A 70,919-nucleotide genomic window follows, 5' to 3' on the forward strand; every position below is an offset into this window, starting at 1 on the left:
ACAGAAAAGATTTAGGCCCAGATCTTGGCCATTTTTAAGTCAAAGGCTGGTCTGTCATTCCCTAAAAGAGACCAGTATTTTGCCTATAATGAGCAGTTACTATGAAGCCAGCGTTATGGCCGAATGAAAGAATAAGGAATTGTGTATGAGCAAGATCAGATTTCCTGTTATGACAAAGGATGCCTAAGCTCATGTGCAGATAAAAATGTGCACAGTGGTCTTCTACATGCTGGATCTCGTACAGGAAAACAGGTCCCTGTAACAATATATGAATTTTGAAGGAAATAGAAATAAAAATGAAGCCCTAACATGGGGTTTAATTGATCAGATACAGGGACAAATACAAAACAACTGTTCAAGGAAAAGTTTATATGATATACAGAAGCAGTTAGTGGGCTTCTTATCTTACCATCAGTTGTGACTGAGAATATTGTAAGTCTGTTTTGCAGTATTTCATGAAGGAATACGCTGAAAAGCATAATTTTGTGGAAGCAGATCAACCTGGGTTTTGGATAGAAAGGTTCTACCTCATTAATTTTCTTGCTTTCATCAAGGATACAGTGTCACAGCTGTGGCTGGCATGGATGATACAGGGGATGTAATGCAGCACATGTTGAAACAGAAGAAGATGTTTCTGTGCTTTAACAAGAATTGCACAGCAGGAGAAAAAGCATGTAATGGATGAAAATCCATCTTTGAACAGGATACTGAGTGTGATTATTAGGAAATGGTACTTTTCCTTAAGGATCTGAGAAAGACCTCTTGTTTATCACTGCATCTAACTACATAGGATGGCAATACCAATTTTAAAATAATCAATTGCTTATGAAGCCAAAACTGAAGGTAAAGAAATTGCAGAATAGTGCAACTATGACCTAGGAGACTTATCTTTTAAGATTATAGTGGAGCTAAATGATCAGTCAAGTACAATGCATACAAACTTAAATTAATACTCTAAAGTTTACATAAGTACGTACTGTATGTATTAAGAGCATGTTCACAGTAAAACTTAGCTAGAGGATTTTAAGAATTCTGGCTGCTTTCTTCTTGAAAAAAACACTTGAACAGCTGTCCCAGTGAGTTAGAGAAATGAACCCTACAGAGGGTTTGAGGGGAAAAGGTGCTTAGCTGAGAGTTTCTGAAGAATATATTTCCTAGCCTAGGGAAATGATATGAAAATGATGCTTGGCTAAGACAAGGACATTGCTCTTGTTTGCTTTCCCAGGGGAATTTGCCTTTTGGTTTAGATGAGGACATGGACATTTAACCACAGTTCTGGAGACTTTGCTCCAACACAAAATGTTCACCTCTCCAAATTGCAGGCCTGGCGTACCACTTTCCATATCTCTTACAGTTTCCCTCCTGTTAGGAGCCAAATCACTGTATGTTTGCAGAACAAAGTACACTGAAGTCTCAATCTCTGAGGCACTTTGAAGCCACAGCTCTCTAGCAAAGAGAATATTCACAGCAGGTGAGAAGGAAATAAAATGTGAGGAGGGAGAAAAGACAGAGAAAAAAAGAGGAGGCTGAACAGAAGTGTTAAACTTTCATCTCTAGTTTGTGGGATAAATGCAGGCCACTCAGTGGACACAGCTCTACCTCTCCAGATTTCATGAAGAGGCAGGAAACTCAGGTTTACAGTTTAATTCATATCCCTGGATTTTACTCCCCCCCACACTGCCCTCGTGTGGTCTTAGTTCCAGGACAAAAAATGTGCTAGAAGCACAAAAAAATGACACTTGGGGTTTTGGAGTAGTGTGAAGCCAGTCACATCAGATTTTGGACCTGATTAGGTGCTTAATTCAGGATGTTTTAACCCATCCTACTGTTCTGGGCTAAAATCTCACACCGAAGATTAGAATCTGTTTCATCTGATCAGAACAGTGGTTCTTAATCTGATTGTCAGCCCCTGTGCTCTGAGAGCAGGCTTTACTATGATCTAAATGCCGGTTTCTTACCCTATTTTAGCCTCTGGGTTGATATCTCCTGGTTTGTTGTGTGGCTTGTGTGAAATGAGTTGGTGGTTCCAGTTCTATGCATAGGAGGTGGGTGGTTATGTCATGAAAATCAATCTCCAAGCAAATGGCATGATTAGCACAATCAGATCTCTGAAACAGAGAGGTGAAGGCTTTGGGGGTAGTGGGACTGCACCACTTTCACTCAGACTGAGACTCCTACATCCGAGTCATTAGTTAATGAAGTTCAAAATCCCCCTAACCATAGAATATGCTGAATATGTTTCACTGATCTACAGAAGAGTTTTGGTCTCTTAACACTCATGTCCTTTCACAGCTCTAAACTGTCTAGAAGTGAAAAGGAAATTCCATGAGACTGGCAGGAGGCAAATGTTTATTTTACCATTGCCCATCAGTCACTATAGGGTGATTTTGTGCTCCCCCTCACCCCCAGCGATGTCTGAACAAGATCTGACTAGAGCCACTTGGAGCCAACCAGTTGTGGCTGTGTGTAGTGTTGCAGGCTATTTTCCTCTCTTAAAAAGATAGGATTACCTCACTCTCAGTCACGTCGTCTTCCTGCCATGTGCTCTTTACTGTATTGCACCCGACTGCTGCCGAAGTAAGGACCACACTTTCCAAGGTTCCAGGGCTCATTTTGTCTGTGGTATAGGCAAATGTAACTCTAATACAGCCAGCGGCAATGCGCTGGCTTAAGCTGAATGTGGCCTATAAATATTTCTACACCAGTGATTTGCTGGGCAGTGTTTTACTTTAACTGCTGCCTTAACTAACACTAAAATGCAGGATGGAGAGGGCACTCAGCCAGAGCTCTGGGCTTTCTTCCTGGCTCGGCCATGGTCATGCTCCATGTGTTCTGCTGTCTGTCACATGGGAATGGGAATGCTGAAATTCTCTTGTAAAGTGCTTATATAGCTACAATGCACTATGTAAGAATTAACTGTTATTACCGTAGACTTTGGAAGCCAAATTTTGTCCTTTCCATGCATTCATATATAATCGAATTTCCGTAAGCCTGTCTGAAGAAATTATCTGATGTCCCACCATCAAAACAAAACAGGAGAGAACAGATCTAGGCAACAGCAGGTCTTAGCAACCGTTTCACACCAAGCCCTCCTAGAAGTGAACTGATGGAAGTTCATTTCTGTGTGATTTGAAGAAAAATCTCAAGAGAAGCAATGGATAAAAGAAACAAGTGTTGTGGAACTGAATATGATGAGGCCTGTTGGGCCATGTGACCTTGGCTGTCTCCTTGAATCCTTTTCTTCTTGTTAGTGAATGCCCCTTTCCTTCAGTTCAGGCACTCTTCTGTTTAGGCAAACACGAATAACAGCTATGTATTTTTGGTCTAAGGGAGACAACAAAGAAAGCAGAAAGAACAGAAGTAACTTTTCCATGAGAAACCACAGTCTGATCTTTAACAGGCTGTAGCAATTCTGAGAACAAAATGGCCTCTGCTAACAGGCAGAGTTCTTAGAGCTTTACAGGAGAGAAAAGGCATGGTGATTTTGTGGCAACACACCTTGTGCTCTGACTTCCCTATTTAAGAAAAGGCGAAGGGTGCTAGTAGAATATGTGAGAGCAATAATAATAATAATAGAAATTAGTAACAGAATATGAATAAAATTCCTTTTCAGTTATGAGTCATGATTTCTCAACAGTGCATCCATTATAGAATAAAATACTATCCAACATACCCTGATTGTCAGTATTCAGGGCCTAATTAATCACTGAGGAAACATTTTAATAGTCATAAAAAATAAGGTACCATTATTTGAAGATGATCTGATAATGACTGGTTTGTGGAAACAAGGTTGGATTTTGGCAACTCCCTCCAAAAAGAATTCCAACCTGGACAGAATATGATTTGCAAATAGCAATGATCTGTAATTTCCAATTGTATCAGAAAAGAAGGCATCTGAAATACATGGCTGTGAAAACAGAGAATTTACAGCTCTTCTTCTATTTGTTCTCCCTAATTTTCTGCAAATTTCCCATGTTGGAACCAGTGCTTCCCATTGTTGGCCCCAGTCCCTTTTCCCACTAGCACTCTCAGATGTTCCTTATTGTCTCCTTCTATGCTAAATTATATGCAGATTGCCACAGGTGATTCTAGCATCCTTGATCACAGTGATCAACAAATACAAAAGTGGATTAGCAAAGGTTAGCAATTAACTGGACACAGAAACATATGGAGAGAGCAGGTAGCAGGATAACTGCCCTGCTCAGTGAACATGAGATTTTGCAGCTAAACTATGCAATGAATAAGTTATCATTGTAGAAGCTACATTTTGTTCATCACTTGTGGCAATAATCTGGTGGCAGGAAGATGAAGAATCTGCCGTTTGTTTTGGGGGTTACCTAGAATTTATAAGTATTTGTGGATTGGTTTTGCTTTATGTTGTAGTTTCTTAGGTGAAGTGTGTAAATGTGTATGTACCTTTATTCCCTAGAGATGGCCATTATTCTTGCTCCTCTCCTCCCTCCCACAAGCCACCATCAATGAAAATGATCAATTCTAATGAAAGAACTCAACTACCACATATTAATTTTAGATAGCACCTCAGATATACTGGCAAATCAGATTCCTGTAGATCCACTGTGCATATTAACATTGTGCTAAAGCCCATCTTTATTGTATCTGGACACTGTTCTGTGCTATAAGAACCCTGACAGCAAAGCTTTTGACTAAATCCACAACAAAGCTCTGTTTAACAGTCAGCAATCTGATCTCCATCTTCTTGGACTGTTCCTTTGAGTTGTCCCTGGAAGTTTTATTGCAACTATTTGGACCTAAACTAGAGATCAGAGTGGAAAAGAGAATTTGAGAAGGAAGAAGGGGCAAAGAAGGATTGCTACTTTTATTTATAACAGAAGGCATTTTAGTGTGTGCTCAGAAAGGAAAGGGAACAATTTAAAATCCAGCCTTTCAAGATGCAGCTTTTCATGTTATTTGAAATTTGGATCATACTTCAGTGTATTTCTATTGCAGTCCGTCCCACACTTTTAAAAGAACAGTAAATTGCCACATCACATTCTGACTATGCAGGGGGGGAAGATTTTCTGATGCTCTGTCCCAGTCCTACAACAAATAAAGAAGCCAGGGCACAAACTCACTTTTAGCTGCAGACTTGTTATAGTCTCTTTTCCTATCTCTCAAAGCAGACTCTGTTGTTGGGTGAAGGTTAGAGTACCCAAGCATGGGATCCTACTAACCTATTCTCCACCAGTGAGATGATGAATTTGCAGGACAGAAAATGTCCCAAAACACTTTACCTTTTGGACTGTGGGCCAAATTTTGCTTGATCTCCCTGATGTGAGTCAGAAATGGCTCAGTTACAATAGTGTAAATTGGATAAGCTCTATTGGCCTCAGTGGGATGGCTGAATTTGGCCCGTTGCTTTACAACTGTGTTATTAAAACAGTCAATCTTCTGGCTGCAAGGAATAATATAAAAAAATTAAAATTTACATATGTTGGGATGTGCTCTGGATAGCATTGTAACAGGATAGAATATCAGACTTAATCTTGTTTTGTACTACAGTGCTGACAACATAAGTGTGGCAGCACTGGAGAAAAAAGCAACCTCCTCATTATTCTCAGTGCATTTTGCAGCACACCAAGGCATCTGGGCAAGGAGAGTCTCAGAACCATGGCAGGTCTGGAAAAAATTGACTGAAATGAGGTGTAAAGATGAATAAAGAATGATTTCCTTGTTTTAGCTTGAAGAGGAAAGTATTTTTTTTTTCAAAAAGCAGGAAGATAAATTGGAAAGATTTGCATCTAATGTGAATGGTTCAATGTATCTCAAATTAACAGAAAAAATACATCAAAATTTATGATGAATGATATGTCTGCTTGGTCCTGTTCTCATTACACATACATCTGAAGTGGAACCAATGCCATTTATGAATAATTTAATTAAAATAATGACAAGTATTATTTTTGTAGCATACAAAACTGTAACATTAATTTAATAAGGCTGAGAATCATGAAATGCAATCTTAATTACTAGAAACTAGAATAATCAGCTGAACTGAGGCAGATGAGACAATTAACTCTTTAGAAAGGAGTTTACAGCTGCTAGGGTGGAACTAACATCCTAAGAGAGCTAGCATAGTTATCACTTTGAAGTGCACAATGTTTTGGAATAAACCGTAAAAGCAACAGACGATCTCTTCATTCTGCATGTCTTTTGAATATTCTACAGCCCTTATAATTTCTCCCAACATTTTATGTTTCCGTTGTCTGCCAGCCCCAGGGCTTAGTAATAAGTCTCCACACCAGCTGTCTTTCATAGTGGTGGCTAAGCTGTCATCAGGTGAAAGTACAGGCTAGATGATACCCGTGGATCATTGCAGACATTTGTGTCGTGTTATCCCTCTCCTGTCTCTAACTATCAAGGTCTGCTTAATAATGAGTAAAGTTTCTTGCATCTTGCACTCTCCTGGGAGGAACTTCACTGGCTTGCCAGGTAGAAACCTACTTCTGATTTCCCGACTGTCCTCTACTTTACGTTGCGGACATATTTTATAGCTGCTTCTCTGCCCAGGTTTTTACCCCTCACCTAATGTACTTAAAGAAAATAAGCATACTCTTTGTATTACCAGGATAAGCAAAGTTGTTAGAGCCTCCTCTTGTAAGATGGACTCACCTTTCCCCTGATTATTACTTCTAGTTTGATTTCAACTTTCTTTAATATTGGTACCAAAATTGTGCAAAGCTTTCTGTCTGGCTGTAAGGGAGAATGCTTTTCAAACTGGGTCACCCTCTGCAAGGGTGAACTTTTAGTCCAAGTTCAAAGACAAAAGCATCAGAAAGCTGAGAGTTATCATCCTGAGGATAAAATATATGGAGCTTTTAAACCATAAACACTGTGTTTGACAGCATCTCTGTTACTTACAGCAGGCCAAAATGACATCATCTGCTCTGCAAGTAGCACTGCTTTTTTTTGCAGTGTGTTCATTCTTCTGCTTTTCATTCTCTGGTGCCTCATTCCTGATTCATTGTATGAACTGAGCAAAAGAAGAATGGGAACTGGTAGCTGAGGCTTCATGTTTTTCTTCCAAAGTCACCGCACACTCTCATCAGCCATGCTGCCCCTGCACACTGAGGGCCAAGCGTTTCCCAGTTTTGTAGTTCTGTGAGTTGCAACAGAATTACAAAACAAGCAAAAGTGTGATTCTGTGAAGCTAAAATTCTGATCACAAATGACAAGTGTGATAGACAAATTTAGATGACATTTACACTTTCTGAATAAAGGGGGTGATTTAACCTTTGCCACAGTGTTTTAAGAGCTCAGATTTTGGAATATGGAACAACCATAATAATTAAATTAGGTAAAAAATTCATCAGCATCACCAGTTCTTATTTAAAAGTATTTAAAATGGGAACGAAATTAAGAAGTTTTCTACTAACACTAATAAAACTCACAGACTAGGAAAAAAAAAATCTTAATAAAGTGACATCTAGTGGCTACACAGCGACATGACTGAAACTCCAAGTGAGGTTGGCCCCAGAGCAAGACTCTGCACAGCCTGTGAAGTTCAAGCCAATACAGGTGCGGCAATAAAAGCAAATGCTATGTAATTTTGAAGGGAAAATACCTGAACGTGGCTTTTTAAAAACTCTGCTGGTAGCTGGCACTTGTCTGTCAGAGAACAGTGTATCCCTGGAACACAGGGCAAGTCATGTTCTAACAAGAAGTGGGTCCCACTGCAGTCTGTGCAATATTAAATTTTACATCAATAGGCAAGGATTTCTGACCCTAAATTTTAATTCCAGATTTAATACTGACAAACTGTGTGAACATAATTCCTCTTGGCTTAAGTTTCTCTATCTGCAAACTAGGGACAATACAGGGAAAATTTTTGTTTTAGCGTGGCTTTCCAGCAGCACTTTATTAGGTCAGTTCTTACAAATTGTTTGTCATTTTCAGATGGAAAATGGTACTAAAGAGCTTGATATTGTCAGGCATTTTAAAAACAGTCTTCTAATGGCAGGTAATTGAATTGATCATGCACAGGAGATGGAGAAGCTAGTATGCTGCTCAGCCTAAAGGGAAAGAAAGTGAAGGCAAGTATTATTAAAACAGTTAAATTTAGTCTTTCTCTCTCAGAAGTGGTGCATTTGGAAGACTTTGGAAAGGACAATTCTGATTTCACCACTGTCCCATGTGCACAAATGGTATTTGTTATGCAACATGTTTCACCTTTTAAAAGCTGACATGGTCATGCTGTGTAGCCTTTTTTCTAAATCAGCATAACTGGACATCTTTCTCCATAGCTTCACTAAGAACACCAACATGCAGGAGTGAAAGCATTTAATGCACTGTGTGCCAGTACAGTAGAGCTGTCCTGCATTTCAGACGGTGACTATGGCCAAAGTCCAGTTTACACTGGAGAGGCATCAGCCAGCAGATCTGATCAGTCAGGATCACGTCGACTGACATGGCTATTCTGATAGATACCCGGAATGATAGTGCTTTTTCTCTCACCAATGCACAGAGCAGTATGATGCTGCCAGGAATGGGAATGCTTCCCATCTTCGTATTCTGCTGAAAACTTTCTCTCCTAGGTTTATTAAAAATTTTTACTTATTTTTTCATTTTTAATTGTTAGCACAAATCTTGCTGCTCTTGGCATTTTCTGTGTGTTATCAAAGTTTCCCTTCCCTTTTAATTTTGTGTTTTATATTTTCTTGAAAGTTAATAGGTTTTTTAATACAATTCCAGCTCGAGGGAACATAAGGAGAGTAGAATTTGGTGGCATGAAGTGCTGAAATAGTACAAATTTCAGCAATATCTGAAATGTCTGTTGCTCCTTAGTTTGAATACATAGTATCTTTATTAGATTTTATTTCATTTCATGTGCATTCATCAGCTTTAAGTCTCTTCAACAATGGCAGCTGAATGTGAATAAGTCATATTTGCCAGGAGCACTGAAGTCTGTATGTTGCCAAGAGCAGTTTTACACAGAAGGTGGATATACCAGGGCTCTTAAATATTAACATCTAAAAATATGACTATAATTTACTAAATTTTCTGTTCATATGTAACATAACTATATTTGTCTTGGAGATAGTTTCTATAAGAAAGCACATGTATTTCTTCCTAGAAAGCAAAATGTTGTTAAACAACTTTGCACACTAAGGATTGGATCACAATTTCTGGTGGTTTACATGGTACATATCTTATTTTAAAAAATTATTTCCACAGTAAGTTTCAATGATAATCAGTAAGGTTTGACAGTAAGTAAGTTTTAATGACAGAAAATAGAACTGCGCCTTTATATGGACAGACAATTGATTTCCTGATTGGCAAAAAATATCTGATGATACTTCAGAACTGACTGATGGTGTTGTGTTTGTACAGAATTAATCTATGTTGAACCACATAATTAAATTCAGACTTTGACTCAGGCTGAAGTGTTTTGTGCAGCTGTGAATCCATGGGGGTTTAGAGGTAAGACTATAGGAATCAGGAAATTTAGAAGGGCTGAAAACTCCCACTTCACCGAAATGAGAATCCAAACTGTGTGGAGTTTTGTCTTCAAGTGTGAGTCCAAGAGAGACATTGGTTTTCATCTCCCCCACCCCTCCCCAGCTCCTCCTCCTTCTCTCCCTTCATGCAGTATCAGATTATAAATAGAAACAAAGGCTTCATGCTGGGTCTAAGCAAATACCCCCATTCCAATTTTTCAAGAAGTCTGGGTCAGGATTTCACTTCTTGGTTCTGGCCTAGTACTTGATACATTGGGATGCTACTGAATCATTCACTTTTGACTAGTGTTATGAAAACAGGGCAGGGGGATCAGTTTGTAAAGACTACCTACAGAATATGTTGTAGTGGTGGCCAGAGAATAACCTAATGGTGGAAAACACTGAGAAATTACTTCCTAGCTTACCACAAGTCTTTAAAATGTTTCTATAAAGCAGAAAGCCAATGACTACTGTGTTAAGGACTTGAAGCATACTGGCAAATTGCCTGATAGGGCAAATAAGGACATCTCACAATCCAGTCTTCACAATCCTTCTTAAACAAGAGGGAGAAGCAATTTATTGCATTCTGACATTAGACAAATAATTCAGTTCTCAGATAGAACAGTACTGAGTATTTTATTGGAACTTGCAGACACCAGCCTGCACTCTCTGTATGTTCAGGGTTTTACAAGCTGTTTCCATTATGAAAAGAGATCAATGCTGAAGCCAGGTAGTTAATTGGTTAAATCCTTTTTATTTACCAAAAAATGTAGGCAAAACACTGTTCCCCTCAACACACTAGGCAGATTCCTTGTTTATGCTTCCAAACCCTCTTTTCCAGAAATGACTCTGTTTATAAAGCTTTCTCTGAGGCAGATGATTCTTTCACTATCTCTTTACTTTTCTGTTGTTTCTGTTGGTTTGGGTTTTTTTAATTGCATCTCATTCATTAGGGCAAGAAGAGTGTTTTTCAGCCATATAGAACTTCTAAATCCAACCCTTTAAAAGGCCTGTTCACTTCTGCTGTCTTCTGTGAGAGTGAATTTCCTAGGCAGTCTATATTTTGCATGGAACACTAATTATTGATACTAATCATGGATCAATAGAAAGCATAACCTCTCCTGTCTGTATAATTAATGCAAGTGTTGGAAAGTTGCTGTAATCAGAAGAATGTGCTCCTGTTTTTTGTTTGGGTTTTTTTTCAGGATGAGTAAGACAGGACAAAACACTTACCCATCCACTGGCCACATGGTCTGCTAGAACATGCTTCACAAAGGGATAAGTATCATCCAGTGAGTTTTATGGAGGGAAAAGCTGTCTGTAATAAAAGGTTCAGGACACTAGTTGGCCCAGCGGCAATTACTCTTCAGGCAGAAATCGCGCCATGTATTATTCAGGTTGTCACATCAGTCATAGGTCCACTGAAAGAGATTAAATTTTAGATATGCAGATGAGCTACACACATTTCAATTTATGTTAACTGATACTGAGAGTCAATGTTCAAGTTGTTTTCTTAATTTTTGGTGGCATCAGCTCACTTACATGAAAGTTGAGCCAGTGGAAAAGATCAATTTAGGTGCTCTCAGGGGCCGTCCCAGACTCTCACTCTGCACCATGATGAAGGTAGTGTGCAGCACAAATGATTGGTTACATCGCAGACAGGAGCTTTGATGGCAGCACACACAAGCTTTCTGTACAGCAAACTTGGGAATCAAGAGGCTTTTGCACAGTTTAGCTGCTTGAGTCACTTGACTTCCCAGAAGGCTTACACGGTCTGTGCCACTGCTACAACTAGTACCCGAAACAGCTGATGTAAAACCTAGATTGCATCTGCTACAGTCACTCCTCTTGTTGGCACTGTGGAGGAACCCAGATGGAGCGGTTGCTGCTTACCTACCCTTCCTAAGCACCAGTGCCGCATCACAGCCTGCTTTTTAGCAACTGCTGGTAGACAGGTACAGGAGGACCAGCAAATTAACCATGATTTTAAAGTGTGCTGTCCTTTCTATATAATGTCTGTCTCATAATTCTTTCCCTTGCCCTGGAGTTAGAGCAGCTTTATATGTGAAAAGCCATCTTGTTTCCTGTTCAAAAAAGAAAGAAACGAGATTTTCTTAATTGCTCAATATTTCTTGTGAAGCAAATTCATACATAAAATGCCTCATTACTGATCACAGTGGTGTAATTGCTATTGTGGAGAAGTAATTTTAGATTTATTTTTTTTTAAAAGTCCGTCTTGTTTGACTTTTCAGGGCTTTATAACCAGCAGAGGCTCAAATGCATTTCAGAGAGGTAATTTATTCACTCATACTTTTGTTCGGTGAAGCACAGATCAGAGCCTGCTCTGTAAAGTGGAATAGGCCAAAGCCACACTGACAGCTATGGTCTTGTCTCAACCCCTTTTTACAAACTGCTCTTTGAACAATTTTTTATCACATCTTTTCAGCACACATGGTACACCCTTTCTCTGAAATACAGAGCATGTATTTCCCATTCTAGTGAGCAGTGTTGTCTCCTTGAGACTACCTCTGAAGAGTGTCTCTGTGAGTTTTGGAGCTATAACTTTGCCTTGCAAATTTTGAAAAAAATAAGTATTATGGTGTTTTTATTTTTTAAATCAGTACCTGATGCTCCAGATAATCTAGGTTCTACATAAGATATTATTTTGCTAATTAATAATGGACTGTGAGATTTCCTAGCTGGCTGTTATACTTAATCCGTTTATTGAAGTGAAATGGTTACACAATTGTCTTAAAATTTAGGGACAGCAGAATCCATTTCAGTAGGCAGAATTTAAAATAATTAATTCTGTAAAAGAAAAAAAGGCAAGCTGGAGGGTGTAGTCATTCCTGTAAACTAACCTCTGCTCAAAAGTTCTCTGCATCACCATTCAGCTGATGGATACTGTGTGGGAGGAAGGGTTTTATTTAGAAACGTGCAGCTGAAGGCTTAGTTTGCATGCTGTTAGGTGCATGCAGTTTTATTGAAGTGAACGGAGTCCTGTGCAGGGAGCAAGCTCTTAGATCACTGTAGCTCATGCTATTTCCCAATGCCTATAGAAACCCCTCCATCCTCCATCCTCTATGTGCATTACAGAACAAACAGGGAGAGCAAACAAAAAGTACCTTTGACTCTTCAAATACAGGCAATACTTTTTTGCAATAGGAGATGGCCAGCTCCATGTCACCTAGGGAGAAGTAAGTAGCACCCAGTTCTTCACATATCTGCCACTAGCTGCACTGATAATCTACAGAAGGCCACACTATATCAGAATTTCTTACTCCATCTCTGTAATTCAAATGGAAAACATTTCATTTGTAATGAATATGAATGTTTCCATTTATTTCAATGGTCTTTAAATCAGGAACTTGTTGTGTAATCAAACATGGAGAGAGGGTGAGAAAATACATGTTAAACAGAATCGTTTTGGCTATAACACAAAGACTGAATTATATTTAAAAAGACAATCTGGTTGGCAGTTATGTAAGACTATTTTATGATCTTTGTTTCTGACTTGGGAAAGGAGGAGAGCTTGGCAAGGAAATGTTTTGTTCTAAATCCTGTCAAGCATGTTCATATGCCAAAAATGCTCTTTTGTCTACTTTTCACATTTCTGAATTCTGTAGACATCAGAAAATACCCATATGTGTGTTTGTGGACATTTATTCTATTGTGAGAATGTAGATTCATCATGTGAATATGAAATCAAAGGATTAAAAAATTAGGGATCACAGCTATTTCACACGTACATGTTGGAAACCTAAAGTTTTCTCAGTATGCGTTCTGAATAGAAAAAAACCCAATTCAGTAGAAATATTGCCTTGAGTTTCCATTCACTTATACAAGTTTTACACTAGTGCAACCTTAATGCTTTCATTGGGCTTACTCCTGATTTACCACATTGTAAATGAAAATAGAATCAGGTCTATATGCTTTTGCAGACTTTCACTGATTTTTAGTAGGTTGATGATTTAGTTAGAGTGCCATAATCTCAGAAGAATACTAATCAAATTATCATTAACAAAACCATCTCAATTTCTTGAAGACATTTTTCATAACTTATTTGGCACCTTGGCTGATTTGTGCTCTGGGTTTCAGGCTGCTGTAGACTAATACAAATGATCTATAAAGAGCTATGAGGTTTTACTAGAAATTTGAAATTGTATTTACTAAAGGCAGCTTTCTTAACTACCTTTGCAAATACATCAAGAGCCTGGTGAGCCATGCCATAGTTTTCTAGATGGCCATAAGCATACGCTGAATCAAAGGGATTTTGTCTCTCAGATTTTTTTCTTGCCTAGAGCACCTGTAGCAAAGATTAGTGTGAATGACTCATAAGCCGTATCTACATAAACAGTTTTAAACACCTTCCCATACACTGTATGAACAACTGTCTCCAAGAATATAGCATTAAAATTATTAGAACAGGTATTTTTAAAGTATCAGTACTTTACATGTATTACATTTTCATTTTTATGTTCTTATGTGTATGACATACCCTAAAGAGAAACTCCAAATTCATATTATATTGGAGGTTGAAAGAAATAACTTACAGTTCCTTTGCAATCAGTGCAAAACTTTAGAAAAAAATCCTTCACTAGAATGTTTGTTTCACATTTTAACATTGTTTGGGGGACCTTAGATTAGATTAGATTAGATTAGATAGTTCACAGAGTCTGAGATCTAAAGAAGCTGACAAGTATCCTTGTAAGATGGATTTAGTGTATAAGGTGTCTCAACTAACCTGACTGAGGGGAACAGTAAGTTTATGGAGTCCCAGTTTCTGCTTCACCATTTGAGTTGCAAGAGCAATTGCAGTACATGTCATACCGAGGGCCAGTGAATAATTCTGTCCTCTGCGGTAGAATTCTGTCTCTACCCTACTTTTGTAGTGATTTTTTAGCGAAGAATGTCCAACCTTTAGTATGCAACACAGAGCAATGAAAATGATATGCACAAGTATTTCAACAGCTTGTGTAGCAGCTGGCAAATGATGTGTAGGAAGGTTTGTTCTCTTGTTTGTGTATGTGCTAAATACTTACTGGTCCTCACCTTTTAAATATGAAATACTAAATAATGAGATTTAAAGTAGTAGAAGCTCTTAGGAAAAATGTGCTTTTGTGTAATATGTGTCTCATATTTCATTATGCAATGAGGATACACCTAAAATGTCGAGACAGGACTTAAAATTTAATCTTCACTCCCACGCTAGACATTAACTTGGACTTTGTGTGAATCCAAGGGTATTCAAACATATTTTGAAAAACATTGGCTGGCCAGCTGTCTATAATTAGCAAAGGAACTGAATAACATGTCAGTAGTAATGAAAACCCTACCAAATATTTGTACTAACCAACTTTAAAGCTCAGCAAGTATAAGAATCCTGTAGTGGAATCTTTAACAATTATTTTTTACCACATGGACTAAACAGGCATGATGAAAATATGTTGTACTGCATGGTTTAAGTGTTGCAGGACCAGTAAGATATGTAGGTAATGTACTAAACAGAAGAAAGTACAATCTGAGAAACCATACCTTTAAATTAAGTTTATGATGAAATAATTTTGTATCTGAATAACTTCTCATGCATTTCCAGAGGGGAGAAGAAACAGTTTGGCTACATCCCATTAGTAAATAAATTCTGTGATGGAATATAAATGGAAAATTCTGAAATTAACATTTCAGAATTTCTCATGTTAAAAATCTATAGCAATTCATCATTTGATAGGGAATACAGAGATTTTAATTAGGTTATTTTACAAGACATTGAATGTAGAAATTATTCAATGAGGGTGCTTTCTAATCCTTGAAATGCACCTGCATGAGCTACACCAAGTAGTGCCTGTTTCAAACCCTGTTCCCTGCTGTTCCTGAACATTCATTTGGGTTTCCTGGACTGACTTTGGACATGGCTTACTACCTTGCATTTGTCTGACGATGCCTGGCGTGTTGATGGAACCAGCCGCTGTCCCAGCTATACTCTGCTTGCCCCAGCCAGCTGCCACTGGTTGCGGTCCTGTCTGTGCTATGGTTGCTCACAGCGTCCCTCACCAAGCAGCCCTTCTCTTACTGCTCCCTGATGGTGAGTTCAAGAAAGGATGGAAAGATTCCTATAAAGGAACAGGGGAATTTCTAGAAAGCTGGAAAAAAAAAAAAAAAATCATAGAAAGTAAGGGGAGAAGTACTAGAAAGCATCAGGAACATCCCCAGAAAGTAGAATGTGAAATTCCTAGAACACTCTGTGGAAGTTCAAAGAAAGTGTAGGAAAAATTCCTAGAAAACAGACAGGACATTCCTAGAAAGCATCAGGTGAATTCCTAGAAAATATCAGGATTTCTAGACTGTAGATGGGGATGCCATAGAAAGTAGTGGGGAAATTCCTAGAAAGCAGTGAATGAATTACTAGAAAGCTTCAGGACTAGTGCTAAAATGGCCCGGTGTAATTTCTAGAAAGCACTAGGAAAAATCTAAGAGAGCTCTTGAAAATTTCCAGGGTAAGGATTTCCCAGCAAGTTGCAGAAAAAGTCCTTGGAAGTGCCAGACAATACCAGCATTGATTAAAGGTCCAGTTATCTTTATAAATCCTCAGAAAATATAACTTTCATACCTCTAAGCACAGTATCTTGTTTGGTTTGAGAACTTGATGCTTCATCCTGCCTTAGACATGCTTCCTTTTAATTGTTTTATTTTGAATGTTCTCTCTTTCCTCACGAGGAGTTGTGATTTCACAGTCAGCAGCTTGTGATTTCAGATGAAGGACAAGGAATTGAAATTAATGAATTTCAAGGAAAAAAAACTTGCTGTCGTGCAAATCTTCTTAACAAGTAAAGAACAGGGGAGCACAAAAAAAGAAGTCTCTTACTCAGCAGACTCAGTGAGATTGTTTTCCATGAGAAGTTACTGGTTCTTAATGAATTACATGAATCTATTAAAATACACTGTCCCATTTTCAGTGTATAATATTCCAACTTTCTGTGCAAAATACATGACTAGTCTGATTTGAAATGATTTAGGAGGGTGCCAAAATAGCAATCACATATAGAGAAATGTGAAGGGAAAGATGAATCTCCAAAGTAGTGCCTGCCTAGACCTGACTATTGTACCTATTTGTATGAAAATTCATCCCTACCTTTGCCCTCCAAAGTCTTGTTGACTGAAAAGTTTTTCCCTTCATTCTTGTGTGATAGCATGACCCAGCAGATTGGGTCCCCGACAGCATCTCTGCCAGGCACTGCTCTTGCTTGTGCTCTTCCAAGCATGAATTTCACCAGGTCAGTTTACTTGTGTGTCTGCTTTCCCATTTAACCAGAGCTCCCCAACCACTGCGGAGCACTGTGAGATTTGTGAGCAAAAAGCACTGTCTGGGTACTTGGTGGCTAACTAAATGGAAGGTTACCTTCTTCAGGAAGAGTTCTATTTATTTCAATAGACTTTGTGCCTGAGCAGGCCCTGCAGGTTATGCTGATGTGAACATTTAATAAATACATATTCCTTGGGGAACCAAATAACCAGCTTTTCATACCAATGACTGATGAATGCACCATAGGGCTTGACCTGGCTAAAAGCATTTAAAATATTGGCCTTGTTGAATAGTTACAAGCCGACATATGAACCTCTTGGGGTGTATTCCTTCTAGATAGGAAGTTCCCCATTGTAAATAGTTTCCCTGCTTTAAGGCACCAGACTTTTAATTCAGCCTTTATTGCAAATGCATCTGGTTAATGTTAAATTAAAACACCCCAGGAAATCTGTATTTTTCAGTGTATTTGTTATTTATGTAAATCTTTGGACAGCATCCATTGCTCCAAAATCAAGTTAATTGGAAACATAGAGCAACAGGCGTGAACACAGTCCCAGCAGACCATTTTCTGTCTGATGCCGAACTGTTAATCTTTATTATTCTTCTAAGACATTCTCCAGATTTCCATCCTGTGAAATCTTCAGATGCCAGATGAAGGCACAGTCTTTTATACTGAATCTTGTCTTTTTCTGAAGACCATTCCTCTTCAGCAAATTTTAGGTAAACATTGTAAGTCAGGCTGACATAAAGCTAAATCTATGCTCTGTTGACTTGGGGCTTTGGCCTGCGTTTGCAAGGTTTAGGTAGATTCAGAGGTCAGAGTCTACGTCTAAGGCCACAGGTGCTATGCTGATTCACTCATCTATGGCCAGTGGAATGTGGTTCTCTGAATAAATGACAACCCACTCTGCAGATCTGCTACCTCTCTGTGTTGTTTCAGTGACATTTTATACCAACATAAGGCTTTGTAGACTGCTCCCAAGTTTTATCATAGGGCAGCTCTCTGTTGCATGAGATCATTTTCCCCACTGCAGATTTGCATAGTTTTGACAAAACATTTCTCTGCTTGGCTGAAACGCTTACTTTCAGCATAATGCAGCCCAACATGTTTGCCCAGAAAAAAGCACCGCAGCTTCAGCATTAAGTAACCATGGCTAAGTATACAGAGAATTTAGGAACTATCACTTGGCTGTGTTTTTTCCTCCTGTGACGAGTCTGTTTGGGTAAAGTAGCTTATTCTACACTGAAATGCTCTTGCCAGCCTAGTTATATTAAATTTAACAAATCACACTTTACCTGCCAGCATAGTCAGGCCAGCAAAAGCTCTAATGTATGTACACCTTAACCACAAAGTTAACCAGCTGTCTGTGTGCTGATACTGTGATAGTTAGCATGATATTTTGATCAAGTGAAAATCAGGCAGAAGAACAGGCCACTGCAAGTGGCTTTTTGAGACTGAGCTGCCCCACGCGTAACGTGCCACTCAGCTAGCAGAATTGCTTGAGAATCACAAGATTCTCTGAGACAACCAAAACTGAGATCTAAAGTTGGTGTTTGTATCATAAAGTCTCCCTTAAGTAGGCCACAGTGATGACAGCAAGGAAGTTTGTTCTTTGATTGCAGGCATTGCTATGGCAGTTTGCAGATGTTAGTTTTCAGGAAAAGAAGCTTTCATGGAAATGAGATGTATTTGCAGAGAGGGGTTTTTACTCTGTGATACTGGTTTTGAAACCTGTGCAGGGCTGAGAAATGTCACATGCTAGAGTGAGGTAATTAGGATTCAGTCCCCAGTTGCTTAATCTAGAATTATAAATAGTAGCAACAAGTAACAACATGTTTTTACTTTGTGAAGTGAACACAAAAGTTACCATAGGACAGCCCAGCCCCCAAACTGGGGCAAAATGATGGTATCAGCAGGGTGTTCCACCTTGGCCAATTAACTGGAGGAACAGGTGAGGCTAATTAGCCTCAGCTGAAGCCTTATTAATATGTTTATATAACTCCCGGGACCCAAGCTAGTATCTTTAGCTAGGCATGCAAAAAGTGTGGTACTGCCTTTGGAGAATTGCAGGTTTTAGATAACAAATCCTGCTCAGCTACCCAAGGACAAAGGTATGTGCATTCAGTCAAAGCCTTTAGTACTTCCACTTTTGAGAGTTTTTGCTCCAAGTCATATAGTTGTCTCCCTCCCTCCCTTTTGGCCACAGCTGCATATTGTTTTCTTTGCCTTTTGGCAAGTATGGCTGGTCAGCTTAAAAAAAAGTAGAGGGAAGGGTTTTTGTATTCACAGAACAACTGTGGGGTTTGGTGAGGGTATCTGCCTTGTTTTTTTCTGGGTTTGTATGCTGTAACAGCTCTTCCAGAATACTTTATGGCTTTTGAGCTTTATTTCACCATAAGTAATCATAATTTTAGGGATCATTGTCTTTCTCTACAGGTTCTATGGACTTTATCAGGTACCTGACTCCTTTTTGTAACTTGCCTTCTGCAGTATGGGCAGCCCAACATCAAGGAGATATCTGTGTTTTCTTCTCAGATGTGCCTTCAGATAAAAGGTATGCCTTTTTAAAAGTACTTGGTGCCTGGAGTACTTCATTGTTATTTAAAGACTTAGTCCTAGCTTTTGATAAGTTTTTCATTTCTTGTAGGACTGACAGTGGTTCTTTGGTGGCCTGGACTTTGGAGGAATTTGGGAGTAAACTATAGGCTATTTTTAAAAAATTAAATTCAAATTGTGAAAGGAAATAAAAATTTATATCACTTATTTAAAAACTGAGTCGACTAGATTTTCTAATATACGTGTATCTTTTGGTTTTGCTCTCGTAAGTGTTGTCCCACAAATGGGGTTTGTTTACCTAGTGTGCAAGCCAATAACACACAAAGTTGAGGTATTTTCAAATTAATTTCATTGATGCATGTGAATGGGTGCCTGTCTCAAGACAGCACACCCTTGTCTCAAAAATTCTCACATTTATCCACCTAACTAATACATATTCATTGTTGTTTTCCTTAATGATTGGTTCTTTCTTCTTTGCCCCTGATATAAATTAGTGTGCAGACTCTGTCTTCCTTCATTGCCTTTTTTTGAGTAGGTGGTATCATCTGAGTAGGTGGTCAATGAGTTGGTGGTCATGATCTCTCCTTGTATGAATTACCTTTTACCTACTTCTTCCCTAATCTAGGCGGTTCCAAGCAGTTCTTCAAGGTTTATTGGCCAGACCACAATTCATTATCTTTTCTGACATAAACATAAAGCCCTATTGTCTAGAAGTTCCTAAACCCTAAATCATGTCTAGTTATTGTTTCTCTATTTTAAATATTGACTAATGGGGCCTGTACACAGGACTTTAGCAGCTCCCTGGTTATTTCAATCATATTATACCTATTAATTGATAACATTAGCATCTGAAAATGATAATGAAATTATAAGCCTGGGAGTACTGGTTGGGTTTTTTTCCAGATGGGGTAGATGGATATAATATTTGAAAATGTCTTGGAGGAGGTTGAATATGGTTTACATATATAAGAGGGGTTAAGTAAACTGTGTCAAGATTTTTCTGCAATATTTTTCACTGAGACTAAATACAATGTGTCATCAGGTCTTTATGGGCTAACATTTATAGAAAGTATAAATTACTTTCAAATGACTGCTATCTGCTGAGGGTTAGCTGTTAAAAATGTTTACCTCTTTGTTTATAGTTTTCTAAATCTGGGTTTTTAACAGAAGTGCAGGCAACTCCTTTAAATATTACGTGTTTCTGAAGAGCTTCACTGAAGCACACTATTCTAATGGATCATTTACTGCTGATAGTGCCGATAAGCGTGTGAGATAAGCAGGTTAAATATTGACTATGTCATTTTACTTGTTATGATTGTAAGTGAGCAACTACTAAAGTATGCAAGTATATCTTGTAAGTCTAGATCAAAACGATCTACTATGAAAGGAATGATTAATTATCCATGAAATGTGTGAATCCCTCAGAAAACGCAGTTTTGTCCTCGGAGGTATTGAGATAGATAAAGTAGGTAGATAATTTATGTGTGCCCATGGAAAACCTGATTCAAAACTTGCTAAAATCAGTGGGCTTACTTTCAGTGGGAATAAAGTCCTAAATTAATGCAATGCATTAATTCCTATAGCAAATATGGACCTAGTCAATTAATCATGACTGCGGTTCAAAACTGTGACCCTCCAAATGGTTGGGGGGATTTTTCAGGAACGTAAAAATTCTAATGCATGCCTTGGATTTGAAAATATGATCAGTCCATTTGGTGTGACTCAAGTTTTAGAGCATTTTGAAGTATGTTTTCATTTTCTTATGTGAACTTTAAACCATGGATAAGTTTATTTTTAATAATTCACAGAATTTAGAGAATTTTGGAGTTGTTTTCATACTCTGTGTACTTCAAACCTTGAATAAGTTTGCTTATTAAAGCTGAGACAAATTTGTGAGAACATGATTTGATTTGAGTTTTAAGTCTTTCTCTGGACATTATGCAAAACAAAAGGAACTTCTGGAATACAAATATGCAGGTTGTATTGTAACATTACTTGCAGCTATCCTGGGAACTCATTAGTTTCCCATATCTTTGGTCTAAACATAATTTTCTATTAAGTAATTAAGCATTGAACTTGCTGTCCTGTTTCTCATAATAATATGTGTAAGTATATATAATTCTTTATTGGTAAATGGTACTGTGGAAACATAGCTCTGATAAAAAATAATTTGTTGTTAAGAAAGAAATTAGAGTGACAAGAAATTTGTGGTCCCACAAGATAAATGCCATTTTGTAGCAACATTGGGCAATGTACTAAGACTATACATTATAGAAAGCTTTCAGTATGAGTCTACACAACCTATCTTTTCTTGTAGTGTAATCAAATCTCCTGATAACATTTCATTTTCATAGTGCTCCTAATATGACAAGGGTAGAGAACATACAGTCCAAATGGTCTCTCTTTATTGCCTGGTTTACATAATTTTTCTTCTATTTGATCTCTGTAAGATATTTTCTGGCCATGTGTTATTGTTTAATCCAGTGACTTTTGGACAAGATTTTTAATTCCTGGGCTCCTGAATTTGCCTATTGTAACACCTATATATAAGCCGCCTGAAAACTAGAAAATGTCAATACATTGACATCTTTTAAACTTCTTGTCCTCGATGTAGTGTTCATGTTTCCTCTACTGTTTTAAAACTTCTTCGATACTGAGAAGATATAGAGTTTGCAAAGGGGGGGGAATAAAATTAATAGGGGAAAAGTCTAAAATGTCATGATGTGTGCCTTTAATTCTGTTATTTTCAGAGGCTGAAAAGAGGAAAATTCAAATTTATTACAGTTTAAAACATTCTCTTTTAGAAAAATTGAACAAGAAAATATTTTATTTTATTTTGAATCTTCCTAATAAATCAAAAAATGTAATTCTGGATGAAGTACAGTTTTAATGCACATTCAGTAGATCCCAAAATTTTGGTCTAGTTGGCATGTAAACAGTCATTCTTCCATATACTTCATTCATGCCAGCAGCCTGCTTTATAACTGCAAAGCTTTATTACTGTTTTATATATAGTCTGTTCTGACTGTGGGTACACAGAAGACCATCACTCAGGGTTCATAGGAAAATGCTTTTTTTCCAGTACAAATTGTGAGGAAGAGTTGTGTGTAGGTTTCCATAACCTGGATGCTAAATTCAGAATGTCTTTGCAATTTGTCTGCAACTATTACAGATTGTGTAGCCTTCCTCGTCACAGCTGTGGCTGATAGCTTTCTCCACCCTTTTGTAGAGAGCTTACTTTTGCAGTATTCAGGATGTGGAAGTCATTTTAAGGGGCTGTTCTGTTTTTCATGGGCAAATCTGTGTCTAATTTTTTTGGTCATTCAACACTGCAATAGGAAAAAGTAGTTACCACTTAGGAAAATCTCAGATATTGACTAAGGAGTAAACCATTAGATCAGATCTCTGCTGACATGAGATATTCCAATGTGCTATTTCAATAATGACCACTTGCTTTGCTTTAAAGATTTTTACTAAGGTTCCCAGGAGGCCAAAACAGCCACTCAGCTTAACAATGAGCTCTCCAGCTCTGGAACGTTTAGCTCATGTTACTGTATGGGTCACTTTACCACCTTCTGACTCCTTCCCTGCAGGTCCATTAGCTGGTAGCTAATGGTGTAATGGAAGCAGCCCATTCTCCCAACAGCCTCTTGCATACAAAGGTAGCTGTTCTTTTCTGTCTTTAAAAATACTTCAAAACTGGTGACACTTTTCTTTACAGAAGTACAACAAATAACATAAAAATAGAACTGCAGCTGGAATGTGAGCTACTTAGCATGGATTAATATGTTTATTAAAAATCTAGGGATTTTGGATAGTCTTGTGAGATACACATGACCTTTTCATGATACTCCCCAGAGATACTAGTCATACTGTCCAAAAGCAGCATAAAGGAGTTCAGTCTCATACAAACAATATAATTAAGGCCACTTTGAGCCTGGTAATGGGATACGAACATAGTAGTCCTGCTCAAATAGCCTTTCCAAGTATACCACAGTTGTCAAATATTGCAGTTATTGGTGCAATTAGTGCAAGGGTTTTATATCTCTAGATATAAGTAAGTTTTGTGGTTTCATTCTTAAATACAAAGAATCAGTTTCTTCTCTTTGTGAGCTTATGCTGAATGCTTCTTTCTGTAATACGGAACCAGAATCTGCCTCTGAAATTCTGTGCATGGAGTATGGTGATCTCAGACTGGAAGTCTATCCAGCCATAAAAAACAGCCATCACTCTCAGCCTTTGTTAGAAACTATATTATTAACAGTCTCAGCAGAGAGGTCAAGGACTGCACAAATGGTATAGGCTAATGTATCTTCGCTACAATAAAGGGCTAAGTTCAGGGTTAAGGATTATTGTGGGGCAGCACAGAGAAGCTGTGTAGCATATTATCATCCCCAGTACTATGGGGCTTCATCATTGTGCTTAGCATCATACAAACGTAACAAAAAAATGTCTGCCCTCAGACCTTAAAGTCTAATCATTGTCCTCCCCATCTGGGCACAGAGGACCTGAGTGACTTAAGTGTGGCATCTCCTATTTGCATTAAATTTGCTCACTCCATTTCATACTTGCGCTGCTGCTGACTACAAAAGCCACCTATGTAAAAACAGTAGGATCAATAAACCTTGCTCTTACAAATTAATTTTTAACAAGCTGTTAACATTTGAAAAATGTTCTAATTAAGACATTCAAATAAGCAAATGGCTTGATATAGACATAGTCCACATATTTAAAGGCTGAGACAGATAAATAAATTTTTTTAAGTTAATGTGATCTTGTCATACTCATCACATTTACTATGTATATTTTGCATCAAAATAATATGTTTCTGTAGCATTTATAGCACTGTGTCACAGTCTTCAAAACATAATATAGTAAGTAATGGTGATAAACAGCATCCTGTCCAAATCAAACTTTTAAAAACAATCTTTGCTTAAAAAAAAAAAAAATCTACTGGTGACTATGGGGCTGATTATTAAAACTTAAAAGTGCTGTGGCTTTTGATACATAACTGACTGAAATTATTCTAGGAGGTGTGGCAGTGTTGATGATTTTTAAAAAAAACAACAACAACAAAAGCCACCACACAAAAAACCATGGGTTCTTTAAAGTGCTGCCTTCTACCGGGAACTGTTCTTTGCCAGGTAAATGCTTATGGCAGCGCAGTCTCAGCAACTTCTATTCACATCTTCTGTGTGTATTTGTAACACCCCTTGGTCAAAGCAGAAGAATCGCAGACCTGAAGTATCTCCTTGTGCTACATTTGCTACAATAGAATTTTTTTTTTCTGTCTAAGCTTTTGTCTGACCCTTATTGCAGAACAGCTAAACACCTTTAGTCAGCACTGCTGCATCCCTCCTAGGTAGGCTGGCTGTCCTCTTCCATTTGTAACAGTGAAGCTGAGGTACCACTATAGCCTTCGTGCTAGACATTGCTTTTGATAATGCTGTCCTACAGAATAAAGGACTGTTCTGACAGTGAAAATCTTCCCAAAGCTGCTCTAGGAGGAATGTTTGTGGGAAGACCACCTCTAGGGCTTACTGAGCAGCTGTAAATTTTGGAAGCCTGGTGTCTAACACATTGCTCTTCCGCAGTCAGATATACCACATGCATGGAGTCAGGGAGCTTCACTGTGTATACCAAAGCTGAGGAGTGAGGTGATCATGGAGGAGGATGCATTTATCAGACCAGATAAAAGAACACAAAGGACTGCATTTGTGTTTATTAAAAAAAAAAAAAAAATTTGAAAAGTCCAGAAGAGTTGGAACAGAGTAGAACACCTTCAGGAGCATCAGGAAAAATGAAGCAAAGTTCATAGCCAGATGGTATGGTGTTACAAATATATTAAGGAAAAATAAGTTTGATAGTAAAGCAAACTAATTATTTTTGAGCGTGGTTATCTCAGTCATGATAATGTTAAAACACCATCAAAAAGGCTCAGATCATAGAAGTTCTTTTACAACTTTTCATTTTTATAAACTGTACACATTTGCTATTTGGGAATGGAGTGAAGTTTCTACATCTGGAGAGAATGGCCTTTTTTTTTTTTTTTTTTCCTCCCAGATAGCTGTGCTCTAAAGTATACTTAGTATTTTTTAGGGAAATATGTTTGTTTCTGTTTTTCTAATTTCTAACAAAATTAGCTGAAATCAGATGTACAAATAAGAACTCTGTTAACCTTAAACATTTTCCATCCAGAATCTGGAAGACAAGCTGATTCTTACTGATTTATGCATCATATCCTGTAACATGGTGTAGCTAACTACCCAGTTTTTCAGAGTCAATCATGTATAACAAATAAAATCCACCACTGCCTGAGCTATGTCTCTTGTTCTAGGATTTCCCTGGGGGTAAGTCCAAATCCCATGTACTGTAGATCTCCCTTAGTGAGATAATTATTGTCCTGCCAGGTTGCTGTAAGCAACACATCTGATCAAAAGCAAGGAAAAGGAGTGTAATTGCCAGATGAATTGTTGGAAGACCAGTTTACTAGCAGTATACATCTTGAAATTGCGTGGAACCGTATGCATTTTGAAATATGTCTTGAACTTGGTTTTTTTGGCTTAATGGAATATTTTGGATGGGGCCTGGTGCTCAATGGATATGAAAGGCCACAGTCAAGACAGGAGCCCAAGACAAAGAACCAGAGGCCTGCTGCCAGTTGTACTAGAAAACCAGGTAAAAGACTTGGAAGAAGAAAAGGCTACAGATCCACATGCAGGCAGGGTAAATATTTTAGGTAGATTTTTGTCCTTTGTTTTAAAGATGTATGGTTTGGTTCCTTGTGTTTCTCTAATTTCAGAAAACCACCTGTGATAGCAAATGGGGCTTATAATGCCTTCCAGTATTCTGTAGCTTTCAGTAGTTTGTCTTTTTTGTGACAGAGCAGATTGAAATATGTGTGCGTTCATATCCATATTTTGTTCAGCTATCATATTTTCTTGGATCAGAAGCCTCTGAAGTGCTAGTGGTGTTTGCATATACATTATGCTTACAAATGGCCTGTGTCTTTGAAGCATTCTTCTGTAAAGACTATTCATAGGTGTGAAGACAGTGTATTTCTGGGTCAAGGTTTGTCTGTTGTTGCTTTCCTCCCCTAAGACTTGCTGGAGTAGCCTTTGTGTTTGCTTTATCCCCTGGAGTTCCATGGTAATCTGGCAGCTGGATTTGTGTCTCTTTTTATTCATGTTTCTGATAGCTGTTCTTCAGTGCTAGCATCTTCAAAAACGTGTTTTTTCTATAGTCTGAAAAACGTGAACCCATTGGGGATTACACGTGTATGAGATGAAATTCTGCACTGAAGCCAAACAGGCTTTCTTCCTTAGGTGGTAGAATGGTTACATAGCAGAAGTTTTCTGCAGTGCATAGCCATCAGTTGCCAATGTCTTGAACATCTGAGATGGAAATGAGGATAAAACAATTCTGGTCTTGGTATTGTGCAGTTTTAATGGAAAGGTCCTTACTGCCTCTTGTGATGGGTTGCAGGGCTGGAAATTAATTCGAGAAAGTTACTACTGTGCTTTACCTTTTTCCCACTGAGATTTACATTCTTTTTTTCCTTTTTTTTTTTTTTTTTACTTTGTTTCAATAATCTGAAAATGTTCTAATCATCAAATTTTGCTCCTTTACTCTGGAAAACACCACTGCTGTAGTTTAGTCCTTTTATTGTCAAATATAACTTATTTTGTAAGTCTATTTAAAAGGCATTGACAAAACATACGACTAATTTAGCAATGTTTGTTGTCAAGCAAGTGCTGCTGCTTAGGCCTCGTGTTTGTTATTTGATGCCTCAATCATGCTACAGAAAGTGTTGCATCTGTTCGGTTCTGGTTGAGATTGTTCGTTTCCTTCTATTCAGATGCTGACTTTTCAACTTAACATATTGTTTGCTTTGCTGCTTTTTCATTCACAGACCTGTTAATAACTGGAAGGCAGGCAAGGTTTCCTGAGAAGAGTTGTACAGTGAAACAAAGTACTGTTATTTCTGAGGGTGTGGAAAGTATTCTTGACCTATTAGACTGTTATGTGCCTAATGCTGAGGAAATAATAGTATTAATGTGCCCAAACTGGTTGTCTTGGTGATACAGAGAATATTAGAATTTGCATCCAAGACAGACATGAGTTTTCTGATAGGTGAACAGAAAGACAATCTTCTGACAGTGTTACTTCTTACTGTTGTCTATTTCTGTGTTCCCCAGTAAAATGTGATTTCTGAAGTAACCAAGCATTTATCAATCAGCCTTTTGGCTGACCTGGCCAAAAGGGCTTGTTCTGTTTTACCAGCTTTTCGAGTTTCATCTCTTCTTTATTATTTCTTTATTTGTCAGTGTACCCAGGATCCTTGATTTCTGGACAGTTGGAGCAGTGTTTGGAGTGTGAAAGGAAAGCTTGATTTCTAATAATTTAAAGCAGACTGCTCAGTCTCTAGGCAGGTCAGAGATGGACTGTATTAGTCTGTCCTCCCCTATCAAAGAAAAGGAAGGAGGTAACAGGGTCATCCAGCCAGAAAGCTTGATTATTGCTGATTTAAGGTGCTGTAATATTCATATTCCCTATCTTAGTAACACCTTTTGAAGGAAGTTGTGGTCAGCAGAGAGAAAAATGACATAAATGTGTCATATCTAGCTTCATACTATATGGATTTCTTTAATCTGTGATTCAAATGTATAAAGAAACACCAATGGCTAAAAATATTTGCCTACTACTGAGACTATGCCTTTAGAGTGTGCAAATAAGAAGGAAGACACACTCGCAGTACAATAATTATAAATTTTTTTAACAAGTTGTAAGTGCAAACTAGAATATGAAAATCGAAACTACTAACTGATGTGCACAGAATATTTTTTTCTGGATGATCTTGTGCTATTTTTAATAGTGGTTTGAAAAAGGAAGGCTTTAAAAATTGTACATGTTTGAAAGAAGTAATCTGTTATGCAATAACAATTGTACTAAACAGAAAAAGAGCAGCTGTTACTGGAAGTTACAGTTAATTGTTGTATTTTCCAGCACAAGGTTGTTTGGTGGGAACAGTGGGGAAAAAAATGCAAGCAACTGCCAAAAAACAAGCATGTGAGGTGAAACTTGAATTTGCTCTCATGAGAACTTGAAGGTTCATAAGTAACTGAGAAAAGCACGCTGTATTTAAATCTCTGGAGGTGTACTGTACTGTGTAGAGACAGAGCACAGCATACAGTGTTGGCAGGAGAAAGAAAGGAGAACAGAAGATCAGAAAGACTGGTGGGAAGGTAAGGGTCATCAGGATGGATGGAGGATAAAGTACCTGCTGCCACTTCAAATGTTTTTTTTCTTTTGTGGCTTCCTGAGTATATTTGAAGCTCTTAACCTTTCCCTCTCCCCTTGCCCCCACAGAACAGGTTTTCATGTGCTTTTTAAATAAAATGAGCAAAGTGTGTCCCTGTTACAAGTCTATAGAGTAGAAGATAGACAAATTAGCTTGGGGCATTTTGTAAGAACTGTAGGCCGAATCTGATGTGATATATGCATGCCTCAAAAGCAATCTCTGAAGAGGGACTTAAGCAAAATATCCCACCTAGGTTCTGGCTATTGTTAGACCAGTGGGAAAGCTGTGGCAGAAAGCATCCCTAGGCAGGCTGCAGACAGGAACAGGAGAAGGTCCAGAGGCGAGGGGCCTGCCCCTCTTGTTGCATGGGTGCCTCCTGGCCCAGCAGTGGCCATTATTCATATATGAGCATTTCTCTGTTTTGGCACTGCTGCTGACCCACAAAATCTGCCACAGGGTCTGCGCTCTGGGAATACAGCTTGTTAGTCAATGTGTTCTTCCAGCACAAGGCTATAAAACATTGTAGGTCATAATAGGCAGCTATTTATTTCTTAATATATCCTTAGGTGCCAGAGGGGAGATTTTTTTATAAAAATAAAAATAGTGCTGGAATGCATTTATTAGGGATTGACTGTATTTATTTTGAACCACAACACATTCATGCAGATCCACAGTCAAAACTACAAGAAAGTACAGTTTCCACTAGTCTGAGCTCGATTCTCTGAGCACTTATCCTTGCCTGTATTGGTCCTGTTATGAATAATTCCACTGGCTTCTATGAAAGAACACGCAGTAGCCAACCTTTAACCCAGTACTATTTGCAGGATGACTCTCTAAATTACTTCAGTACTAAGTTTAGCTCTAAAGAACAAACACATTGCCCAAAAAAAGAAAAAGAACAAACACAGACTGAAAGTTGAGCAATGCTCTGAAAATGAATTTTTTTCAATATTAAAATGATCAAGCCTGATTACTATTCATTAACCAGAATGTCTTACAGCTGAAAAAACTGTTTCTTGTCACCAGCTGTATCACATTAATTCAACACAAGTGCAACCACTGAATATCAGTTGATATTAGAAAATTGCATAGTTTATGCAAATTAAAAATACTTTTTTGTTTTGCACAAAACAGATCATGATGTCTGTGTAAGCTTACAACATGAGATGGTTATTATTGTTCCCATTATATTATGGAGATACTGGTCATGGTTCTGTAGTTAAGACCCAACTGAGTTTTGTCCCTAAAACAGGAATTCATTCTTATACTTATAAATGTAAATTATGTAAAATCTGAGACAGGTCTATAACACCTTGCTCCTGAATGAAATTATGGCTTTTGTGAAGTTGGTATGAATTGTGGCATTAGTACCATGTGTCTTCAAAGAATTTACAAATATATTCAATGATTAATTAAAAGTTTAAAAATAAGTTCTTTAAGCAAGCACAGAAGTGACAACAACTTGAGAACGTATTTTAGATATTGCTATGCTATCATGCTAGTGTGTCACGGCTTATGATTTGCATGTTGATAACTTCAGACAAGTAAATAACACTTATACAGAAATTCAGTGCATAGGAATGGCATAAGTAGGCCAAACAAGATTTCATGCTGATTTACAGGCAGAACCTGTTGTGATCAGGAGGTTTTGAAAAAATGTACAACTTTACGTACAGTGGAAGAGTAAGTGCCTTTCAGACCCGAGGGCAGCCCTCTGACTGTTCCTACCTAGGTAATCCCTCTCCAGACACAGATGGTCGGCAGCCACCGAGGAGTGCTCCTGCCAGGTATCACCAAGGGGCGAGAGACAGTGCTCATTGCAAGGGGGAGCAAAAGGAGGCTCAGTCTGCAACCGCTTTTATACACCATCTTGTTTTATGTAGCACAATTTATCGATATACAGGACAGGTGAACTAGCTTGTCTGTGCTGCCAGTATAAGGTCTACAGTTAGGAATAATTATCACATTGTATTCCTGATTCTCCTGTATCTGCCTCTGCTCAGATTGAGGACTGATTCTGTAAACCCTTGCTTCTTGTTATTGTGGCACTCCCGATAATGGCACAGTGTAGTCAAATGTGGATGGGTAAATCAGTTTTTAACACACAGAAATGCTGAACCAAATGAGCATTTTGCACAGGGTTGATATGGTCTCTGGGCAACCTGAGTTCATTACAGTTCTGAAAGTTTTCTTCAAAAACATAGTTAAAAATGGAATTATGCTCCCTCGATTATACAGCATCATCTGGCCTAGGGCTGCAGCAAGCAAAGCTTTTCTTGACCTGCTAATGCTATCCCTTTGCTGCCATGAATTTGGTGTGGCATACTAGGGAGCATGATAAAGACATACAGTGACACAGGCCTGATCTGCCCAATGCCGAGGCAGATTCTGACCACAGTATTTCCCAAACCACTTGTGTGGATATGTCACCAACGTGCACAGGCTACTACTGGCAACACAATGGGTTCCTCCCTTCAAGAGTGAAATTGGAAAACGGTGTGGAATTCTAGGGAGCAGAGTTGTAGGAAACCAAAGGGGAGAGGACCCCAAAATGAGTACATTGAACTGGTACCCTGAAGTTTTGCCATGAAAATAGCTCAGGAGCGAGCATCACCGAATAGGATGTCTATTTATTCATGATCACCACCAACAACCATATATATATGTATACATATTAGAAATGAACTTTGATTTAATTGGATACCTTCAATTCACAATGATTAAGCAGAAAAAAATTCATTTTTCAAGGCTAGTTATTTAGAAAGTGGTACATGTCCAACTGCTTCTTTTAATAATAGAGAACCCATGCTTCAGAACTCTGATGCAGAGCCGGCCTTCCTTGGGGAATTCAGATCTAGGACTAGGTCTGAGACCAGTTTCTAATTTAATTACTGTTACCAAAATAAAAATTACTCCCACAAAGCGGATGAAATCCCCCCATGTAGATCAGCAGCAGAAGGCCTCTTTAAAGCTTTATGGTATAGACATAGGCCTTGTGCTGATGTCTGCACAGCATAAGCCTCTGTTGCTGGCCCATCTCCGCAGGAATGAATTGTATCCAGAAAGCACAGCGGAAAAGGTTCGGAATAATATTCTAGGTTAGGCTCTTAATATTGGGTAGCATAAGGGTCAAGTAAATAGTTTTAAAATAACTGAACTTTATTACTGTGAAGAACCTGTGTGGAAGTACAGCTTTGTCTTTTTGGTGTTGATCTTGTAACACACGGTTTTTACCTTTTGTGATCATATTCTGAGTTACTAAAGCTCATCGCTGATGAGTTGATTCCTTGCTGTTCAACTAGTGGTTCCATAAAAATTTAGTAAGTTATTTAAAACTACTTCAATTGACATTTGGCAATTCGGGTATTGTTTTCAATTTTCAGACAAGCCATTCTTAAATAATGGCTATAAGAAGTGAGTGATGCTTTTAGATGTTAATTCAGCACTGAACCAATTAACTACCCATGTATGCAGTTTTGTAACAATATCTCATCTATTTTCAGTTAATTAGGCAACATGATTAAGATCATATGTGTTGAATTAACAGGTCAGTGCATTATCTCACTACAATTTCATCTAGGAGACAACTTTATCGGAAAGCCATATGAAAAGAACAACAATTTATCCACCCCCAAGTTCCCAGTTTTGAATGTAATCAGCCCAATGTTTCATGGAAAGAGGTCAGTTTTGAACTTGTTTCCTATATAGATTTTTTCTGCTTTGAAATGTGAATTTCCAGTTGAGGCATACAGGTTTAATAAAATGGTCTAAACAATCATTTGCGTAAAAACTGCACAACAGAATGAGAGAGAAAATTCTTCACTTCTTACTCCATATTGGTCAGTTCATATTTATCATACACGTCATTTTCTTCTTCTGGCTGAGTATCCGAGTGATGAATTTCAATAAAAACAATATAGATCGTTGCTCCAAGTACACCTCCCAGCATAGGTGCAACTATAGGGACCCACCACCAATTATTTCCAGCCCTGTAAGACCAAAAAAAAAAAAAAAAAAAAAAACAAAAAAAAAAAACCCCCAAGAATTATCATTATTTATTACTGTAGTGAATACCCTACCTTATATTTGGCACTAAGCAAATGCAGTGGTGTGTCACACACTATACTGTAGACATTTCTATTTTGTCTCACATTTCTGTAAATGGATGACACTCCTGTCTGTCCTGCCCACGTTGTGATTGAAATGCTAAGTAACAACCACCAGACATGTTGGTCTACGTGCTGTACTTGCGCCTCAGAAGATAAGGCCTCTTTACTGCATGTCTGCTTTGGGGCCAAGGGATAATTTCTCCCTTGTGGAAAATGGGCTTCATTGACTTACAATGAAATAAACAGAGACATATTTATTGCACAGCAGTTTTGACTGATGCTGTTGCCAGATGCTCATGAATAGGTTTTCAGGAGTGATTAATGCAAATATACGTTGCAAAGATGGGTTATCTCATCTGCATGGAGATTTGCAGGTTCAGGCCTGCAATAGTATATATGGTGTTCCTCTTGACAAGTATAACAATTATACTTGATTTTGAGTATATGTGCCTTAAGGAATGTAATAAAACACAGTGACTGTAAAGTGGCTTATACTTGACTAGAGTGGTCAAGATTCAAATTTCATGATGTAGAGTCTTATCTCTCTGATTAAAATGTGGTGTCTTTCAGTAAGAGGTAAATAAGAGTTTAGAAGTTTTATACACCTAAAACTTAATATTTTTTAGAAGTGCTGTGTTCAGTGAGAAAGTCTGGCCCATTGGCTCTGCTGAAATGTTTGCATTGTCTTTGCACAATTACTAGGATTTAATTTTAAATGTGTAGATTTATGAACACTTTTAAAGAAGCAAGTCCACCATTAAATGGTATAAAACAATAAATAACAACATCTTTATGCAGGAGACGTGGGCTTGTAGAATTGCTCTCCCTTTCCTGGAGGTCCACATTCAGACAGTAAACTACTGAGTATTGGTTTCAGAGCACAGACTTTCTTAACGGTACTGGTGCATGAAGGTGTTTTGATTTGATAATGTGCTGTATTAATTGAATATGCGGGTCTGCAGTGAAAACCAAGCTACCTCAATTTCATGCATATTGAAAATGGGGAAGTAACAATTTTTTTCTTCCAGAAATACAAAGGGACAAGTTCATCTGTGAGAGGAACTTTACAGGAAGCTGCCAGGGGAATTTTTAAACTGTAAGGATAATTATTCAGCACTCAGTTGTATAGATTTTTGCAGAAGTGAACTTGTGGTTAAGTTACAACATGAGAATGGAACAGGGCTAATGTCACAGTGCCCTATTGATGATAATATTATTCCTTGTTCAGGAATGCCTTAGATGTGCATGTTTTGCCTTTGGAATTATTTATATTTTGCCCTGAGGATATAAAATAACTCCTGATACTGTTCTACTGAGTTTATAGATCTGTGTGTTCTTGAGTCATGAATGTCTGTTGAGCCCCTGAATTTCTGGAACAAGCATGGACTAAGGTTTTATTGAATTAATCAGCACACCAAAATCTGTATCAAGTACTTGCATGTAGTCTTCTGTGTGCCCACGTGTGTACATTGGCGTATAATGAAGGTGTTTCTTGGCAGGTTTCTCTCTCTGCTTGTTCCATGAACTGACATGTGCCTCGTTGGCTCCTGCATGACCTTCTCCAAATCATGGCCTGTATTTGCAGCAGCTGCTGTCAGCTGTGCTTCAGAGACCCTTCTGCTAGGCTGATGGGCGTAAAGTCTTTCTAGAGAGCGATGCCAAAGCTGAAATGGGATCGGGACACAGCTGACATGAGTTTCCATGACACTCAATCCTCCTTCATAGACACAGGAGCAAGAACTCTTTGTGCCAAGTACAGATAGCTACACTGAAGTAACCTTAGTTCCCTTATACCCTAGCTTACAGCTTTGCTGCCAAGTTAGCAGGAAAACATCCAGCTATGCCTTTGTCGTCATCAGGTGTTTTTGCTGTGGGGCAGAGCAGGGGGGAGCCAGTCGTGAAGGGCAGGAGGCAGCGCACGGGCCTGGCAAGCGGCACTTTGGTTAACTGCAAAAATTTCCAGGAAAATGCAGTGTATAAGCTATACGGACTGGGGCCTTTGGCCCGTTTTAGACCTGCAAATGCATTTCGCGCCTAGCCAGCTGCTGTGGGAGGGTGAGATAACGCTGTTCGCTGTAAGAAATGCCGGGATGATTCAGGCATTGGGCAGCGTGGAAGGCGCCTGGCTACCGGTCTACGCTCGGGGAGGAACGCGGCGCGTTTCGGAGGCCGCGTCGCCGTGCAGAGAAGAGGTGCGTCTCCCGGCTCTCCCCAAAACGCAGTTCAGTTCACTGCGGGCGACTGGTCCCCGGCGCCGTCGGCGGGGCCGGTGGCCACGAGGTGTCAGCGTTACCGCGCTGGCGGCGGCGGCGGCCGGGCCCTGCCCGCCGCGGCTCCCGGCCCGCAGCGCCGTCACGGAGCGAGGCGAACGCCGCCTGGGCGCTGCGGCCGTGGCCGGTCAGACCCCGCCTGGGCAGAGGTGCGGAGGAGCGCGTAGTAAAGCGGGGGCGAAACGTTCCACGGCTACCTTCGAATGCGGCTGGGAAGCGCTGCTCTGGACCGCCGCTTCTCGCTGCCGTTTCGCGCTCCGTTGTGCTTGTCAAGACCCGCAGTCCGGTGTTTGTACTCAAAGCTCTGGCTGTTTTCTCGCTACGGGCGAGAGAAACTTCACCACCCAAAACTTTTCCTAAGCTTGTTAGAATATTAAGCACGTGCTTAAGAAAGCCTCCAGGTTATCTCCGTGGTTTGAGGACAAATCGTAAGAAACATTTAGGTCTCTGAAGTCAGCAGTTGTCTCCTAATGAGGGGGACGGTCGCCATCTGTGACACCTACTCCCAGCAGGTTGAGGAGCAGTTTGCAGGAGCAGGCCACAGTGCTGACTACATCTGTTGTGTGCGAAATGGTGCTCTCTGCAGGGTGCTGGACAGATATCCCCTTTTCAGCTGCAGTGGGTCAGGACAGCTTCAAATTGGAGCCTTTAACCAAAACAAATCCAGTTGCACTGGCTAGGGAAACCACACCATAGCCCGCGTCCCCTAGCTTGATTCTCAGGGAAACTGCTGCTCCAGGTGCCTTTGTGCAAAATGTAATAACAGCAACATTTAGAAAATCCCTGCTCAACCGCCTCCCTATCCTCTGGACAACTCCATAGTCCAGCAGAAGAGCTCCCCTCCGGTCTACTTGCAGTTCCCTGCCTGAGAACATGATAAAACCAGAATTTACTGAACCTGCAAGCACAAAGAACGGTAGAGGGGGTTTTCCCCCTGTGAACCAATTATCTCAGTGTTTAGAGCATTTGCTTGGGATCAGGGTGTAGAGAGTCTCATCCTTCTGTATCTGATCTATTCCAAAGTGAGGCTTTCCTGGTGGTCCCTGGCTGCTCTGTAGGCAGCACTTGAACACTCACTGACCTGGACAGAGAATGACTTGGTTACCTTGTGAAATGCTTCCACCCTCACTCCAATGAATGTTCAATGCGTCTTCAGTATTTCCTGTTGTTCGGTTTGTGCAGCACTCCCCTCGTGTTACTGTGGAGGTTTCATGCTTAGGTCCCAGTTCCTGGGCATGCCTTTCACTAGAGAGCTTAAGCACCTGCCTCAAGGTTGTGAATTCCAGTTAAGCTGAGACATCCAAGGTTTAGCTGTCAACTGTTGCTGCATCACTTAAGTCTCTCACATACATGTAATCCCAGCAGAGCATTAGGCAGTTCAGGATCCCAGCTACAATGGTTCAGACTCCTCCCATGGCCTGTAATTGATTCAAAGTTTCCAGCTACCTAACAAAGCTCAAGTTCTTCCTAAATCCAACCTGGATCTATGCTGTAACTAGATGAGAATATATTCCTGTTGTATCATTCCCTTGAAAACTTGGTTATAGCTGTAGCCTTATAACTGAAGGCAGGGAGGAAGACTTCTTCCTCAATTTATATGTCCCTGAGACTGCTGTAACTTTATTCTGGCAATGACCAGAGATTTCATATCTCATTTTTTATGTTCCCATTTTTAAATTTCTTAGTATGGTCTTTACAGTGGGGATGCATTCCCTCTCTGTATATAAATCCTAAAACTAAATTAGGGAAGAGCCCCTATCGGTACAGATGTAGAGTTTTCTTTTAATTTCTTAAATGTAAATAAGACCTTACTGTTGGAGAAGAGGGGAGTTCACGGGTATTCTGTGACTAGACTACAGTACCATCAGGCTTCCAAACGTTTTCAGCAACATAATAGCCAACTTCATAATATATTACAGATTATAGCACATGACACTATAATTAACATTATAGTCAACAACTACTTATAATTCAGTAGGCATGAGAGGAGAAACCTAGGTGTGGGATGTCACTTTGTGTGCTGCTGTTTTTAGGAAAAAAGAAAGAAGTGCAGTCTAATGGTACAGTGGTAAAAGCTGCTGGCGAGGAAATGTTTGGAGGTAAATGGGCTAGATTGCCAACCTCCTGCCAGCAGCTCCCCAGAGCTGTGTTACATCCAAGCTTTGGATCTGGCCTACAGCATGACTGTGTGCCCATTTCTTCTATGCTGTGCCTAGCTTTTTTAGGGTTTTGCCTTTACTAACGCACATGATTTGTGTAGATGGAAGTCATACTAAATAAATACAGATTATTTGTACTTGGTGAAGTAGCTAAAATGAAATCTCTATTAAACAGAGCTCTCTAGTGGTCTGCAGTACTTCTGGGGATTCCTACTTGTAAATAACTGGAAAAACAAACTATACAAAAATAAACCAAAAAATCTGCCTCCTGATGACAGATTACTCTTACTTAGATATCCCAGAGTGCCTCTTACAGTGGATATGTGTAAGCCGTGGATTTGATGTGCAACTAATTAGCTGTGCATTTGGCCAGCCAAGAGCGTGTGTGTGCGTGCACACATGCATGCACAGGGATTTGAGAGTGTGCTCTGAAATGTGGGAAAACGAAGGGAGCTTGCTTTCATTCACTCCTTCGCTCCCAGGCAGGAAGTCAGGCTTTTAGATTGTTGTATATTTCTGCAATAACTCAGTAGTAATAATAGGCTAAATCAATCTGATATGTCTGTGTTTTTTACAGCACCCAATAAATATTCCCACCTAACTCTCTCACGATTTCTTTTTTTTTTTTTTTTTTTTTTTTTTTTTTGGAAAGCTGCAGGACAAGAGAAGAAAGCACTCATATTTCCAGTGACCTCTAAGGAACTCTAATACTTTGGGAAGGGTCTGCTTGAAACAATGATTGATATTAGAGATAATGCATGTTTGATTTGCCTTAGGAGCAGGAAATCCTTTTTAAAGCCCAGTTCCTAGAGGATGTCTGGCTTAAAGTGCATGAATAGCTTCTTCTGGTATGCAAAGAATTACCTATATGTACGTAAAGTTTGACTTGGTACCATGTTGAATCAAGATCTTACTTTCCTAGGAAGCAATCTTAGCCAAGAGCATTTTACTTCATATCCAGGCATACTTACGTGAATACTTCCATCCCCCATCCTGCAATGGCTGTGAAGAGCCTTGGGCCTAGATCCCTGGCCGGGTTCATGGCACAGCCACTGTTCATTCCCAAGGAGCAAGTAAGAGCAATTATAAGAAGTCCTACGGCAATTGGCTCCAGGCCCTTTGGTACGTTGTTATTTCTGGTGTCAAAAATAGCAAATATAGCCAGAAGAAGAACAGCTGTTGACATCACCTGGCCAATGCAAAGAAAAGAATATTGAGTAAATATGTGCAGATTCCTTCCAATAATGAAAAGAGGGGCTATGGCAGCTCTGTGGCTTGTGGTGGCTTAGAGCTGGTATTTAGATTTATCCCACTATACAGAGTAGCAAAATTTGGAACCCAGTGCCTCTGTACTTTACAGTAATGAGAAGTTTTTGTATCTGTGCTGAAAGAAAAAGACAAGAAATGTGTTGCAGACATCTGAAAAAAAAAAAAAATCTGCAACAACCTGGTGTGGAAAGAATAGAGGATTTAAAAGGCATCTGCTATGTGAGGTCTGGTGCTTTGTTTCCACATTTTTTTTCCTATCAATTTAACAGTTGCATTTACTTGATTTTTGGTAGTTCTGCTATGGCAGTGCAATCGGTTACATTGATATAAGAGTGTTTTATGTGACTGTAGCTTACACTGATAAATCAGACTAAATATGCACCTCTTTATCCAGGTATTGCATAATGTAAGAAAAAAAAAGTGAAGTCTACAAAGTCAAAACTGAGCAGTTAAAAACTAGGAATTACCTAAATTAAGGTTGCATGTGTAACTGTAACGTGAACTCTATTGCATGTGCTAATTGAGCTGATGAAGGAAATTTTCTTGGAATTACTTTGATGGAAGTAAATGCTTAAATGCTTTGTAGATGTTGATTTTGCTAATAGTTAACTTTGCTGAAACTTTTGTCTGTTTTTCCCCTATGTCAAAACGTTCAGTTTCTATACTGATTTAAAGAAGTTTAAGTTTGGGGGCATTAAAAATAATTTTTAAATTTCATCTGTTTTTAATTTTGTTTTAAAACATCCATGGGCAAAAAGATCCTATGGAAAAGTCTGTTGACTGATCCAAAGATCAGAATTGTCTTTCTTATAAAATTTCAAAACCATGTTTGTGTTTTTTGAAGCCAGATTGCACAATCTTCAAGTCCTTTACGTAACGAATTCCTGTGCTTCAGCAATCCCTACTTTTCATGGCTTGCTTACACAGTGTTTATTTCATGTATGCCTGAAGAAGATGGGTAAATTGATTAGAAGTAGATAGAAGATATGAAACCTCATTTTTCACTGTTGGATAAGTGGGATTAGGGGATACAGATTGGAAATAAAGTGGAGACTTTTTCAGAGTCAGTCATTTGAAAAATAACAAATAATACGAATCTATTTGCAAAGAGAAGGTTGGAGAGGAGGCTTATGGTAGCAGAAAACTCAGTTGTTCAAGGTGTGTTAAACTGGCTGCTTAAACATTACTTAAGAAATAATAGGCCCACAAAATGGGCTGGATTTTGATGTAAATGGACATAGCTTTGCTGAACTTTCTGGAGAAACATTGATTTATGATGGGGAAAACCTCTTACATATATTGCATTACAGACATGTAGAGTGCAACAATTAGTATGGTGTATGTGAAAAGAACAACTTGAAATTATCTTGCTTGTAAAATACAACTAAAGTGTAACCCCCACAAACAGCATTGCATTCTCATTGCTATTGTACACAGTGATGTATGACCAAAATGGTGAGATTCATCATACTCATTAGAGATCTATATTTTGGTTTTTTTACTGCTTGGTTTTACAGTTTTCAGTATGTTCAATTTGTAGAATCAAGACAGCAAGTGCACTTACCTGATCAGCAAATCCATTTATGAGGGACAGATACGGAGCTGGATATGTTGCAAAGATATGTGCTGTTGCATTAGGTCCTGTGACTTCAAGGTTTCCATTGCTATACTCCATAAAGGCATCTATAGAAAACAGCCATTACCTGGTTGCACTTCTCCAAAAACACTAGGTTTTCTAGGACTAGAATATGTGATAGATCTGTGCACTTCACATTCTCAACTGAAACTCATCATTTTTTCTGGGAGCATAGTTAATGGATTTGAGGTGATATGCTAATCATACCTTCCTGTCTCATCTCTCCTCCTGTGCCTTGAAGTACTTGTTTTATATATCACAGCTTTCAAAATGGGGCTGTTTTTTCCCTGGTCATTGCTCCAAACTCAGTGCCAAGGAGCATTTTCTGATTCTGAACACAGTTGCATTATTCTGTAAGAGGTGCTATATTTGGCATGATGCCCCAAAAAATGCATAGTATCCTGATTGTACTGTTGTGGATTCCCAGCCACCACTATTCCATTTGACAGTTGTACAATGACTTCTTCTGGGAACGAACTCTCCTGAGAGACCTCCTCTTCTAAAGGAGTTAGAATTTTTCACTCTACACGGGCTTTACACCCAGCTGCTATGCTAGTCATCCAAGATATGAGGGGAGAGGCTAGCCTCAAAACTTCAGTTCTTCGTATATTTAAGTTAGTGTATTTTTATATGTATTGTAAAGATCTATGTGTATTGAAAATACATGTATATTTATGTTACTGTATTTAACCATATTTTAAATAGTATAATATGACTTCTGTGTTGGAATAATTTGCTGCCTTGGCAAGCCCTGAAATGTTACAAATAGGAAGACACTAAGATGAAGCACTCAAAAATCTGCATAGACAGACAAGAATAACAAATGCTATGCCTTTATTTCACTACTGGATCCAGTAATGAGGTGATACTTGTTAGTAAAGAAACAGCTCCCTTATCTCCCATGGAAGTCATGGTGAGGATGGTTAGCTTCTCCTGAAGCTAGCAGACAAATCTATTTCTCCTTGCCCCTGTTTTTTCTAGCTTTGCTTAAGGCCACAGCATGGGTGCCAAGAATATTTAGTTGTTTAATTTGGTCAGGTTCTCTCATTTGCAATGCCAGATTATTTTGTTGCATTTAACTATTAGGAAAAAAAAGCATAAGGAAAAGAAAATTTCTCAGCTGTGAATTACTTTGTACACCTTTAGAAAGGCCTCATGTTCAGCAGCCTAGCTTATATATTCCCTCGCTCTTTCAGGGGCATTGCTGAAAATGAAAGTACCTAGCTTAAATACGTGTGTATGAGGAAGGTGGAGGTGTTGAGCTCCTATGTCTGTTTTTCTAGCAGTGAGTTTTCAGTGGACCTCAATGAGTACACGACACTCCTGCAAGTTGCAGGAAGGAAGAAGTACAGAAGAGGTTTGGGAATTAGTAAGATCAAGAGGAGGGTAAAGTACTTGAGCAGAGATAGGGATATGAGAAAATCCTGCGCTCCTGAATAACAGGAAGAAGTCTCTAACCCTAGCCCTAAGTTCTCTATCTTAGCTCCCTATCCTACTGCTACCCTTTGGCAGAATGCCGTGAATCCCCCCAACCCCATGTGCATGTTGACGTGCTGCTGCATCCTGGCCACAGCCCTAATTCTGGTAGTCTGGTTTGAGCAGGACCTAGATTCAGATGGGAATCCTGTTCTGGAATACCATAGTTTCAAAATTCTAACACTAACCTTAAAACAAACAAAAAAGTTCCCCACCCCCCCACCCCAAACAAACCAACAAACCCCATCAAACCCAAATCAGTTACCACAGTTCCTAAAGATTTTTCTTTTTGTGATTACTACTGGTACTGAGCACCTAGCTGATATACAATAGGCATTTCTATTTTAGTTTTTTTTCTCTGTTGCACCTAGACCCAGCGCTGTCTGCAGACACAGACACAGAGAGAGAGGCTTTGGAGGAGATGGGCTGGGTCAGTAGATGCAGTTTTGGAGTAGGTGATTGAAGCAACTGATCTGGCTGAGTGGATTCATCAAGTCAGGGAGTCTGTTACTTAGTTTTTTCCTTTTGTGGCACACCGTGTAAAAGAAACATGCCTCAAGGATAGGGGTAAATTTTTTTTTCTTTTTTTCTCTTCTAGTATGTGACCCCTTTATCACTCTACCTGGAATTCATTGCCTTGGAGAGCTACCTCTATAAGGTGGTCTGAAGTTTAGTCAGGAGGGACTTGATCTCATATCCTGTAACCTTAATGAACGATGTTGGTGATACTTGCCTACAGGCACTTGGGTCAGGTCTTTAATGTTTCTAATTTGCTTGGAAGATGAATAGCCCTATATCCTGGCTATTAAGTAACTTAAAATCCTTACTGAGAAATACATGATCTCAGAGTATCTGATTTCCCACAAATAATTTTTCTAAATTTCAGAACGTTTCCTGGAGTATTAGTGTTTCCGAAAAGTTGTAGGATACCTGGAACGTTTGAGCCTTTCTTTTCTCCTTCAAACTATTTATGCTTCTTCCTTTCTTCTTTATGGCTTTAGCTTCAGTCCTGTCATTAGCCCTGTGTGAACGGAGTCCTCTGCCTGCTTGGCGTTCATTGAAAAATTGGGGCCTTAGAGACTGCCTGACCTCTAGTTTGTCCTGTGAGCATGTCTAAGGTGTACTCACCATAATAAATCCCAAAGACAGCCGCTGCTCCAACAAATGCTCCCAGGAGCTGTGCTAATATGTAAATTGGTAATTTGGTCCATTTTAATCTTCCAGTCACGCACATGGCTAATGAAACGGCTGGGTTTATGTGACCACCTGAAAAATAAATCACAAAATAAGTCATATGGATGACTCAGATACATGACAATAGGTGAAGGATTTGTAAAAATGTAGGCACTTTTGAGCACGAGACTAGTACGTGCTTTTCTAGATGTTATTTTGCAATTAAATGCTGACTGCAATGAAACTGAAACAAGTTGGATTAAATTAGAGGGGGAGGGGGAAAGCCACCAAGATCCAACTTCCCTCGTGATGTTTGCAGACTGTGCTATTTATCAGACTGCTGTCCTGCAGTATATAATCTATAGATCTATAGACAACTTTTCTAGAAAAAGCCTAAACCTGCACTATTGGTTGTAATAGGAGGGTCCGTCATTCTGCACATATTCTCTCTCATCAAGGGCTTCGGCTTTTTATTTTTAAGGGAGGACTGGGGCAGCAGAACATTCATTCAGTTTAGCAAGCATGTATTAAGATTAAGGACTATTACTGGCTTGATCGTGTATCTTGAGGCAGATCTGGAGTACCCTGGATTTAAGTCATGTTTATGTCCCAATCTTCAACCTGGGGTTACTTAGGAACTCGGTTTTCATGAACATAAAATAAAATAATATTAGGTCTGTCCAGCTTTGTGCTGACTGTTGGTGAGCTAGATGAGATCTGGGGACAGCAGTGCATAGTTCTTCATCACACATTTTCATCAAGCTCTTACACCCTCCAGAAAGGTCCATGCTAAGCAAACTGACAAAGTAGCTGTGCTGAAACAGAGAGTTCTATTTCCTGTGGAATTTCCTTCCTTTGTATTTAGGAGTAGCTACACCTAAACTCACGCATGGAAAAGATTGCAGCAGCATTGGAATTCTTTGTGACAATTTTAGTTTCTAAAATATATTTATTATTATGTCACATGCTAGTCACTTCCCTCAACATCTTTTATCAACATGGAAAAAAGTGTTGAATGCTTTTGGAAAACTTCATTTTTTACACATATGTAGTTAATACTTAAGAAATATAAATTGCCAAATAAACAGATGAAACGGTACTCCACAGTAAAAATACAGTAAACCCCAAGTTTTGCAAGGACATAGCAGATCCATTGGTTACTTTCCAGGTGAAGTCTCATTTCAGCCGGTATGGTTATCAGAAAAAAAATGGCCTTTGTCTTTCATAAAATAACTAAAAGAGCGTGACCTTTGTCTATCAAAGGCTAGTGATGGAGAAAGGGCCTCTATGTACAGTTTCTGTGTTTGTTTGCACTTCAGGTCAGTGAGTCATTATCTTATGAAATCCAGGCACCTTTGATACATAATGAACTGACAAACACAGATAACAAGCTGGATAAAACCCTCTTTGTATCATTTCCAAAACTCTGACCTAGTAGCACCAGTCTTGAATTAATTTTGAATTCCTCACTGTGTTTCAAATTTTTCAGCACAGAGCAAATAGATGGATGACACCTTATTTAACAGCCCTTCATCTGAATTTTGTTAAATTGTTTTCTTGTCTTTTGTTCTTTACTCTAGCTGGAATGAATAATTTTCCTTTCTTTCAACACCTGATATTGTTCCCCACCTGTATATAATACAGGGTGATTATGATGGCCAGGACAAGTCATAATAATAGTAGAGATGTCTGATTAACATTAAATCTGGAAAGGAAAAGTCTAGTTGAAGGCTCTCATGCTGAGATAGGGGAGTTAAAAGATTCTTGGTTCCTGTGCCACTGGTAGTTTCCTGGTTAAAAAAAAAGTTCACTTTGGACAGTGTGTTCCCCATTCTTTTGTAGTTGCAGTGATCATAGTCATGAGTTTGTCTGAAGTGTTTAGTTGGAAAAAATGGTGGGGAAATTATCTAGACATGGAGGAAAATTAGGTGGAGAAAAAGCAAAAAGGGGTATTTTTCCTAGATAAAAGAGCTCAAATTCACCAAATATGCAGATTATATATTTTATGTTACCATGAATTTAGAATTTCATGAAGAACTGATGCGAAATATTTTAGCAGTACTTAAACATGAGACTTCATGGTCAAAGAGCCACAGAATTTGCTAACAAATTCTGTATAGGAAGTGATATTCTAAAGTGTCCACTAGTAATCCTATGTTGGATAGTCACAGCCTATTGAAATATCTTTTCCTATTCTTTCAGGAAGAAAACGCACTGCATGCAGAATCCTTTGTCATGCGAAAAACACAGGAAACACAATACTGCAACATCTGCAACTGCTCTGCCCTGCTGGGATTGAACTCTAATCTTCCATATAATGGAGATGAATATCCCTTAAAGATGCAAATGTAGGACAGGTTTGTGTCTTTACAGGATTTTTTTCATGATACTGCATTAGAAGAGTTTACCTGCCTACATGTAAACCAAAGGCTGTACTTTAAAGTTGTTCAGATAATAGGAATGTACTGCTGAATTAACTTTGTGCGATATTAAGGAACCATTCTGCTCTGTTTCAATGACAATAACAGGACTGCCTGTTTTGCTGTACCTTGAGCACTTTCTAATGTGAACTAAGAAACCTCATGCGTGGTGTCTCTGTAAAAGAATTTGTAAAAGAGAAGACAAATGGCCACAGTAATTTCTGCTATAGCAGCTATTTATAATGGCCTAGTTATACCTAGAGATACCAGCCCACATTGGCTTTACCCTCTTTATGAAGGGTAAGAAATTCCTCTATGAGAACTGGAGTACAAGAGGGCAATATAAACTCCACATACAACACGGAGTATTGTGTATTATAATACACAACACGGAGTATTGTGTATTATAATACACAACACTGTGTATTATTACAACCCATCATTTTCTATTTTAAAGAGAGAATTGAAATGTTAAATGCACTTATGCTAATGTTTCTGATATTAATTTGGCCAAACTGAATGGTGGAAATAGGAGACAAAGCACCATCCAATATGGCACACATAGACACTGATTAGTTAGCCCAGCTACAGATAAGAGAGATTCCTGACCAATATATATTGAGGAAATGTTATAGCAGAAACAAAGGGGCAATGACAGTACGTTGGCAGTGTATCACAGAATGTATCTCTAGTACTGAATCTTTTTGCTTTTTCTGCTTTCTGTGGTTTGCTGCTTCTGCGAATAAGCAGACGGGAGCAGACTTGCTGCTGCCTGTCATAGGACATGAAGAGATAAAATGCATTCTCTAAGATGAACCCTGCTCATTATACCCATTAGTGGGTCATTCTAACTTCTACCTAGCTGGCAACCATTTTAGCTGGTGACTGCTGGATTCTGTAAGCTTTTCATGGTTATTTCCTTAAATGCAGTGCCTGTGCTGTCCAGGATCATCTCTATCGACAGAATTTTCAAAGCAAGACCAAGCAGATTTCTGGTTTGCACAGGCCATTTTCCATAAAAGCCAGAGGTCTGCCAAGGTTTGTGCACTAGTTCAGATCAGAATTTGGTGGAAGATTTTGCCAAATGCAAAGAATAGAGGGAAACAAGAACACAAAAGATGTACTAATGAAACTCTGATGCAGATTCCTCTGTAATGGTGCTTGCTATTGCTAGATACATAATTGTTTATACCATGAAGTGGAAGTAATTTAATAAGGTAGCCTTAAAACTGTGGCAATAAATGCTATAGAAGAAAAAAGTCACTTACCAGAAACCCCCCCAGACACATACACTGCTATGGTGACTGCCATTGCAAATCCAACTGATACTGTCATGGGCCCACCATGGGCTCCTCGGCTAAGGACAGCCTGTCCTACACACCCACATCCAAGTGCCTGTATTTTGAAAGAGAAATGTAAAACCATGAGTGTGTCTGTCAAATGTTATTGGCTAGTTTGCAACTCCTGCTGCTGTCCAGGTATAGCTGAAAATGTCATTAAATATTGAAAAAATGCTAGAGTTTGAGATTAATGGCATGTGTGCCATTGTTGCCTTTGCTGTAATGAGCATTTACTCTTTATTTTCCCCTGCTCTGTGACCAGGAAGAATCTCTGCTAATAAGGACCTCTCTCTCCCCAGAAAACAGTTTTCAAGTACAATGATGGGAAACAGATCAGAACTTGGAGCCTAAACAAGATCTCACAGCCTCTACAACAAATCTCTGCATCTGAAAGTGAAGAGGGAATTAATTCTGTGTGGTAAGTTGTCAGTTCCAGATTGTTGTTATAAGCAATGAAAAAATTACTAGAAAAGTTATGAAAGATAGTTCAAAAAGCTTTTAATGTTTAATGCTGAAACTCTGGAATGAGACATCTTTCTGGAGATTTAGAGTGTGTGTTACTGTTGTGCTGCCTTGATATCATATATTGCTCTATCAGAATATTTCACTGGCTCTGCAGCTTGAACAATTAACTAGAGTGGGGATTACTGAATAATTCACATTGGACTATTCTCAATGGATTTAAACTGGCTTCCGCTTTATGTTGGTTCCCCTCAGAATGAAGTTCAGCAACACATTTAAATGCATGCTTAAGATCATGTATATTCAATTCTAAAGTTTCTGCTTAGCTTCAAGCATATGTTTAGGTCCTATTAAAGTTGGTAGGAAAGATTTTCAAAGGTACAAAAGGCCTTCAGTTTAAGACAGCCTAGCTGACCCATTTCTGCCAGAAAGCAATTTCTGTCTTTGGAAATCTTCTTTTTAAATATATGCCTAAGGGCTTTGCTGAATAAGGACCCAACACTCTACAGAAGATATCAAATAATATCTATAGTCTGAAAACTTTTGCTTCTCTGCAACTGTAAGTGATCTGAATCTTATCTTTTCTGGGATGTGACTAGATTTATCTTGAGCAACCTTAATTACTTTGATGTTAAATTGGAGATACATATTTTTATATAGACATATATATATTCCTCCTTTGATGGTACAGGTGAATCAGATTTTTTTTTCCCGTGTATAAAATCATTCCATCTTAGCCAATGCAGTTGCTTTGGCTAATCTCCTTGCTTCGCTTTAGTGTTCTGCCATTAGTGTGTGTCACCAGTGACTGTATTGTAAATATTCTTCCCAACTATGCCTATTTGAATACATAAAATTTAGTTATTTTAGACATGCTTATTTTCACTTGCAAGGCAGTTGCATTCAGAAACTGCAAAGTAATGGAAAAATCTCTCCTGCCTTAGAAATAGACTGTACCAAAAAGATTTGTTGATTGAGGTTTAACAAGCGAGTCCTGCTAGAATAGATACAATTTAAACAGGCAAAAATCATAATTTTGTTTCCATTATTTCCCCCAGGGGTTTAACGAATGCCAAAATGTGACAGAAAAGCTCTCAATAAAATTATACTCTTAACCAGCTTTGCAATGCAGACGGAGTTTCTGTTAAAGTGCCCCAAGACTCTGTCATACACCCAGGTGCAGTTCTTGCCTTGAGGTTATAATCATGCAAGCAAACAAAACACTGTCTGGTGCCAAAGTCTTACAGCTGTCAGGTTACGTAAGGGTAGGGTGGTGTTAGATAGCAGTAGTTTATTGGACTGTATAATTGAAGGTTACAAGACATATTCCAAGCCGCTGTCAACTGCTGTGCAATGGATGACATAAGCTTATGTTAGGCATTCTCTCATTGTCATTAGTATCATATACCTAGCAATTCAAATGGTAAGCACAAATGCACATACAGATATAAAACCAAACCAAAAAATATTTTAGTTGTTCGCAGCTGAAATTACATGTATCTTTAAAATGTCATGTAAGACAATTCTACTTATGTATTTATATGTTTAATTAATATGGAAAGAATGGGTATGCTGGAATTTATAAGGTTTAAGACTAGGGCACAAGCCTTGAGGAGGTGGAATTAGCATGCTCTAGCCTTCATTTTCCAGACTTCTCAAAGGGAGTATTCCAGAAATTGCACCAAGCAAGATTTTGTGAAAGATATGGCTCAGACATGGAGCAAGTTCGGTAGGCTCTTCTGGGGCCCTGTGTACACTGGGGTGCAGTTTGCGTTCAGGCAAGCAGTTAGATCGACAAGTATGCACTTGTGTTCTGAAATGGCATAGACAAAGTTTTTTGCAGATTCAAGAAAAGGCCATTCTTTTGAAAACATTACCCCTTTCTGTAAGAACGATGAAAAAAGAGAACAGGAGTGGAGAAGATGGGTATAGAAAAGGATAAGGGACAGTAACCACATCTGTGTATATCAACTACAAATTCACAAGAAGCGGGAAGGAAATAGGATGTAGGCTGTGGCGTCCCTTCCCTCTTTACCAGAACTGTGGAGAATCATACAGAAACAGCTGTGTAGTCCTCTTGCACAGGGGCTTCCACTCTGTACGTCATAGGGAAATATGCAACTCCAGACACTCCCTTTTTGTGCTAACCAGTCTCAGAAAACTCAGTCTACAAACAAGAAGGTGCACAAGCAAGCTTGAACACAGTTGCACTGGCTTCTTGCTCGGTGGATGTTGGTAAATGGCTGCCTGCTCATGTACGACGAATGGCTGCTACTGCAGGCACAGTCACTGTGTGCCCATTCTGGGATGGGGCAGCTGGGAGCTGAACCTGCAAATCTGAACCATGTTACGGTAATATTGCCTCCATCTGTCGTCGTTTTAAGAAGCAGAGAAAAAAATCTTCTCATACCTACTGTAGCTAGGTTGACATAACTGGAAACTATCACCTAATCGTGTAATTACAGGAGCAGCAATTTAATACCCTGTGAATCTTTGCTCGGCTGAGTTAAGACCAACTAGATCATCAAGTTGTAACTAAATATTCTGAGTTTCTAGGCCAAGCTCAGCTATCAGCTGCACCCACACAAACTCATTCACTGAAGCGCATGGAGTCAATGGGAGTTTAATTTACAGTATAATATAGCCAGATCTCTTTATCTTATCTTGTCTTACCTTATGTTAGCAGGTTTTCATCTTAGCAGTTGTCTGTAGTCTGATCTGCTTAAATTTACTGGAGTAGCTTCAGTACTGACTTTTTGTTCACAAAGTAATTAGACTGCTGTCATAAATAACCTGTTTGGGTGTGGAATAGCTGTCTGCACATTCTCTGCCAAAAACTTGCTTCATAGACTTTAGATCATTCTCTTTGTCTTGGGTAACAAGGCTTATGTTAGGAAAGGAAAACAACAGGCCTCCAATGAGCATAATGTCCTGTTAGCCCCTGGAAGCTTGCAGAACTTTGTCTCTATCCCACTCATCAGAGAGACTCAAGATCATTTTGCCTCCGTCTGTGCTATTTTCAGGATTTTTACAAATGCTTGTAATAGCATTTTTCAGTGTAAATAGGATTTCAATTTTCTGCAAGATCTGAATCCAGAATTTTAGGGAATCTATTTTTCTACATGGCCTGTAGAGTTTTAGACATCTTAAACCAGAATGCATATATAAAAAGGCCCCTTCTTATCGAACAGATCTAAGGGTAGTGTGCATTCATAGCCATACACTCTTACTGTAACATTAAAGCAGCAGCCAAGTCTCCTGCTTTTTAGCAGCGTGGAGACAATGACGTGTGTTTTGGTATATCTTGTACATCACAGGCTGCCAAGCTGTGGTGAGTTACGTACCTATGGTGGGTTACCATCATGGCCCTTCGGGCAGAGTATGGCCTTGATGGCCACACAACTGACTATGCTCTACGTGAATATAAGAATTCACTGTGCTATAAGGAATACAGAGTCAGCAGTTACAAAAAAAAAAAATCATATTTTAATTATAAGGTGTACACTTTCAATCAGGAAACGCTAGAAAAATAGTTCAGAATTTCTATTTTAGTCAGTTTTCAGGACAGAACCCTATTGTCGTGGTTTAACCCCAGCCAGCAACTAAGCACCACACAGCCGCTCACTCACTCTCCCCCATCCAGTGGGATGGGGGAGAAAATCGGGAAAAAGAAGTAAAACTCCTGGGTTGAGATAAGAGCGGTTTAATAGAACAGAAAAGAAGAAACTAATAATGATAATGATAACACTAATAAAATGCCAACAGTAGTAATAAAAGGATTGGAATGTACAAATGATGCGCAGGGCAATTGCTCACCACCTGCCGACCAACACCCAGCCAGTCCCCGAGCGGCGATTCCCTGCCCCCCCCTTCCCAGTTCCTAAACTAGATGGGACGTCACATGGTATGGAATACACTGTTGGCCAGTTTGGGTCAGCTGCCCTGGCTGTGTCCTGTGCCAACTTCTTGTGCCCTGACTGGGCATGAGAAGCTGAAAAATCCTTGACTATAGTCTAAACACTACTGAGCAGCAACTGAAAACATCAGTGTTATCAACATTCTTCACATACTGAACTCAAAACATAGCACTGTACCAGCTACTAGGAAGACAGTTAACTCTATCCCAGCTGAAACCAGGACACCTATTTAAACAACCACAGCTAATTATGAAGAATCTCCAAGGTTCCCTCCACCAATTCACAGTTTTCTGTAAGGATGCCTTTGTTCAGGTGAGGGGGCAACCCTGCCCCTTTCCCATGGCACGCTCCCGCCTATGTTCTCCTACTGTTCCTGCTAGCCTGCGACTTGTCTGCTCCCCTTTTTCAGCCTGGACGGACCTGCAGTACTGCTCTGGATTCTGCCGCACCTGCGTATGTTCCTACGCAGTGCTGTGGAGGGGACGGGCTCTCAGGGGCAATGCAGTGCGTTAGGCTCAAGCTCTGTGCTTGCGGTGAGCGTCCTTGTGCTGTCCTAAAGTGACCCGTTCTGAATCTGTGGAAGCAGAGCGATATTGCTGGGACACTTGAGGATGTGAGAGCAAGCCCTGGTATTTCACTTCTTAGGGAAACCTCTGTGACTTCTCCAATAGTCAGACTTAGCACCACATATTTAGGCCCTTAAAAGCAGGGATACAGGTGGGAAGAGGCAGAGACTCCTTTGGGGGACGGGAGAAGTGGTTGTGTTTGCCCTTCACTGCAGGCAGGGATCTCTCTGACAAAAAGTGCCCATGAAAATGTTAGAGGGTTGTTCGTAGTCTTGTACAGTTCCCCCTGCCCCCCATTAATATTTCCATATATGGTTAGTTTGGGTGTTGTGCTTAAAAGTAGTAAATAAACTTTTCAGAGGGGCTGATTACTGAATTGATGGTGTCCTTCTAAAGGTCTTTAATTTGGAGTGTATTTTAGAACTCGCTTTCATTTCCAATTTCTTTATTTACAAAGCAAGTCTGCTTAGAATTTGCCTACTGCGTTTCATAATAAGGTGTTTTATAATGGGTTAGGAACTCTTTCTATACAGAGACATATTTTTGCTATGTTTGTGTATTATGTAGGGCCTTAATTCAGACTGGGCTCCTAAGTATTCTTTCATTAGGGACAGTAATGCTAACAGCAATAAAAATAGAGACATGTTAGATCTACTAAAATTCAGGGCATTAGCTCTGCAAGAATTCAAGTTGCAGGAAACTCCTGTTCTTCCAGGAAAGAGCAATCTTCATCTAATTTCATGTTTAATACTTCCTATCTTTTGCTAAATCAGATAGTACTTAAAATTTTTAAGGTGAGATAAAAATATAGCTTACCAGTCAAGTAATTTTTAAATATTTTAAAAGCATGTCACTCTTATCATTAATTAAATATTTGGGGGGGGAGGATTTCTGAACATTACAATTTAATCAAACTTGGAGTAATAAAAAATCCCTATATCCGTTCTCCTGATAATCTCCTGGGACACAACCAATATCCTCTTGGGTTCAAATGGATTTACCCTTTATTTTTTTCAGACTTACTATCTAATAAAATAAGGGCTTGAAAAAAACCCTTATCATTCAGTTAATTAAATAGTGTAGACATAAGCCTTAAAATGATTGCCGTTTTGAAACCATTTTTTTAACGACAGAAAGCATTACTACTTGGAGACATGAATGTAAATTTTAATAAGGCTTTGGATGAATTGTGTATATAAAGCTTTTAAAACATATAAAGATCTGGTTCAAATTGCTCTGTGGGAAAAAATACAGTGAAAATATTGAGGGACAGACTATGCTGTGTTATATAAACTGATGCTTTTAAATTTTTATTATTGCTTTTGCACATGCAATAAGAGACAAATAAAAGCTTGAAATCACCTGGAGAGAATGCAAAGGTCTGCATTCTCTCATATTTTATTGTGATTAATATTGTACTCTTCATCATGAAATGCTAAAATGCTTTTCTTTCCTGAATTATATAGGGCAACTGGCTTGAGTCAGTTTCTTCAGTGAAGATTATTTTTATGTTCTTACTAAGTTTTAGAAATTCAGGAGAGAAAGGAAATGAAACATTTCATATTTAGATACAAACTTTCAGGAGTGAGACATGGCCCCTTGCAAAGGGGCTAGGAAGAAAAGGCTAGGCAAGGGAAGAAAATCTTACCTAGTAGCTTCTTGAGGAGAAAAAGAGCCTATTCAGGTGCTGCTTCCCTCCCCAGTTACTCATTTATTCTTGAGCTGAGATGTGCTTCTCTGCTTTGCTTCCTACACCAACTGAAAAGATTAAAAATCTTTCTAAACCCTTAAAATTTGGAGAGTGCAGGAGCGGGCATTGCAGTTTCTGAGAAAGGAGGTTTTCTGTCCTCCCTTCAGAGTATAAGGGTACATGTATCTTTTCATTTACTCTTTGTGCAGAAACAGGGTGGCCGGATCTTTTCTGTGCCCTCATGGTTGGAGGTGCATGGTTATGAGTAATTAAAGCCTCAGTATGTTCTCTTCCTAAGCTGTTTTCTGTTGAAAAAAAAAAAAGCTGAGTGCTTTTAAAAGTAAAGAAACCGTTAAGGAATGGGTTAGAGGAACTGAGTCAAGGTTGCATTTAAACCAGACCATGGACTGGAGGGCTCACTAGAATTCACTTTTAGCCAAAATGGTTTATTGAAATGTTGAGATCACAAAGATATAAACTCACTGTATGGCATGAACTGCATTTATTATCTCTTATTCTGTTCTCCAACTGTTTATGACAGTTAAAAAAAAAGGTAATAAAAGTAATAAATTTTTAAATTTGGCGAAACTTTTGAGAAAACAGCCTGTAAATTTGTGTCTGTAAAACGTAAATGAAAGCTTTGCACTCGCAGTTGAATGTTGGAAGGATGCAAGTCTGCTGTGAGGCTCAGGGAGAGTGCCTACACTTCAGCCCTATAGATGCAAACTTTCTGGAAAAAAGTGTATCTACAGAAAAAGGTCTTGGAAAATTAAGTTCAACTTAATGGAACCTCTTGGTTAAACAATGAGAGCTGAGTTATATGTTGGGGCTGATGTTGCAGAGATGAAGATAATTCTCTTTTAAAACTTTCATGTAACACAGAACATCTGAGTCACCAGAAAGTTTAAAATGTCATATACTGGAAAACTTAAGTTTGTATTGAAAACAAAAGATTTCCTGTGACTTTTCAGAATTATTTGCTGTAATAAACATTTCAAGGTAAAAGAAAAATTAGGTAACCTTGCTTTCAGTTCTTTCACACTGCTAACTATTCAGCTGAATTAAAGAATGACTTCAGGGAAATAGAAGTGTTTTCTAGAGAAAAGTAAAAAAAAAAAGTTAATTTATTTTGATAATAGTAAAATTATAGAAATAAACCAGTGTGCAAGAACAGTTCCTTAACCTCAGAACAACTAAGGGTCTTTATTACTACTTTGACTTCTGTTTGCAATGCTGATTTAATACAGTTGCAAGAAAGAGGAAGACTTTGCACATCTTCAGCAGAATCATTAGCAAAACTTCATGCCATCAAAACATATGCAACTGATACAATTGCAGAAACAGAAAGGACTCTGAGTTGGTGACGACAGGGAAAGGAAGCATCTTATTCCCATAAAATGAGCAGTTTTGGTCTGGAAGTGCAGGATTAAATTCTATGACATTAGATTGATGAGTGACTTTTATTATTTATTGGTTGTACTATAGTATTGCTGCTAGAGACCCTAATGTATGGCTCTCTGTGACATAAGAGCTGCTTTCCAGAGTGCAAATATTGCTAAAGCCCATGGTATTTGTAGCATTGTATAATATTTAAAAAAATGTTGAGTGACATATCAAAATACCAATGATAAGTAAGTTTTAATAACCTTTTTTATCTAGCTTTGACAAACTTAAGTTCACTAAGACCTAATTATACAAGATTCTCTACTCCAGGAAATTCATTGCTGATGGCAAACAAGGTAGCTGTTAGAAGCTACTGCTATTTAATTTTCTACCTTAAAACTAAACTCGCTGTAAGCAACTACATCCTATACAAAGAAAGAGTCTCCCTTTCACAAAAATTTAGAACATGGAATTTATCTTTGTTTAAAATTTCTAAGTAGTAATTTTGTATTAAACACTAAATACTTATTTAAGGAGCAAGTAATCAAAAGCTATATCTGCTTTCATGTAATAACATCATGTAATGAGGATTCTAACACATGTTTAGAATAAGGGATATATATTACCATACAGTATTGTAATTAACATGCACTGCAATGTAGGGCCACAAAAAGAAAGATATGGAAAAGTTGTTTGAATTTTAATCTTCTGGACTGAGTAAATCCATGGAATGTCACACTTAAAGATTCTTCAGGCAAGACTAAACTCTGCAACAAAGCAGGGGTGATAACTTACATAATGAAGATTTTGATGTGCAAAAGATAAATGGCCTTCCTTCTCATTAGTTGGACTGTTTGCAGCGTGGGGTGTCATGCATTCAATTCATGCTCTTGCACTGCATCCTCTATGCACACATAAACATTCGCTTCAGTGGGAATTTTGTAAGAGGATCCCCACCTCCAGTTGGAGACTAAGCTTTGGGATGTGAATATATATACTACCGACTTGTCTTTATAATGCTAAATGGAAACCTGTGTTCTGTTTCAGCAAGGAAGCATACACTGCTCTGGACTCAGGAGATACTGGCTCCTGTGCAGCTCCTTTCTGGGAAACCGTGTTTAGTAAGAAGCTCTTGAGAGAGAAAATGAAATAAAAACTATGTTAGGTGAGCAGTAGCCGCTAAAGGAAGCAACATGGCCCATTTGGCATCTCTTTTTGGAACTGTTCCAATTCAGATATACTTAATGGCGTAAGCCAGAGTAAATCCCATTTTGTTTGAGAGCAATGCAGCCAAGTTCCAAAGGGGAAATATGGAGAGAAGCATGATTAAAAGCAGAGAGGCAGTTGGATAGGTGAGTTCCAGACAGACTCACTGAAAAGTCATATAACCCATCTACCTGATGCAGCATGGCTTCTTGACTCTTCTGTGCTGGCACCTAGATGTTGTCCCGCAGAGTAATCCACAGGAGCTCCAAGAGGAAATATACTGAACCAGGAGACGTGTTGGAGAACAAAAAGGTGTGTAGAGAGCTCTGTCTCAAGGGAGGCCTCGGGCAGCCCCAGCTACAGAAAGCTGAGGCTGTGTCAGAGGCTTGGAAATGTGTGTGTGCATGGGCCTCTCAGGCACCATGGTACAAACGGGTGGGTGTTCTCCCACCTCAGGGACCTGTTGCATAGGTGTAGGCTGGAGGGACCTGTCCCAAAAGCTGGTTCGAAACACACGGTGTAAAACCCACATTACTCAGTATCCACTTCCTGGAAAACTGTTGTATCCTTTTCAAATGTTCATTGCAAACTTTATGGGTAGATTGTGTTTTTTGTGGATGCTTATTCTAAATTGCAAATGGCACAATTAAACTTTGCAGGTTGGGGGTTTACCACATGGCAGCACCAAGGTAAATGCAAGAAATGGGCAGGACTTTACAAATAATCTGCAAATATAAATACCCAGGATAATGCGTGCTCCTCATTGCCTGTACTGCAATATAACTTAGTTATGTTAAAACTGCATCCATTTGTTTTATACAAGTATCATAAGAAGTGCAACATTTTCTCAGCTTGATGGAACCTTATAAGGTGAATACGATATAGTTCAAGACAGTAACCAAAAGCTCAGTGTAACCAAAACCACGTGCAATTTGCATTCGGTTACGGACTGTACATTTTGGGTTTTCTGCCCCAATTCTTGTTCCAGAGTGTAATTAGAGCAGCTGTGCTATGCCTTGGGGAATAATTCAAGGCTGGATACTGAAAGAAATACTTGTTCCCCCAGCAGAATAGGTCTAAGAGTAAAATAGCCTAATCACCAGCAGGATTACCCAGACAGGCGGTAACAGCAACTGCTCTGTATACCGTTGGATCTGCCTATACAGCAGGGCACTTGCAGGTTCCTAGAGTTTAGTGTTTCTCACTGAACCCTCAGAGGTTGAAATTGGGTGCTTTGATAAGCAGAGAGAAGGGCTCACACAGGCTATGTCTGTATTATCAAGTTGTGCACTGCAAGCAGCTGGTTCAGAGAACCTGAATACAGACATCTCGGGAGGGATTACTTAGGAGTATCTCCAGTCTGACCCACTAGACTGAGCATCCATTCATCCATTAATGGTCAGCACATTTCCTGTGATTCTGGAGCTCACCTTCCACTTTAGTTTCATCTGAAAAGAATTCAGTTTACGTGCTCTGAGACCATGCTGCAAGGCAAACCACAGCATAGTCAGTAGGGATGACCAAGAGATGTTATCCGAACCATATACCCAGTGACTTTCTCAAGGCTTGTTGTCTCAAATCTGTTTAACATTGCAGGCAGAGCCCTTCTCACCCCCAGGTGAAGGCTTGGGTTTTGCCTGATGAGTGATCTGACTTTCTAGATGTCCTGAAATTAATCTTACAGTTTGTACATTTTCCAGTTTGGAAAAAAACATTGCAAGGCTTGAGAGTTACCAAAGATGGTAGTTTAAGCTCTTAGTAGTATGTAGCCCATGATGTTGTTCTCCAGAAAAAATAGAAATAGGTGATTTGGAGGGAAAGAATTTCACCTGGCTAACTTTCAGAAGTGCTAGGTTGGTCGCAGATTTAGGCACAGTTAGCACTGACTTCCAGAGTCTGTGGGTAATAGAAGGGTTTGTCCCTGCCTTACTCCCTGGCGCAGGTGCTTCCTACAGGCTGTAAAACCCATCACAGTGACATGAAATGGCTTTCAGCAAAGATCTGAATCAACTGTGCTGTAGGCCGTGAACTCTCATCTCACTTTCACTTTGTAACAGGATTAAGACATAGTAATAGGATGATGGAAGAAAGCTTTCACTTCTTTTGCATACATGGTGTCTGTTTTTCAAGGATTTCTGCCCTCTGACTTACCAGGCTGCCCCTTTCATTAGCTCCAATTTAAGTTAAGGGTTTAATATTAATCTGTTCTTAAAGAGAAACTACTTACTGGCTGACAGAGCCTAAAAGCAATAGCAATATACAACAGCAGAAAAGTCAGTTTCTTCACAATAAACGCTTTGTATTGCTCCTAACTTCCACAGTCTAAACATAAACCGAGGTATCCAAGCACTGAGAAAGCTGCAGTTCAGTCCCTGTGAGGCTCTTCTCTGCTTTAAGCCAAGGTTGAAACTATAAAGTGTAAGATAGAATTGAGAAAGTCAGGTTATTAAGAACAATTTCATAGCTTCATTTTCTACTATATTCATATGGTGAATATACTAGAAAATGGGCTTTGGGTTTGCATTTCTTTCTAGTCTTGTGCAGCAGGACATTAAATAATAGCATTTGCCGTCTAATCTGCACTTTAATACGTTTTCTTCACTTGCTTAATTGTATTAATGGAAAGAGGAGGATGATCTTGTGGCGAGGACAGAGTACTGGAAGTCAGGTGATCTGGGTTATATTCAGAGTTCTGCCACAGGCTTCCTGTGCAGTCTGCTGTAATCAGGTTTGCTAATACATAAAATGAAGATAATGACATTTCCTCTCCTTACCAGGGTGTTGTGACACTTAATTCATTAATGTTTGTAAAGTGCTTTGTGCTCCTTGCTTCTGAATGTGCTCCTTATAGTAGTAATGTCTTATGGATGGTATTAAATTTGAGAATAATGTTACGTTAGTGCCTGTGCACTTCAGTTGGCTGAAGTGTAGTAAAGACCATTATTTTCATGTATTTTATGAGCTACTGGAATTTTTTAGATGACTTACTTGAAATTTAGCTAATATAGTTACAGTTATAAAATAGACTATGTCAGTACTATGCCTGCTTCTTTTTTTTTTCTGGCCTTTCACTATGATAAAATATTTAGCAATAAGCAAGACTGTCTTGTTCAGACTAAAAGGAGGAAGAAAGAGTTTGGCATAAATACTCTAGCTGCTTGACTTCCAGCTCTGCTACTGAGCCTGCTCTCTACCCTGGTAAATCACAGGGTAGAGCTCTGTGTCCCAGTGCAAAATGCACAGAAAAATTGAGCAAGAAATTAAGTTTAAAAAATCTGGGGATATGAAAATTGGGAGGTTTGGTATTTGTCTAAATTGTAGCAGTACTACAGGACCAAGCAACTGTATAATTTATGTAGTACAGTTAAAAAGAAAAAAAAAAATAGTTAACTTGCAAAATCTCTGAAAGTTTGGCAATGCAACTCCCAATAAATTCACTACAAATCATACAGCTAAATTTCTATATTGCACAGGAAAATAACTCAGCTAAAATTCTCTTAATGTGCAATACACTATGTTAAAGCAAATGGAAGTTGTGCATAGAAGTGAAAGTAGAATAAACTGCTGAGTTTTTAAAAAAACAAAAGCAAGAGTATTATTATTGTTCATTGTGCCTATCTGGATTTTTCAGAACATGGTAGTTCACTGAAATTCTGTTCCTGTATGAAATCAAATACTTATCAGACAATCGTAATATCTAAAGCTACCTGTTTTTAATAGCCAGTGATAATTACATCAGGTGAAGAAAGGAATTACAAACTTACCATAAATAGAAGCAATTCATTCAAGGCTGTACAATGTTTGTCAGGCAGTAACCACGCTTCTGGTACAGTACAAGAAAAAGCATACGTGTCCCCTTACAAGCACTGTCCAACATTAGATTAGTAGGAAGAAAGGAAAGCAGCTGACACTTACTATCAATATAAAAGTTCCCAGGAATTCTGAGAGGGCTTCTTTAACCAAGCTGTTCTTCAAGGCTAATTTCTCCTTTAAACTCCTTTTGCTTTTCCGGCTCATTTTGGCTTCCTCTATTGCTCTGGTGCCCTAGTTACAAATACACACAAAAAATTGTTCTGTATTTGTCCCTGCTTCAGCTGAACTTTCACACTTTTACTTATACATTGAAATATGAGATTTCATCTTGTACAGCCAGTGAAATCATCTGACTGCAGGCATTGACAGAACCAACTCAACATGCCCTAACAATTCATCATGAGTTTTCCATCCTGTGCCTTCTCTGAGTACACTTCTATTTATACTGGTTAGATAATGCCAGTAAGTTCACAATCAGAACTTTTTTTTCTTGCAGAATGGATTAATCATTACCTTTTCTGCTATGTTACTTTTTTTTTTTTTGGTAAAAATGAATAAAAAGTTGTTCCTGTCACCCTGATCAAAAAGAAAGGCAAAAAGAGAAACCACAAAATAAGGAACCAAAATATGGTTGAAAATTTCTCTCTGACCTAGATTGGGATTTAAACTATGCTGCTATTGGCTGTCCAAAAAATATTCAAGGGGAGGTTGTGAAAGAGAATGAATGCTTGTGAGAATGCTGTGCTCTACCCTGTAAACAAAAGTTCCTATCCTGTCACTTCTGAGGGATTTCAGTGTCTAATGATGAATCTTAACTTGGTGTAGTATGTTGAATTTGTATATTCACTCACAAGACTCTTTTTGGACTAAATGCCTTGCTCTCTAGTGACCCACCCTGTTTACAAAAAAACAACGAGGCAGAATAAATTAGGAACATTTAATGAAATCTGCTTTAGTCCAGTGGCTCCCTATAATGCAGTATAGGCAAGTGAGGCACTACGTGACTATATGTCTCCAATATGTTTAGCTTAAAAGTGCATAGGTGCTACAATACGAAACATTATAATATTATTTTCCATGGTCTTAAGACATGAAGTTGCTGAATATCTCAAAGAATTGGGCCTCCTAGAGAAAAATATTACTGTCTTAATCTCTTAAGCATCTTGAATGGTTTTATCAAATGTGATACTGTCTTGACTAACATGCCGTCTGGTTGATTTACAAGTATTTTCTGTTATTTGACTTGACACCAAAACCTTAGCCCAGTTCTGGTAGATTATTTTGGCATGTGTTTGTAGATGCTCAGTGCCTTGGTTTGTATCTTTAAACCTTTTTCACCTTGGTGGTAAATATGTTTAGGCCTGTCAGTACTGTTGTCTGCTGTGAATAGGACAGAGCTTTACAGGATTGGGCAAATGGGCCATTTCTGTTACCCCATCAGTGCCCTTACTTGCTCCAAGCTAGGACCCAATGCATGCGCCCTGCAGCTGTATTCACCACCACCAGTTTCAGCCCTTAACCACCCTGTTCACCCCCACCACCCAATTTTAATATTTAACTGCTTTTCTGTGTCCTTTTACTCACCTTTCTCTACCTCTGCATTCAAATACCACTCTGCCTTTAGCTGATTCGGAAAATGTTGGCCTGTGGAAAGCCACAGAGCTGATGAATTATGAGATGACTGCATCTGTACTGGTGCTGCATGAGCCAGGGTAAGCACCTGCGCAGCAGCAGGCATGCTCTGTTGTAGGAGTGCTACAGGTCCTGCGCTACAGGACCAGCCTGTAGTGCGGGTCTGCACTTGCACAGACAGCTGCAAGCTGCCTCTGGGAAGCCCCTGAAAATAGCCTGTGTATGGCAGTTTGAAAACCTTTACCCTACACCACTGCAAAACAAAGATATTATTCATGACCTTAATTATCACAGCATGCTGAAGAATATGTTTATTATGTCTGTGAAATAAGTCTTTCAGAATTATGTATACAGTAGAACTGAGGGAGGATGCTGGAGAGGCCATTCATTACAGCAGGAATGAGATAAACCACTTCCTCTCTTCCAGGAAAATGAGAAATAAATAAATACGTTTATGAAAGCAATTTTCGGTTGTTTGTCCATAGCAGTTCTTTCCCTTATGCAGATGCAGGTTTCCCTCACAAAGTAGTATGCAGATACCTCTTAGTTTAGTCTCATAACAGGTGTGAAGGCATTAGTGCTATTTTTCAACTAAAAATAGGGCAATAACATGTCAGAGACAGAAACCCCTACTCATTTGTCCAGATCAAATTGCCTTCTTTATAACAATTTTCTGTCTTTACAGGGTGGAGAACTGACACAAATACATATATTTTAAATTTGCTTTCTTCAGATTTTCTTCAATACTTTATAGAAATCATATGATTTAACTCCATTAATAAGAACTGTGATGCTAAGTTGGACCAAAGGTCCTCCTCAGCTCCATAACCAGATTCAAGCAGATGCCCTAAGAAAGTATGGAAGAACAGAGTACGTAGGGGATGATTGCTCCCTTGCTAAATCCTTTGATGTTTGGCAATTTAAAGTCACTGCTACACTTTGGAATCATCTTCAAATAGAAAAGGGGGCAGCACAGAAAACTTGAATTAAGTTTCTCCTTTTATTGCATTCAGAAAGAGGTTCTAAATACATTTCATAAATCTAACTAATATACACATAGCATTACAAGAAAGACAAGTAAAATGTAAAGATAAACACCATGAAAGCTTTGACCTTCATTACTAACCCGTGTGATCCATGCTCCATGTTACTGCCTTTTGGTCACATGTAATGGACCACCTGGTTGAACAATGGAAAGAAAATACATTGTGATTACTGTTTTCTACTGATTTCCCTGACATGGGCCCTGCTCCCAGAGTCATAAGGGTAAGGATACCGGCAGTGCCAGCCATAACTATCAACAGCTGTGTCATTTGAGGAAAGAAAATGCAGACTTCCTTAAAAAATGGAAGTTGTATATAAGCAAGGAGCATGGAAAAAGCATAAACTATGTCATATCAAATGTAGAACCACAACAGAGCTGACCAAAAAGATTTTAAGATTTTGCCAACAATGTGGAAGTAATAATATAAACTTTTTCAAATTCCATCACCAGAGGAGTCCTGCAAGAGAGTAAGTAAAGCTATAGAGGATGAATATGTAGAAGAAGCATTCAAGGTGGCTAACTGCACAGCTAAAAAGCTAAAAGAATTATTTGCCTTGCTAAAGAACCAAGCGTTAGGTAGACTGAGTGTGAGGAGTTGTCCTAAAATGAATTGTCAGTAGGAAAGACTTCAGGAGAAATTGATAAGTTAAACAGTAACTAATTGCTGGAGCTATGCAGTGTTTCTGCCAAGGGATTCATATGTTCAGCTACTGAAGTGCTATTGCCCAGTGGGTTCTTTTTTGTGGAACCCAATCCTAATGCCAGCAAAATAGAACAGGGGAAATGTACCAGTGATCCACTGGTCTTTCAAAAGAGTCCTCCGAGGGTGAACATGGGAACTACAAAATTGCCAATGTGACTTCTATGCCAGGAAAATTACATGAACTGTTGTAAAGAATAAAATCAATAGTCAGACAGATAAAGCTGATACTCTGTAGAAGCATCAAATGGATTCTCTTAAAGGAGGTTATGCCTCACAAATCTATTGGCATTCTTTAAAGACATCAAAAAGCACGCTGATATTATTGTTCGTGCTTGAATGTGTGATCAGTGTAACCTTAGATTGCAAGACTAAGACCCTTGGGACCCTTACGCCAAGGCAGTCTGGACTGAACTATTTCTCTTCACCTGGATTCAAGCAGAACAGGAATTCACACAGTGCATATAACCTAACCTTTTTTATAGTAATCTTCACTCCTATAGAGAAGTAGCAAAGTAGAGAATAATACACATAGCTCCCACAGTTTAAGTCCCGTGGGTAACAGTATATACTGTACTGAATTTTTAATAGCACATTATTCAGAGTATCACATAAATTCTTATTACTGATGTAATAAAACCTAAACCAACACAGCTGGAGAGACCAAGGCTATAAATACACCACATATTTTTTGTATGGTAATAATATGAGCCAAATTATTTTTAAGTCTAAATCTGCTGATTTTAGTTGAATTAGACAAAGTGTGAATGTGTACATCTACTATAATTCACATCCCCAATCAAATGCCTTTGCCTAATTTATGTTTTCATACAGAAACTGCTATGTGGTCCTTAAAGGACATTCTCTGCTTTATGGATTGATCCTGCTGCTGGGCAACTCGAAGAAAAAAAGTCAGGTGAGGAAGATCTGAACACACAGTAATTCAGCATTCTAAGCTTTTTGAGTACGTAAAAAACCTATTTCTTTAGTTCTCGTGTTTTCTGATCATGCCTCTGTCTCTGCTGTAGTCCCTGGTGAAAAAGTGCTCATGGGGGCAAACATCTGCCATGTGCAGCTCAAATCTAGCTGAGCCTACCTTGGAGGAGGAGCAAGGCACACGAGGTGACCCCTTGAGAATTTCTTTGTTCTTTCTTCTCTATTTCTGTGATCTCAGTGTCCAGATAAAACATTTCAGTCCAGATCATGAATATGAGATCAAAAATACACCACACGTGTGTTTCAAGCTTTTTGCCAATAGTCTTTAAGGCCCTATTCAAAGCTTGTTGAAGTCTGCTGTTGCTGACACTGATTTTGGGGAGAATTAAATCGGACTTCTTCTAAAGCAGGACCCAAAACTTTTCTTTGATCTTGATTGGCTGAGCACACCATTAGGCCTCAGTGCATAACTGATACTACTACACGCATAACTATATTATATATAGTTATATAATTTACGATAGTAAATTTTAAAATTTGTTGTACAGGTACGTGTGTGTATAACGTAGGCCCTGAGAGTTTCCAAGCTGGTTTAATCTCTGCAATAGCTGCACTGGCATAGTGGGGCACAGACAACATTCCACACCGAAGGGCTCCATGACAAGACTATCAGTGCCGGCAAAAAGTGAGAGTGTTGGGAAAATGCTGTACAGATGGTTACATGCACCAGTGTTATCTGCTGCGCTAGGCTGTGCTTCCCTCTGAATGTGCTGGATACAGTTCTGGTATAAGCTTAGCTGGTAGGTTACAGTATGGGCCGGTCTGACTTTCTGAATGCATCTGGAAAAAGACTGTTTCAGTACAAGAATAATTTTGCTTTTAAGGAATAGATCGATTTCGTACAGACAAACACTTTGCTGCAGCCAATTCCCTGCTCTTTTTTTTCTGCGTATTCCCTTTTCTCAAACAGTTAATGTACATGAAATGTAAATGTAAGGGAAGATTATTCATAGCATGTTTCTTTTAAAATAACTCTTTCCCTTTCTGAATTCTTCAGAAAAAGACCTCAAAATGGAGATCAAAATTTTAAATTCACCTTTGCTATTAAAACCAAAAGATATCTTGGTAAATATATCTATGTAGCATGAAGACAACCTCAAAGTATACCCAATGAGCTTTGCAGTGATCTAAGCCCTATGTTTTCTTAACCTGAATGGGATACATTGTCAAAACCTTTCATCTTTCTCCAGGGCACAGATTCCCTGTAGCAATAGACACCCTGAGACCTAGGGCTACCTTGTAGGGTTGTGAAGAGCAGGAGATCTGAGCTTACCTAATTAATAAAAGAGATTTAACATGAAAGCCAAAGGTAGTGACAGGTTTGACTCCACTAACACACAGGCCAAGTAGCGTGTTTGGCAAGCAAATAGATGTAGCTATATAGGACAGGTGATTCATGCTTCTAAAACCTAATTACCATCGGGAAAGTGACAATGTTTCCTCTATGTGACTCGCCAACCCACCTACCTTCAGCTGTCTCCCACTCGACGTGGACCCTCAAGGATGCCATCCAGCCATGCTTTGACTCTCTGTTGGAGAAGTATTTTCTGTAAGAGCTGCTGTTCCTGGTGCTTGTCCCCTCTCTCCCACAACAAGAGTGTTTGTTCGTTTTGCCTCCATGCTCCAAACACTCATTCCCTGTCTTTCAGTACGTGAGGTGCCAGTCTGCCTGTTTCTCATTCTTTTAATTCCCTTTCATTCAGAATGATTCATATTTGAATGTTTAAATCCTCTGTCTTTCCAGAAACATAAGCTTTGCTTCTGGGATTCCTTTTACGTATTAACAATATATATGATAAATTTATCTCAGGCTCCTGTATAAGAATATTGGTTTGCCAGGCCCAGTTCCTTTGCAACTCCCTAGTCAAGATTTTTTAATTGAAATAATTGTTCTGAGGTTCATAGCAGACCCTTTATAGGGTGTACTTAGGAGCAGACTCAGGCAGCAATCTTTTGTTACTTCTGTGCAGTATCTATGTTCATTAAGGTAATGAAGCTATTAATTGAATATGTAAGTTCAGGTAATTAAATATAAGACTTATTTCTTTAGTTTAAAGGGTAATAATAAAAAATTTAAACTTTCAAACTGGATCACACATTTAGTGATGATAAATGTGATTTGGAAAGTGCAATATTCCAATATGAATTAGTTAATTGCATCCATTCATTAGGTGATCTACATTAGCAGAAGGTCAATCCATTTGAGGCTTGATGCGTTATACAAATAATAAATTTCAAACAGGTAAACTGAAGAGAAATTCAAAATAGAAAGGTTTTTTTATATATTTAAATTCAGAATAGAATTCCTACAACCAAGAGCACATTGCCTATAACTTCACAGTTAACGGCTCCCATTCTTTACAGCACTCTCCGGAGGCACTGTCATTCACTGCCATGCAGAAGACAAGTGCTATTTTGCAGAGACTGGGCTAAACCACCCCATGGCTGTGTGTTGCTGTGCATCGCCTTGCACAGGGTGGTGACCAGCTGAGGAAGAGCTGTAAGCTGGATCATCTCGAAAGTCTTCAGGCTAAAGGAGTGGCACCTCAGGCTCACTCCATTACTGGCAAAACGAGCATTCTGCACAACAGTCCAGTGAGGGACATGTTACATTTCGACTGTCGACTTAAACTATAATACTAATTTTGAAACTGACCCAGTTATAAAGTGAGCCAAACACTGACAGTCTTTCCAAGCATATTCTGCTTTATCACTGTCACTGAATTATTTGTGGTTTGCTTAAATCCTTAAATTTGAGTTTCAGTTTAAGACTGAATTTACCATAGCAGCAATTAAGTTCTACTGGTCATAAAATGGCCAATATCGCAGGTAAGAAAACTGATCCATTTGACTCCTTGTTAGTAAGAATTATGTTAAATCAAGTTTTCTTCATTAGCCATTCATGAATTTCAGCGATAAAAACGGTTGTTCTTGACATTAGCATTTATTTTATTTTTTATGTTAAAGGTAATGTAGAAATAAGGAAAATAAAAGTAGATTTTCTTTTCTCTCTTTAGAACTTAAAATATATCCAGACTTATTCTTAAACAATTATTAATAACATTTATAATATTAAGACAATTAATTCACTGGGATATTTGAAAAATTTCTGAAACAATATTTTATAGGATCATCACAGTATTGTGAGTGTTGCTTTACAGGTAATATTGCTTATGTGTATAACAATATTTTTACCTTATATGTATAAAATATCTTTGGAGCAAGGACTGATACCATCCTGCACACGATTCAAGCCATAATTCTTAAGAGATTTCAAACAGTGAGCCTTTTTCAAATGATCAGGCTTAGAAACATTTAGAGAATTGATTCAATTAACCTAGAGGAAAAAAGTGCTATAATGTGTGATTTATGTTTGCAGATAAATTAAAATACAAGTATCTCCTGAAGAGCATTTGCTGCCATCATGGTCAGTAATGAAAATAGCAGGCAATTAAAATAGGACACCTGAGGCTGAAGCTTTTACTGTATATACCAGAAAATGAAGTTCAGATATCGTAAGTGGAAATCTGAGCTGAAAAATAACTTAGTGGAAATTTCTTTTCAGTCCCTATTTTTCTTCCAAAAGTGATTTATAAAGCACATAAGAAATAGGAAGGGACCTTTACGGAGGCAGGAGGCAAAGGGTACACAGGAGTAGGGTCTCTCAATCAATGCTGAATTTGTATGAGGAACTAGGGATATCCTTGCTAAATGGTAGCGGGACAGCTGAGAGAAATATATATAAAAAAAGAACTTATGGGTCAGACTGAAATAATTTTGGGGCAGGTTTTGAAGTTGATCTTGAAATGAATCACTGGAAGCATCTGACAGAATGACGTGATTCAGTTCCTTCAGGTGTGTGACAAAGTGCTTAGAGTCTGAAGCTCACTAAGGAGCATCAGAAATATTCACAAATTTGTAGTAAGAACAAAGAGCTTTGTGTCGTTGGAGTTGCTGTAGCCCCTGTCCATTTCAGTGGTGTATCAGTATATGCTTTGGTACAGCTACTCTGCCCAAAAGAGGTATTTGAGATACAAATAGTTCACCCAATCCTCTAGTTTTATGACTTCCTTTAGGCAGCGGGGACACAGTAGTATAGAGCGGAAAAATACCAGTACTCTGAGCAACCCAGGAGTGCCTTAATTACAACTGTATTGTCTTCAGCATCACAGCTCTGTCTTTTGCACCCTCTCTAGCTACCACAGGTCCTGTTTCCATCAGATGGTGTTTGCATAAACAATGTCTATGTCTTTGTCTATAAATAATACCAGTTGCTGGGGGTGGGTGGAGAAATTGAGACTTGTAAATGAAACAAAGGTATTTCTTCAACTTATACATTCAAATTGATCTAAATATAAAAATAAAACCCTTCAGGAATGATTTTGATCGTGGCTATACACTAGCCTAAATTCTAACACTGAAGTAAGAGAGTCACTTGGTGGTTGTTCATTTCTTTGACAGCCATTTCTTCGACAGCCATTTCTTCACAAAGTGTGAAGACAGTAATATCTTTGTCATTACAATCTAAAACAGAACATATTTGTTTCCTGATTTGCTGTCTAAGTAGGAGTTTAATTAAAACCCATTCATGTGAGAGAAAATAAGCCAGTCTGACTTAATTGCCAGTTGATTTAGTATTGCCAATTTACAAAAAAAACAAACAAACAACCAGAAACTACAGGACTGCAGTAAGAAAAAGTGGTTTCTCTGCCGTACGTAGGTGTTTAGGGACCACAGAACTCGGGCTGAGCCTGGGGTATTGTTTCTGTTCTTTCTCTTCTTGGCAATTGGCGGACTCACTTTTTTCTTTCACAAATTAATTGATTTACTTCTGTATTCATTGTTATTACTGAGTTATTGTCCTAACGTCCAAGGCAATAAGGGTAGTAAGCCCTTCCACAAAGGTATTGCGTTAAATATTCACTTGCAGGATTTGAAGCCATGGCTCAATTTGCTGTCATAAAGTTAGCCAGTGTTGTGCTGAATCTTTGAAGCAGCTCATCAAGCCGGATTCATCAGTGTGTCCAGCATAGCATTATAGACCTTGCTGGTAATTCTGTTCAGCAAAGCTACCATTGTACTTGACGAGAACCCACTTGTGGTCTTGGCACTAAGGCCTACATCGTTGTCTCCCCAGGTGGTGGAAGAGGAACTGTGGCTGGTCGCTCGGTGTGGGGAAGAGCACAGCACACATCCGACGTGTTCTTCTGGGGAGCCCTCTGAGGCTAGCTGTCGACCAGGAGCCTGCAGCGTGGTAAGTGCAGCGCCGTTCTCCACTTGGGGAATGCCAGCGAGGCGTAGGTAGCAGTTAGTCTAAGTCTGGTCATCTCCGAGTGCTTTTGCAAACTGAATTGCTTTCAGATGCAAGAGGAATGTGGTTTGTATGACAAGTAGTTAGTTAATGGAGGTTGCTTAAGCAGCTCCAGATTATGTGGAGAGCTGCATCTCCACATGCACTGGAATCCCTTCTCACCAAAATCTCTTGAAGTTTATTGACTTGATTTAATAAGGAAACTGTTACACAGTTTCCTCATTCCTGAAACTTGTTTAAATGCAGTCCCTTTTTAAAGGAGCACATCCCCACTCTGATTTATTTTAAAACAGCTTTTAGAAGATGTCATTCTTGTGATGAAGTGTTAGGTCTGTGTTGCCAGTGTGCCATTAAAAATTGAATTTCTGACGTTGAAAAGTCTCACTCATCCCAAGTGTCATAGTTTGACAGCTCTGCGTGTCACATTACAGCACAGTATTATGGATCCATTTCCTCTGTCAGGGGGGAAAAAAAAAAAAAGATGAAAAATGAGAGAAAGCAAAATCTGCAGTCTCCTTCTTCATTATTGAGCTGGAAATTTACAGAAATATGTGTGTTAACCCTGAAATGACTTAAACGGCACTCTATCTTGTGCTGCCTGTCTGTGCAGAGGCAACCTTTGTCCCGTGCTCTTGTACAGACACTAAGAGAACGCTGGAACAGTGTTTTCAATTGTCTGCAAACTCGTAAAACATGGAGCAAGGAATATCTATGGAATCAACAAACGGATATTGTAACAAAATCAAGACTGGCCAGATCCCATTGTTTATTCTTGACTAGGTCAATAGAAAGGTCACGTGGTATATTTCCTGCTGCTTTGTTTTGCCAACTTTGGACAGCTGTAGCTTTGGTGTCCTTTCTCTGTTTATCTGTCTGCAACGCGATAACTTCAAAACATGACATCTGATCGGTTTCAAAACGTTGGGAGCGTTTGCATCGGTAAGCAGAACTTCATTGATTTTTGCCTAAAGTAACAAAAATGGTCTGAGCTTCAGATGTTTTCTGCCTAGAAGTTTTGACCAGAGAGTGTGTAAGGCTTTGGCCGTAAATTTCTGATGTCCGTCAGCCCAGTCAGAGCACAAGCTCAAGCCATCTGCTGTTTCGACCAGCAAGCTAGGACAGATGTCCACCGTACACGTGTTGCTTGCGGTACACACGACGACTTTGAGACAGTAAGTACCGGATCTGGCTCTACTCGGCTGCTGACTTCCCAGTAGCCCAATGTATGGCACGCCCAACCTCTTGTGGCCTCCCACTAAGAGGCGCCCCAAAATAATAGCCGGGAACAGGTGGCCGTTGCTCGAGCAAATTATTCTGCCTTTTAGGCCCCTTCCTTTTGCAAAGAACCTTCAGGAAAAGAGAAAGCCGCAGCTGAGCTGCAGGACTTGCCCTGGCGGCGAGCACCTGCTCCTCCTCCTCGCCTTCTTTCCCGGGAGCCGTTTGGAAGCAGAGGTGCGCCTGGGTGCCCTCGCTGCGTGACTCCCAACCCCTGGGCCTCCGCGCGGCCGCGCACCCTCAGCGGCGGGCGGGGCCGCAGGGGCAGTGCCCCCGACCCTGCGGGACGGGACGGGGGGGGGCTGTCGCGCAGGTCGGGGAAAGGCAGGGCTGCGCAGCCCGGAGCCCGAGGGACCCAAGTGCGGGACCTCGCAAGGGGCAGCGAGGAAAGGCGTACAGCGCTCCTGCGCAAAGGCAGGAGGAGAAACCCGGGACAAGCGCGACCCCCCCCCCCCCCC

General features: G+C 39.1%; 1 protein-coding gene across 2 annotated transcripts; it reads right to left on the reverse strand.

The window, feature by feature from the left end:
- Positions 1-32,257: 32,257 nt before the first annotated feature.
- On the reverse strand, positions 32,258-59,928 carry AQP9 (aquaporin 9). 2 transcript variants are annotated; one of them, XM_010571764.1, is made up of 7 exons: positions 59,605-59,928; positions 59,454-59,512; positions 46,394-46,520; positions 42,661-42,798; positions 39,985-40,103; positions 38,123-38,340; positions 32,258-32,602 (listed from the first exon to the last, which is right to left on the reverse strand). In XM_010571764.1, the coding sequence occupies exons 2-7, from the start codon at positions 59,454-59,456 to the stop codon at positions 32,440-32,442; spliced, it is 768 nt and encodes a 255-aa protein (XP_010570066.1). In that variant the 5' UTR covers positions 59,457-59,512; positions 59,605-59,928; the 3' UTR covers positions 32,258-32,439. The 2 variants fall into 2 exon arrangements, with proteins under 2 accessions (XP_010570066.1, XP_010570065.1); XM_010571763.1 differs by lacking the exon at positions 59,454-59,512 and having other exon boundaries at positions 32,331-32,602; positions 59,605-59,790.
- Positions 59,929-70,919: the final 10,991 nt, after the last annotated feature.

Source organism: Haliaeetus leucocephalus, unplaced genomic scaffold (genome assembly GCF_000737465.1).
Source record: "Haliaeetus leucocephalus isolate CR32 unplaced genomic scaffold, Haliaeetus_leucocephalus-4.0 Scaffold339, whole genome shotgun sequence".
In the NCBI taxonomy this organism is placed as follows: domain Eukaryota; kingdom Metazoa; phylum Chordata; class Aves; order Accipitriformes; family Accipitridae; genus Haliaeetus; species Haliaeetus leucocephalus.

Coding starts and splice junctions, on each gene's coding strand:
- AQP9 (XM_010571763.1), bottom strand. CDS start 59,706: ATGAGCCGGAAAAGCAAAAGGAGTTTAAAGGAGAAATTAGCCTTGAAG. Junction 46,521..59,604: donor TGGGAACTTTTATATTGATA/GTAAGTGTCAGC, acceptor TTCAAAATACAG/GCACTTGGATGTGGGTGTGT. Junction 40,104..42,660: donor TGTCTTTGGGATTTATTATG/GTGAGTACACCT, acceptor TGTTTTCTATAG/ATGCCTTTATGGAGTATAGC.